The sequence below is a fragment of the Canis lupus genome, chromosome 4 (genome assembly GCF_003254725.2).
Source record: "Canis lupus dingo isolate Sandy chromosome 4, ASM325472v2, whole genome shotgun sequence".
NCBI classification, from domain to species: Eukaryota; Metazoa; Chordata; class Mammalia; order Carnivora; family Canidae; genus Canis; species Canis lupus.
The window spans coordinates 30,220,642-30,292,730 of record NC_064246.1 but is presented as its reverse complement, the minus strand read 5'-3'; the positions used below and the strand labels follow the sequence as shown (position 1 = coordinate 30,292,730).

At 39.0% G+C, this 72,089-nt stretch overlaps 2 long non-coding RNA genes across 6 annotated transcripts; one reads left to right on the top strand and one right to left on the bottom strand.

Annotated features, from left to right (window-relative positions):
- Positions 1 to 21,976: 21,976 nt before the first annotated feature.
- On the bottom strand, positions 21,977 to 50,306 carry LOC112651763 (uncharacterized). 4 transcript variants are annotated; one of them, XR_007410180.1, is made up of 4 exons: positions 49,596 to 50,306; positions 46,597 to 46,717; positions 44,725 to 44,803; positions 21,977 to 22,171 (listed from the first exon to the last, which is right to left on the bottom strand). It is a non-coding gene; the product is annotated as an uncharacterized LOC112651763 (long non-coding RNA). The 4 variants fall into 4 exon arrangements; XR_003131019.3 differs by having other exon boundaries at positions 49,734 to 50,306; XR_003131016.3 differs by lacking the exon at positions 44,725 to 44,803.
- LOC118354535 (uncharacterized) lies at positions 50,106 to 55,294 on the top strand. 2 transcript variants are annotated; one of them, XR_004815226.2, is made up of 3 exons: positions 50,106 to 50,395; positions 50,603 to 50,736; positions 55,171 to 55,294. It is a non-coding gene; the product is annotated as an uncharacterized LOC118354535 (long non-coding RNA). The 2 variants fall into 2 exon arrangements; XR_004815225.2 differs by lacking the exon at positions 55,171 to 55,294 and adding an exon at positions 52,296 to 52,853.
- Positions 55,295 to 72,089: the final 16,795 nt, after the last annotated feature.

Genomic DNA, 72,089 nt, shown 5'->3' with positions numbered 1-72,089 from the left:
GCATGGTAAAAAGTAAATATGATAAAAGGGCTTGTAATGTAAATCATTCCAAACCTTCCTTAACCCTGATTTAAGAGGAATTACTTTTGTTATTTCTTTGCTTCATTCTATTAATGCTTCCTTTTACGACTCCAAATATCATATGTTCAGTTCCCCAAGAAAGAGACTGTGAGATGGAGATGTGCATGCAGGAAATTCACTGGGATCAACCTTTGTAAAGCATTGAAGGAAGCAGGACTGAGCAGGATGGAAAGTTAAAATGTGATTCAGCTGTACCAGTCCTTAGCTAATCCCACAGGAAGTTTCTGGATCTGGGTCCTTCCGAGTTGTCTTGAATCAAGACAAGGAAGCTTGCCCTTTTATGTTCTCACTGAATAGTCATTATATTTGGGCTGTGCCAGAAAGAGGGTAGAACTGGGGCAGACAGTTCCCAGATCAAGACAATGACCAGAGGGGAGAGGAGTTGCAATCCATCTGCCATCAACATTCCCAGGATTGAGGGAGGGGGAGCTTCTATCTTGAAGGGGGTATCTGGGCAGCAAACCCCAGCATCTATCATGTTGCATTGGGTCATTCCACACTATTTGCCTCCTATTTATACCATGGCTTTCTTGTTAGCAGTATTAGTGAAGAAGAAGGAGGAGGAGAAAGAGATGAAAGAGAAGAACAAGAAAAAGGAGGAAGAGGGAAAGAAGAACAGCATATGAGTGGAAATGAAGAGGAAGAAGAAGTGGAAAAAGAGAAAGATGAGGAAGAAATGCAACATAACAACTAAATGAATGGACATGCACCTTATTATCTGGAAAAAGGATCAGGGTAAGGCAACTCTTCATTTCTTACTAAGGAGTTAGTGGACAATATAAAATTCTGAGATAAAGTAGAATAGAACTATAAGCATAGTTTTGGACTTAAGGATATGACCAACAGAACAAGCAAAAATAGAACATTTCAATAGGCACATGAATATTGAAGAAGCATATAAGAGCTTATAACCAATAACAATATATTCTCAGCTCACCACAATATACACACGACCCAGAGGCAAACACTTCTAACTTGTTCTTTCAACAACATTTCTGTTATACTGAATAATATGTTGGCACATCTATTTCTTGACTTATATGCTCTATTTAAAATATATTGACTTACCATTAAAACATACATGATTTAGGACATTCAAGTCACCTTCCCCTTCATCTATTCAGAACTTCGGAGGAGGTCCAACTTCAGAATCTCAAAGATAGAAGTAAAACACATTGAAACTTTGTCTACAATGAAGATACCCTAGTCATAACCCATGTCATGCCTATTATGAGACCCTAACAACATAATGGTAAAATAATTCATAATGGAATTAATCCATAAAGGGAAAGAGCAGTGGAGAGCACCATCAGTACATAGAAGTTAAGATATATTTCCAGAAGACAAAAAAAAAAGGATGAAAATATATTTATATTTGAAAACAAAAAGAGGAAGTCATAATTCAGATATACAAATAGAGAATAGAGGTGACAATTCAAGGTCTGCATTTGATACTCTCTTGCCAGGCCTCAAACTATGGCCACCACAAACAGACAGAATGATAAGCAATATAGTACATATATCTCAAACAAAATAAATGATTTTCTTTTAAAAGAAAAAGCAGGCCCCTTCCTTAAGAAATTAAAATGTTGGGATCCCAGGGTGGCTCGGCAGTTTAGTGCCTGCCTTCGGCCCAGGGCCTGATCCTGGAGTCCCGGGATCGAGTCCCACATCGGGCTCCCTGCATGGAGCCTGCTTCTCCCTCTGCCTGTGTTTCTGCCTCTCTCTCTCTGTGTATCTCTCATGAATAAATAAATAAAATCTTTAAAAAAAAAAAAAAGAAATTAAAATGTTTACAGAGAACTAAGCTGGCTGTTTGTGAAAATAAGCCCCCTTCTTCTGGTATTTGTGGAGACCTCCAGCATCTGGCTGACTCCCACTAAAGTAAAACCTAACCAATGATCATCAAATAAATGAGGAAAACTGCATCAGAGAAAACGAGTAAAGAAAAAGAGAGAGAGGAAAAAAAACTAATCCAGGGGGAAAAAAAATCAATCTTCAGAGGAAAAATAATGAACCTAAAACCAAAAGACAAGGGCTTACTTTTTAGCATCTCCAGACACTCCAAGAAGATATAGTATCATTAAAATAAGAATAAATAATATAAATAAAGGAGAAATTGGAAAACTAGAGTTTGGGGAAATTAATGCTTCTGAAGTCTGACTTTTAAAAATCAATAGAAGTGTTGAAGACAAAGTTGTGGAAATCTTCAATAGCATGGAACAAAAGGCAGGAAGAGAAAGTATGAGGTAAAGATGAGTTGAAATAAAGGCGAAATCCAGAATATGATCATAAGCTGATTAACTAGAATTCTAGAAAATGAGGGGAGAGATAATATGGAGAGAAGGGGAAATTACTAAAGGGATAATCAGAAAATTTCTTAAAGCTCCAGTAATACATGAACATTTAGAAGGAAAGGGAGGAAAGTTAACAAAAAGCATAGAGACATCACTATATAGGCCACCAAGTGCCCAGGAGTCTGTCGTAGGTGATACAAAGGGAGATGCAAGATGGCAGTGCAAAATTCCCTGCAAGGTCCTAAGTTAAAAAGGTATTGAACCTAGAATTCCACAGCCAAACAAAGTATCAAAATACGATGATAAAAAGGAGACATTTTTAACCTCAAAAGACAAAAAAATTTACCCTGCATGCATACATTCATGGAATTATTTGAGGAGGTGCTGAAGAAAATTAAGCTGAAAAGGAAGTTGAAAAAAAATGTTTCCATTACAAAATTCAGAAGGAAACAAATGGCAGACTTAGAAGGATGGCTCTGCCTTGGACCTAGAGAAGAAGTAGCACAGGCTGTAAGGGGACTCAGGTGACTACCGGAAGCATCTGTTCAAGAAAGTGGAGTCTCTGAAACATCATCTGTTTAAGAAGTTTATTAAATTCAGGGATGTGGCAAACTGTTTGGTTCTTTTTGTTCACAATAACAACAACAAAGGCAAATAGAAACTCCAGGGAAAAACAGAAACTGTGCAATAAAGTCATCGCACAAATAATGAGGGAAACCAAAATGCAGTGTGATTCTTACATGACAAGAAATCCATGTATTTCAATAAAAAGAGAATTCATTTGAACCTCACACTTAGAACATTTTTCTTCGAGTGGGACAGGATGTGTTACAGATTTATATTTTAGTCTTCTGAATCTTTCATCTTATTTGGCTTTATAATTGCTATGGACTGAATTTTTGTGTCCCTCATATCTAAAATTTGTATGTTGAAGCCTAATCCTCAGTGTGATAGTAAAGTCTTTGGAAGGTGATCAGGTCATGAGAGTGGAACCTTCGTGAATGGGATTAGTGACCTTGTGAAAGAGACCAGAAATCTCTCTTGTCCCTTCCATTGTAAGAACCAGAAAGCAGGCTCAGCAGACATCACCTCTGCTGGTGCTTTGGTCTTGGACTTCTCAGCCTTCACAACAGTTAAAAGCCACACACTCAATGGAATTTTTTTGCATCATTCCCACCTGGTTCATTGTTTGCCTCTGTCTCCCAGTCTAGAAGATTTTTCAGCAGTATGACCTTTTAAATAAGATCATCTAGTTTTGAATTTCAGCTTAAATACTTACAAGGTGTGCAAACTTGAGTAAGTCAGCCCACGAATCTTGGTTTCAGTATTGTAAATTAGGAATGACAACAATAATGACCATCTTCACCTTTAGAGGAGCATCGTGTACAAAATGAAATAATGTACAGACACCTGGGTGGCTCAGCGGTTGAGTGTCTGCCTTCGGCTCAGGGCGTGATCCCAGGGTCCTGAGCTTCTCCCTCTGCCTGTATCTCTACCTCTGTCTTTCTGTGTCTCTCATTAATAAATAAATAAAATCTTTTTAAAAAAAAAAACAAAATGGGGATCCCTGGGTGGCACAGCGGTTTGGCACCTGCCTTTGGCCCAGGGCGCGATCCTGGAGACCTGGGATCGAATCCCACGTCAGGTTCCCGGTGCATGGAGCCTGCTTCTCCCTCTGCCTGTGTCTCTGCCTCTCTCTCTCTCTCTGTGTGACTATCCTAAAAAAAAAAAAGAAAAAATGAAATAATGTATATGTATTTGAAAATGTCTTTCAAAATATAACATAATACAAATACCAATTATATTAAAATGCAAACTTTCAAAAAGTGGTATTTTTACCTCCCATTCCTTCTGCCATTCAATTTCATACAAAGTCCTCCTGAGTATTTGATCTTCATTCAATGACTCTTCTATCAATCTTCCCAAAGACTATAATACTCTTACCATCTATTTACCATAACCAATATTTTAAATAGGAATGTATATATGAGGAAGATAAGGCAAGTCATCTCATAAAATTGTGAAATAGAACAAGAAAATCCATGTCAATATCACTTGAGGGAAAAATATATCTAGTGTTTCTCACAATATTTATTCCATTCAGAGACAATCTAGGTAAAGATTTTTTCTATTTTAAAAAAACCACCATTTAGGTAGTCAGGAATTTGCTTTCCTCAGGTTCAGTGTCAAGAGTTGAGGGTTCTTCCTTTTGCACTGTTGATGGGAATGCAAACTGGTATAGCCACCATGGAAAACAGTACAGAGGTTCCTCAAAAAGTTAAAAATAAAAATAAAAGTTAAAAATACAGCTATACTATGACCCAGCAATTGTACTACTAAGGATTTATCCAAAGGATACAAACGTAGTAATTTGAAGGGGCACATGCACCCCAATGTTTATAGCAGCAATGTCCACAATAGCCCAAATATGGAAAGATCCCAGATGTCCATCTACAGATGAATGGATAATTAAGATGTGGTACACACACACACACACACACACACACACACACACACACACTGGAATAATACCCAGCCGTCAAAAAGAAAAAAATCTTTCCATTTGCAATGACGCTGATTGAACTACAGGGAGTTATGCTAAGTGAAATAAGTCAGAGAAAGAAAAGTACCATATGATTTCACTCATATGTGGAATTTAAGAAACAAAATAGATGAACACAGGGGAAGGAAAAGAAAAATAAGATAAAAACAGAGAGGGAGGCAAACCATGAGACTCTACAGTTAAGAGAATAAACTCTGAGGGTTGCTGGAAGGGAGGTGAGTGGAGGGATGAGCTAAATGGATGATGGGTATTAAAGAGGGCACTTGTTGGGATGAGCACTGGGTGTTATATGTAAGTGATGAATCACTAAATTGTACTCCTGAAACCAATACTACACTATATGTTAACTAACTTGAATTTCAATAAAATTAGAAAAAAAAATAGTTGAAGGTTCTTATTGTTAGAATCCTACATGATAGTGATCTGTAGAGGGTTTTATCCTTTTTCAAAAAATACAAATCCCCTTCTGAATCTGGAATGAGAACCAAAAGCCAAGTACGCACACACCTACACATGTTTAAAGCTTTTATTTATTTGAGAGAGAGAGATAAATCACAAGTGGGGGACGAGGAGAAGCAGAGGCAGGGGGAGAAGCAGACTTCTCACTGAGCAGAGAGCCCAAGGTCATGACCTGAGTCAAAGGCAGATGCTTAACCAACTGAGCCACCCAGCGACCCAAGCATATATATATATTTTTTAAACTCTGTAGAAAATTATGATAGGCAGTCAGGGTTGAGAACCATTGATTTGAATGTTCCTGTCTTCTAATGGAAAGAGAATTAAGCCTTATAGCACATGACTCTCAAATATCATAAAACATTATCACATCTGTTATTTTACTTGCATATGACACCAAATGAATGTCGTATACATAAGTACATTCTTTCCATTTTACCATTCAGCTGAATGCAGAGGCAATGAGTGACCAAAGATCAGTCAGCAAGGAAGTAAGAGAATCACAAGTCAAATCTTACTTTGATTTTAGACCCAGTTCTCTTTCAATAGCACAGGATACAAGCTTATATAATGTCTTTCCCATCCCAGTTTTCTGATTACTCATTCCCAACACTCCTGCTATCGATATTCTTTGGAAACCCATGTTTTTTAAATTATCTCTATTTGGGGTCATGATCTAATGGAGGATTCATGCTTTTGTCTGGTGTAAACATTAGGATTCAACACACCAGACATATCCTCACCAACATCTACAGTGGTTCTATCCTTTCATTTTTCTAAGATTTCTGCCCTTAAAATCTTTCTCTCAGATCAACACAATCTGTCCTTCTCTGGTTATCTTTCTGGGGATCTACAGACGAGTAGAGAAGGCCACACACTGTGTGGATTGTAGTTTACTTCCTGCCCTCGTCAAGAACCTCTGCATCACTCTACAATCCATTACAGTGCTCATGCTTTACTCACTCTAATGCCTGATGCTTCAGAACTTACCTCACTTCCTAGTCATTCTTCATCTTACAATCAGTAGGCTTCCATCTCAATGGTACCACTAAAGGTACTCCTACAATGAGCCCCTAAATACCCAAGTCCAGTGAATCATGTTCAGTTCTGGCCTATTTGACCTCTCTGTGGAATTTGATACTAGAACATTCCTTTCTTGAAATTGCCTCTTTCCTCTATGTAATTCTCAACTGATTATCTTATTTATGTCTATGTAATTTTTTCAAGTTTTTTATCTTCTTCCTCCCCAGAGCATAATGATGTTTCCTGAGAAATCTCTAAGGTTTTTGTCCTTAACCTCGTCTTCTTACTCCATGTGATCTCCCTGGGAAAAATGACCCAATCCTTTCCCATCAAACATCCCACATCTGCCAATAAAGCTTGCATCTATCACTATCTCTATAGGAGTGTGAGGGGATTTCAGAGCTGATCAAGGAAAAAGATGAGGCCAGAAGGTAGCAGTAGCACCCACAAACTTTATTTTGGTAGTATTTTGATAGGTTTGCATGTAGGGGGATGTCTCTCAGAGTGTGAGACCACTGGGGAGGAGGGCAAGGGAACTCTGAGGAAAAGAAGGATCAGAGAGAGGGCTTATCTGTCTAGATGATTTCTCTTAGCAGCACAGAAGGGAATATCTGGCCCAGAGGGTTCCAAAGAGCAGCAACAGCTTGGGGTTTTAATAGCACCAGGGGTTTTATCTATCTATAGCTAGCAGATGTTGGGTGCATTTTTGTAAGGTATGCAAAGCAGGCAGGCTGTAAATCACTAGAAATCTGCTTGTTTGGTTTATATTTAAAACAATTGGAAGTGTAAAACTTTGAGCTTGGCATTGGCAGGCTTTGGCGCTAATGGGTCTCAGCCTGCTGTGAAGAAATAAACAACCTTGGGGCCACTATACAGAGACCATCGTTGGCTCATGGATATAACAGTAACTCAAATTCCTGGATGAACTCCAGGAATCCCAAAACTAAACCCAATATCTTTCCACTAAATGTGGTTTTTCCCCTATTCTATCTCAGTGAAAGGAATATTGTCACTAAAATTAACGCAACCCCCCTGTCTGTCCTGTGCTCTAACCCATGACCATTTTATTAACTGTACTCTCTGTATCTTTCACTTCGTCTCTTCAACACACAGTTTCCATCACCAATGCCTCAGATTATGAGTTCTGTGTATCTTGCCTAGATTATCATCAGAGTCTCTTAACTATTCTTCCTCTCTCTAATCCTATCATGGCCTGGTGCATCCTTTGCACTACCATCAAGGTTATTTTTCTGAAACTCAAATGTGATAATGTTCATTTGCTTGATTAAAACTCATTGTTTAACTCTCCATGGCCAGCAGTTGGCAAACTAGGACCTGTAGGTTAAACCCATCCCTCTGTCTGGTTCTATAAATACAATTTTATAAGAGCAAAGCCACTTGCAACCATTTACGTTTACTGTCAATGGCTACTTTCCTGCTCCAATAGCTCAGTTGAGTAGTTACACACAAGACCATATGGTTCACAAAGGCAAAAAATATTTACTTTCTGGTCATTTACAGAGAAAGCATGCCAACCTTTAGTCTACAAGGCAAAGTTCAGAAGCTTGATGTGACATACAAGCCTTTCATGAGGGGACCACTCTACATCTTAGTTTTATCCCGTATCCCCCTTTATGAAATCTCAGTCACAGCCGTATGAAACTACTGGTAGCTTCCAGAATGTGCCAGGATGCTTTATACTTGATGCCATTATTCTTTCCACTTCTTCCCAGTACATATTTCCCATACTTATGCATTTGTCAGTTGCCTACTCATTTCTAAGATCCAAGGGCTCTTCTGTCAAGCATTTCCTAAATCTCTCCCAAAGGAGCAATGTACTCTCCTTCCCATATACTTTACAGACTGATCATAGCACAAATAATCTTTTTCCCATGTTTAAAAATTATTTTAGTCTACCCACATTTAGATGACGGTGTGGTCAGATATACATTTCATATTTGGTCAATTTTGAAAGCATTACGCTATTGTTTTTGAGAAGTCTGATGCTAGTCTGCTTCTTGATACTTTGGATATCAGAGTATTAGAAAATCTTTTAAAGTTCTTTTTCCATCCCTCGTTTTTCTTTTAATTAAAAACTTTATATTTAAGAATTTTTAGGTTTACAGGAAAATTCAGTTGAGTGCAATGTAGAGAGTTCTTACTCCTTCCCCCATGGCCTCTCTTGATGTTAATATCTTGCATTAGTGATGTGCATTCATTAGAACTGATGGGACAGATATCTTTATTATTTTTTCTTTATTTTATTATTATAATTTACTAAAACCCGCAGTTGACACTGGGATTCACTTTTTGTGTTGTACATTCTGTGGATTTTCACAAATGTATAGTGACATTTACCCACCACTACAGTATCATACTGTTTCACTGCCCTAAAAATCATCTGTGCTCCACTGATTCATCCTTCTCTCTCTCCCCACAAGCCCCCTAGTATCCTGACCTTCTTATTGCCCTCACAGTTTAGCCCTTTCCGGAATGCCATATACCTGGAATCATGCAGCACATAGTCCTCACATTGCCTTCTTTCACCTAGTGATATGCATCTAAGTTTCCACCATGTTTTCTCGTGGCTTGATAATTCATTTCTTTTTACCACCAAGATTCCATTTTGTGTACGTATCACAGTTGGTTTTCCATTCACCTATTCACCTCTTGGTTGCTTTCAAGCTGAATGAAGCTGCTATAAACATCCATTGGCAGGTTTCTGTGTGGACATAAGTTTTCCACTACTTTGGGTAAATACCAAGGAACATGATTGCTGGATCACTTGGTAAGAGTATGTTCAACTTTATAAGAAACTGCCAAACTGTCTTCCAAAGTGGCTGTGCCATTTTGCATTCCTAGAAGTGATGAATGAGATTTCCTGTTGTTCCACATCCTCACCAGCATTTGGTGCTGTCAGTCTTCCAGATTTTTGCCATTCTGAGGTATATGGTGGTATCTCATTATTATCTTAATTTGCATTTTTCTGATGACCTATGGCATAGAGCATCCTTTCATATGCTTATTTGAATAAGTTTAAATATACCTTCTTTGCTTATGTATACAAATAAGCATGTTTATACTTTCTTTGATGAAGTATCTTTTCAGGTCTTTTGCCCACTTTTTAATCTGGTTGCTTGATTTCTTGTTGGATTTTCCTGATAACCTTTTACTATTGTTATAATGATCATCATCAAAATCACTAATAATGAGATGAAACATTTTTGAGCCCTTACCAAGTACCAGATAACGTGTAAAGTATCTTACAAACACTATATATATATAATATATAATAATATATATATATATATATATATATATCATATAATCCTAACAATACTCTTATTTTATCTAATTGTATCCAGGAACAAATGGCTTAGAGAAATTCAAAGATTTACATAAAATCACATAGAAAGTAAGGGCACCTGGGTGGCTCAGTTGGTTTGGTGTCTGACTTCAGCGAGGGTCATGAACTCGGGGTCCTGGGATTGAGCCCCGTATTGTGCTCCATGCTTAGCAACGAGTCTGCTTATCCCTCTTCCTCTGCCTCTGCCCCTCTCCCTGTTCATGTTTTCTTACTCTCTCAAATATATAAAATCTAAATTGAAAAAGAAAGGAAAAGAGGAAGATCATGTAGAAAGTAAGCAAGAGGTCCAGAATTGCATTTCGGTCTTTGAATCTCCAGAACCAGAACCTTAACCACTGCAGGATACTCCTTCCCTTCCTTTCACTGAGGTGTGACAAGTTTGTTTCTTCTGGTCAAGTGAGGGATATCAAAAGGACAGAGAGAGTAACATCCTGGATACAAGGCTGGAGGGATACATGAATCAATATAACAATCAGTACATCTGTATCTGATCTGACTAGAAACTTGAGACAAAAAACATATCTACCTCTAAAAAAAAAAAAAAAAAAAAGAGCCTGAGACACTGTTCTTAATTTTTCTGCTTAAAGTAGACTACTTTGAATGGTATTTTTTTCCATTTTAGAGAAGTTAAATTTTCTCCTATAGTCAGAGACAACAGTTTAAAGATTGATTGATTGATTGATTGATTGATTGATTTGAGAAAGAGGGAGATTGTATGCACTATCAGGGAAGGAGGAGGGGCAGGGGGAGAAGAAGAGGCAGAGGCAAAGAAACAGACCCCTCCCTGAGGACAGCCCCATCCCAGGACCCTGAGATCATGACCTGAGCCAAAGTCAGATGCTTAAACCCCTGAGCCACCCAGGCACCCCAAAGAGGCAATAGCTTAAAGTGTAAAGGGTTTTTCCCCTCTCCTGAGTCACTAATGGATGAATTAATAATTTTTAATCTGATCTGCTACTTCCTTTCATCTGAATCAATTACTAATCCAAATAAGGCGATCATCACAATCCATTTGGTGTACTCAGAGGTTCTTCTGTTGGAGACATGCATCCACTTCTGCACACTAAGGCAAATAGTAGAAATTATAAGTGTTTTATGCACATTATGCAAAAGATGAAAATAAAGCAGTTTATTCAACTTAGCAGTGTTCTTATACCAATGCATAGCAGAATTCCACTCATTGGGATGAAAACTTTTAAGCCTTTAGGCTGGCACTACAGCCCTTCGGGCAGCCTCAGGCTGAGTGGCTTCTTTCACTTCTACACCTTCTTCTCCTCTGGCTGCTATGTGTGGTTTTCCATGATTATTAGATTCCACTTCTGGAAGGAAACCAAATTCCATTTAGGCTCCTCAGGACTGCAGGAATCAGGAGGCCTCTAGTGGAATCGCACCTTTAAGAGAAGTTTCCAGATTTTACCTCTAATCCTGCCATCTCCATGCCCCTCCCCTCACAAAGCAGGCCAGTGCTGGAAAACAAGGGGCTCCCTGACCTGAGCCGCTAGAGTCACATCTTGGTGTCACTCAACTCAGTTTCTTCTCTGTGCCTCTATGTCTTCAGGCCACATTCTTCTCTCTTTCTCCCTCTCTCTCTCCCTTTACCATTATTCTAAGTCTTAAACTATCCCCATCTTTAGTCTTCCCTCTCCACCAACCTACCCTCCTTTCTTGTTCTGAAATATAAATGCCCAGAATTAAATCAGTAGGCACGTCCATTTCTATTTTCTCTGAGGAAAGAGGTAGAGAAGAAAGTGAAGAGGAAGTGACAAAAACCAATGTAGGGAAATGACAAAGGTTCTGGAAATCCAGGCCATTTTTGAGGTTCTCATCTGTGATCTACAGTCTTTAACTTCATGATCTTACATCCAGATAATTCAAGGACCTTTTGGGTTTTTTCACTTGGGAACATGGCTCTCTTCACATCCCCTTACTCAGACATCAGGCCTTTCCCAGCTCTCACCAAATTAAATTAAAGCTACTATCCTTGAATACCCACGAAAGTCAGGAATTGAGACATTGCTCTTGTTTCTTATTTCATTCAATGCACTTTTGCATCATGCCCTTTTTACAAATAAGAAAATTGAGGTTCAAAGACATGAGTCATTTGCCCCCAAATATAAAGTGCTTATACAGCACAGAACAAATATTTGAAGCTAGGTCCTCCATCTATCTCACTTTACTACATTGTCTCTCCTCACCAGAAGTTGTGTTGGAATGTTGGATAAAAATAAATGGCCATTGAGATGTCTTCTAATCCTGAATGGGTCACTTATTCTGTGGCCAGGCTGATGATGCGGTCACTGTCGACCATTCCTGAACACCCCTACTCTCATAGGCACACGCTCAGGTATATGTCAGGTATATTTCACCGAGGGAATCAAGTTATTTCCTCATCTATACCATGGAATAGAAAATCTCTAAAATCTGTCCCCTAGATCATAAGTATCTCTAGAACAGAAACCATGCCTAACTCATCACTACATATAGCATGCTCTAGCTAAGTGCATATAAAGAGTGCTGTATGCCTAGCACATGGTCAGGCATTTTTATTAAAAAACTGAACTGAAGGCATCAAGGTGGCTCAGTGGTTGAGCATCTGCCTTTGGCTCAGATCCTGGGGTCCTGGGATTGAGTCCTGCATTGGGCTCCCCGCAGGGAGACTGCTTCTCTCTCTGCCTGTGTCTCTGCCTCTCTCTGTGTATCTCTCAAGAATAAATAAATAAAATCCTAAAAAAAAAAAATCTAAACTGAGCTATTCATAACTAAAATTCAAGGATGCTATGTTTCATCATTTTCATGGTCAAAAACAATAATAATAAAAACAATAACTGGAAAACATATTCCAAATTTAAGTGGCACCTAACATAACCCAGACATTATGGGACACTTCAGATAAAAGTTCTCATCAATTCTTCTTTCAGCCCGTGACTTAGTAAATAAGGAAATATAGAAGAAATTGAGGTCTTACTGATTTGTCCAAAATTATGAAGTTCTACAATATAGATTCAAATCCATGACCTGATTTCCATTTATTTATTTATTTGTTTATTTATTTATTTTTATTTTTTATTTATTTTATTTTTTATTTATTTATTTTATTTTATTTTATTTTTTCTGAAGAAGTAAGGCTTCATTATTCTGCCTCTGGGTGCCATCGACAGAAAGGGAATAGAAGCATCAGTACAAACTGGCCCATCAAAAAACAAACAAACAAACAAACAAACTGGCCCATCATACAACCTTGTGTACTGGAGAACTTTGATCACCAGAATATGAACTCACACATTTATTTCACAACTTACATAATTACACAGGTATGTACTGGCAACAAATATGTTCTTAATCTGAAATGTCCCTTACAGCTGAAAAGCTGAATGGTCAAGAGTCACCAATTAAGAGATAACTAGTGCTCTCCTGATTCAACTTTTCTATTCTATAGACAGTCTTAAAATTACACACTAATTTGTGGTCTAAAACCAATCGCACAGGGCCTCCTGTGTGGCTCTGTTGGTTAAGCATCTCTCTTCACCTCAGGCCATGATCTCAGGATCATGGGATCGAGTCCCACGTCAGGCTCCCTGCTCAGCGGGGGAGTCTGTTTCTCCCTCTCCCTCTGTGATCTATCTCAAATAAATAAATAAAACCTTTTTTAAAAAAATAAAATAAAACCAGATAGAAGGTGGACAAACAAAATGAAAAAAAAACAAACAAACCACCTATTAAGGATCTTGTACCTTTCAGGATTTGCACACACTTCCATACCATGATATCAGTAAAGTAGTGGCGACAAGAGATGATGACACCAACATAAGTGAAAATTTTCAAGTACTTTTCTAATAGTAAGTGCAGAATAACTTCTTTATTGGTATTTTAATGCCATAGCTGTATGTTTTTAAATTTATTTTGTTTTAAATAAAGAAATACCGTGGTCAAGATACTGTCTTTTATTTCTCACTAAAGACCCTCAAATCCACCATAGTTTTAAAGACCGATCATTTAATGATGCTTGGGCATAGAGACCACTCAGCTTCAAGGAAATACTTCCTGGCCCTTATCTTTGCTGAGGATGAAAGAACAACATAATCACCTGCCTCTGAACCATTTGGTTCCCCAGTAGAGCAGCTTTTCTCTTCTCTGTCGTGACTGAGGACGATCCAGCTCTGAATGCAGAAGTAAATGGACAGAGGGCAGCAGTGCACTGGAGCTTATCAAGGTGGGTGCAACCTCTGCCTCCTTCCTGTAGGTGTGGGGGGACCCCAGCAAAGCCCTGGTCCCTACTTCACATACGCTCCTCCTAATTGGTGGAGCTGCGAGCTGGGGCCACTGGAGTGGCTAGGAATGTGGTACAGGGGAAGTGCCAATGAAACCAAATTAAAAAGACTGATGTGGTCCTGCTTATATGTGACTTTTAGGTACTCACAGTAGCCAGTCTCCCAACACAAGTCAGGAGGGAAGTTAATAGGATGTTATTTCATCACGTAAGAGATACAAAACTGTGCACACACACGCACACACTCCTTCCTTATATTTCAATAATATGGTATCTTTTTTATAACCTATTTTCATCACCTAAGTAATGTACTGTTAGCATGTTGACATTTCCACAGCATTTTTAATGACTACGTGGTATTTCCTCATATGGATATAGTTGTTTATTTCATCAATCTTTATTTGATAATTTGGGTATTGCCAGTTTGGGATTGTTTTTAAATGCTGTATTGGAGTAGAAATGTGAAAATATGCTTTCATATTTCAAGCATTTCAACATTTCAAATAATTTCCTTAGATAAAATGTGTAGCAGTGGAATTATTGGTGAAAATGTTATAAGCATGTTTTGACAATTGTTAACATATTGCCATGATGCTGTGCAGGAAAGTTCACACCCTGCAGCACAGAGTGATAACACTGGACTAAAGAAGCTGCCTTTTGGGCATATTGGCATCGAGAAATCATGAAATGAAGAGAATTTTGTTTAAATTTCAGTGAAAGTGAACAAGATTTCACAAACTGAGTATTTGTGTCTCGTATTTTGTTTAATTCCCTCATTGTGACTATTTCTGATTCTCCATTGGGTTTTAGTCTTTTATTCATTGGAAAAGACTCTATATAAATTCTTTCAATAATGTTTTGTCAAGGACAGCCCGGGTGGCTCAGCAATTTAGCGCTGCCTTCAACCCAGGGCGAGATCCTGGAGACCCGGGATCGAGTCCCACGTCGGGCTCCTTGCATGGTGCCTGCCTCTCTCTGCCTGTGTCTCTGCCTCTCTCTCTCTCTCTCTCTGTCTCTCATGAATAAATAAATAAAATCTTTTAAAAAATAATAATAATGTTTTGTCAAAGATTTTACAACAGTACTTTGCCAGTGTGTAGTTTGTCTCAAATGTTAATGACACTTTAGGATATGGAATTTTTATGCAGTCAAATGTATTAATAACTCCTATATAAGATATATTTTCTTTCTCTAATTTGAGGCTTAGAAATTGCACTACCACCAAGAAATTACACAAACAAACATTTTAGGTCTGTGTTTTACATGGAATTATTGGTCAATAGGAAATTCATCTTTTGTGTGTGTGATGCGAAATATGGCTCTATCTAAAAATGTTAGTATTTTCAGAATTTGGAAATGTGAGATCTCTCTAGATTTATTTATGAAGCAAATTAGTGTTCTCTTTTGCATCATACAGGGCCACATCATTTCTTATTAGTTTTGTTCCTAGGAGGGAAATGACAGAAAGAGACAGATCAGGTAAGGTATTTTTAAATGCTTCTTGTCCCCTTCTCAGGTAAAGAATTTCTCACTTCCTGTACCCCATATATCATTAATTTAGTTTTAAGTCTGGCTTTAGGAAGAAGGAAGAAGTGACTTGGGGAGGACAAAACTAGGTAAGAAGAGAAGCCAAGAGAGAGAGAAAAAAAAAAAAAAAACATTGCTTTTGATCCCAGTTGATTCTATAATGATGAGGCAGACAAGGAAGGGAATTGTGAGAAGCCATCCCTTGTTGCCTCTGCCACCATACAAGCAAGAAAATGGTGGAGGCTTGGGAAGGCAAGCCGGGAAAGGGAGTCATTGAAGTGCACCCAGGTAAGTACGGGGAAGTCCAAAATGTTGCACGGCAGCAAAGTAGTTTACACTGTGAGAGAGAACTTCCCTGAGCCAATGCAAACACAGTTTAAGCCCATGGACTAGCAGGGGGTGAGATTGAGGCAGTGCTCCTGGTTTCCTATAGTTTGAATGCACATGTAAGAGACCTGGGGTGTCCCTGAATCCATGAGGGGACATGGAGGTACTAAAAGGATTGGTAGTCCAGAAGAAACCTGGCTTCAGGCACAGACCTCTCAAGATGTGAGGAATTTGAAACCAGAGGCAAATAATATGACGGCTGATTATAGTAGGTATCTCCATAACATCTCAGAAAGTCAGACAGAACCAGTCAGATAGAACCCCACCAAACTCACGAGGGAAGGATCCGTCCTCGTTGGTCATTCGGAGACTGTCACACGATGTGATCCAAGTAGCATTGTGTTGGTTCAAGGAATCCACTTCTCTTGTCTACAAAAAGCCATTTGATCTAAATCACCCTTACGAATTCCCCTAAATGTGGTCTTGGAAAATGCAAGAATGGAAATAATCCTTTGCCTGATTCATCCAAGCAGAGACTAGTTTTCTTTAAAAGGCAGTTTAAATTATTGGAAACAATACAGATTATAAATGTGGACTAAATGCTGTTATTCCCTCTCTTTATGCCTCCTTCCCATCCAATGGAGTGGAGGATGGGAGGAGCCCATGTAGGAAACGAGGGCAATTAAAAAGGAATGAACTCTTTGTACATCCCAGTTAATGGGATTGAACTTGTTAAATTAGTACACACATACTTTCCTTCCTTTTCATTTTTCCAGTTGTTACAATGATAACATATTTTCTTAGAAGAAAAGAAACACTCACTTTTGAAATCTTAACCAATTTTCTTGAAAATTCCCCTGCAACTGTGTATTTCAATACACTTCAAAAGCAGTTGGTTCGTTTTACTTAAAACAGTGCTTCTCCGTTCTTACAGTCACAACCTACTTGGCAAATCCGAGTTTAACCAACACAACTATTCTTTCAACTTGGGCTGCCATTATTTATAATTCATACCGTCTCAAAATTTTCCATGTGAAAATTTTATTTCAGAAATGAAACGGACAAGATAAGAGAAGTATAAACATTCTACCTTCCATCTAGGCGTGATCCGATTGCTGTTGAAAGAGACAACTAAAACTTAATCGTTTATTCCAAAGGACTTATAAATATCAGACAACTTTTTCCCAGGCTCTTTCTGCGTCATTCTTAAGTGGATTTCTTTCATTTTGAATTAGACTCAAAATTGTCTGCAGATATAAACAAAAATAAAAATAAGACGATAGGTTGAAGAGTTCACATTTATTAAACACTTACGGTAGGGCACGCACTTTAAATGCCTTAGAGGACTTAAATTTTCAACAACCCTTTGAGGAGGTGCTCATAATTATTTACATTTTAATAATTTTAGCAAACTGGGACTCAAGGAGGTGAATTGGCTTGCCCGGGTCTGCACGGAGGGAATGACAGATATGGCATTCAAGCCCAGGTCCTCCAAAATCCTACTTGCCTTCCCGCTTTTGTCCTTTGAACATGCGTGAGCTTATGTAGCAGGGGAAGCAACGCACTCAGAGACTGGAAACCCGTGCATCTCACCTTTGCCAGATGTTTGTTGCATCGTTCTGAGCAAACGATCTGTTTCATGCTTTGAGAAACAAGGGCTGTCGTGACTATTGAATGGATTTCAGTTTCTGTCTCTACAAAAAGAAGGTGAACATACCTCACAGAGTTATTTTGAAGGTTTCAGTAGATAACATATGGACCACACAGAGTATATTTTCCATATACAGCCGGGTCCTTATAAATTACAGCAGTTATTATTAGTTTGATATATTTAAAGCCACTTTCGTTTTACAGCACTCTCTAGGTAAGAGATGATGCTAGCCTTCTGGAAGTAGGGCATAGAAAATGAATGTATCCTTCCTGGAGACACTTCAGAGCACAATGATGAAAGTGTAATACTTCTAGAGAGGGGTGCCTTGCTCTGTCCATCCCACCTTATTTTCCCCCAACTTTCCAATAGACTTGGTCTGTGTGTCCTTTAGAAGCAGAGGGGTCATCCTGGACCATGTTCTTATTATTCCTGCTCAATTTACCCATCTGGAAAGCCTCTTCCCCGAGGGGAAAAAAAAAAAAAAACCCTTCTCGTGGCACAAGTCATGGGCTTTGGGAAGAGTGGTGGTCTGGGAACAAGATGCCAGCTGAGGACCCAGCTCTGCCTGAACCCACCATAGAAGCTGAGGAGAATGCATCAGCAGCGTAAGAAGGGTTAGAAATATATATTGGAAAATTGAATTTAAATTTAAAAAATGTAAAAAGAAAAAGAAAAAGAAAATCCAGATGTTGCCCATTCTTAGCAGTAAGGCCTTTGGCAAGTTACTTTATTTCTTTAATAAGCCTTAATTCCTCACTTTAAAAGATTGGAGGAGGACAATAATACAATATGGAAGATAATGCATATGGATGTGTCAGCCTGTGGCTGTCCTTTAGGAATTCAGGAAGAAGCTGCTACTGCGATGACAGCTGTGATGATTATCCCAAAGTCACCAATGGCTCTCAATTCTAAGCGAAAGCAGAGAGAAAATAATCAACCCCCAAGGGGTCAGGGCTTTGCCACTCAATGGAAAAGAGCTTTTTCTCAACATCTGGCCAGCCCAGGACACTGCCTTTGCTCCATACATCATCTCTGCCCTAACCAAGTGGTATTAATTTTCTGCTGTCACTATAACAAATTAACTTCACCTAGTGGCTGAAAACAACACAAATGTATTCTCTTACATTTCTGGAGGTCAAAAGTCCAACATGGTCTCACAAGACTAGAGTCAAGGTATCAGTTGCACTGGTTACTTCTGGAGGCTGTCATGAGAACGTTTTCTCTCAATTCTTCTCAGTCCATAGTGGCGGTCTGCATTCCTTGGCTTGTGGCCACCTTGCTCCACTTTCAAAGTTCACTGCCTGGTCTGGGTTTTCATCACCTCGCAGCCTTCTTCTTGGACTCTGGCTCCTCCTGCATCCCTCTGATAGGGACCATTATGATTGTATGGGTCCAAGTGAATAATCATCTCCTCTCCTCAAGATTTAACGGTAATTTAATCACATCTGCAAATTTCCCTTTGCCCAATAAGGTAACATTCACATCTTCCAGAGATTAGGATGTGGACATATTTAAGGGCCATTTACTTGGCCTACTATGACAAGTTGCCATGGTGATTGCTTCCAGATTCAGTCCTGTCACTCTTTCTAAGCCATGAATTCAGCCCAAAAGGACACAGGATTTGACTAACAAAACTGTAGGTACAGATTACTACAGAAAACACATATTTCTCCATCAAAGGGACCCAAATTAAAATATGTGGCTCCATTTACTGAATCCACACATCCATATGCTTTGAGACAGAGAAAGCAGCCAAAAGTCTTTGCAAATATTTCTGATAAAGGAAGGAAAGCATCGGTTGCACATGTACTAGCAGAGGAACTACTCTACAAAGCTTTGGGAAAGTTCAACTGCGCAATCTCTAAACACACTTTTAGCACATAGATATGACCCTACTGGGCAGCCTGGGTGGCTCAGTGGTTTAGCACCGCCTTGTACCGAGGGTGTGGTCCTGGAGACCTGGGATCGAGTCCCATGTTGGGCTTCCTGCATGGAGGTTGCTTATCCCTCTGCCTGTGCCTGTGCCTCTCTCTCTCTCTGTGTCTCTCACGAATGAATAAATAAATAAAATCTTTAAAAAAAAAAGATATGACTCTACAAACACTCACTGTCACACCCATCATTGGCTCATTTCCAACAGCATATGCACATGAAATTATGCCTGGGTTCTAATCAAACATGAGATAATTGGGGAAGAAAGGAATAAAATGTATAAAAAGGTCATTATGGCATTTATGTCTTTATTCCTTTTACAGAAACATTTAGATAAGCACACACATATAATGAACCTGTGTTGATAAAACATGCAGCAATGTCAGACCAGACATTTTACTTTCTCTTTTATTTTTAGAGTCAATTTTTAAAAGTATTACCCCTAGCATTCTCCCTGAAACAACAAAATAATTTTACTGTTGAGTGTTTTATGATTATTCAAGCCTATTCTTTCCATATGCCTTTGGCTGTGATACCATGAGGAACACTGTAATTAAAAGATTCCTCATGCTATTCGAGCTCTTTAAAAAACAAAACATAACACTGACCATACAAAATTTCAACTAAAGTGTTGTGTTTTACAAGCATTATGAACATTTATATGCAATTTGAATTGTTATCTTGTTTATTCAAATGTGCAACTACACCAATATAAAATAACTATTCCACATTTCTATTTTCAAAGCATCAGAAATTACTATGGTGGAAAGATTGACATAGCTCTACTAGAAAGGGGGTTCTAATATCAGATACTCTCCAAATTTATAAGACCTAATATTTCACTAAATTCAAAGTGTTCACATTTGTTGTTGTCTAATTTACATAGTAATTCTTTTGCATCTCCTTGTGAATAATCTATGCCCAAAATAAGTTTGTATTGTTAAGTCCCTAGAAAAGCATTGTTTATGCATTCATTTACTCACTCAGTCATTTAACAAATATTTATCGAGTGTCTACTCTATGCCACATCAGGCACTGAGCTAGTTGCTGGAGACAAAGCAATGAACAAAATTAATAAGCTTAGTTCCCGTTCTTTATAACAAGTTACATGTTGCTTCTTCCTCATCTCAATGCCTCAAATCCAATCTGTAACAGCATAAATAAAAACAAAGTTTGCAAAACATATAAAATTAAATCAGTGTATGTTTTCGCTATTTTGAGCTTAATGAACTCAACGTTGAATTATGTATATTAAGTCTCTAGATTACCAACCAGTCTTTTTTAGTGCACTTATGAAATTGCCTCCTCAAGACATGCATTATTACAAGAGTGGCTGAATGAAAATAGCGCAAAATCTTCCATAAAAACAATTAAAAATTATGACCATAGGGCTTCTCCTTCCTCTCCTGTCCTGGCAAGTATAAAGATCACGACCCTGAGGCTAGGAGAGTAATTACCAAAAGTACCTACATCCCATTACCTAGGTAGATACACTGGCAGTTAGGAGGTTGGGATCCAGTCCCAGAGAAATAAGGTGACTTGTTTATTGTCCAAATATGGGCACATCTGAGAGTAAAAGAGGGCACTAACATCAGAAAAACAGGCATAAACTAAAACACACAGTCACCCGTAGATAAACCACTTAACCTCTTTGGCTGTTTATTTCCCTGCCAAATAGTGACAATGGCATCTATGTTTATGAAAATATGAAATAGAATAGGCACAAAAACTCTTTGAAAACCACATAGTGGGGATCCCTGGGTGGCGCAGCGGTTTGGCGCCTGCCTTTGGCCCAGGGTGCGATCCTGGAGACTCGGGATCGAATCCCACGTCAGGCTCCCGGTGCATGGAGCCTGCTTCTCCCTCTGCCTGTGTCTCTGCCTCTCTCTCTCTCTCTGTGTGACTATCATAAATAAATAAAAATTAAAAAAAAAAGAAAAGCACATAGTGTTACCCAAATTGTGGCTTTCCTATTAATAAGAACAAAATCAATTAATTATTTTTTAATTTGCTCTGTGAGTTGACTCTAAGGAATTAAAAAATAGAGAGAGAGATCCTATAACACCCAGGAGGTACAGTAAAACATCAAGAAACACCCTAACTTATCGGGGCCTCTAACACCTTTCCTTAGCCAATCAATTAGGAGCACTCCTTTTTGTAACCAGAGTCCTTTATCAGTGAGAACAAGTGAAATCGAGAAAAGTAGTGCCATGGACAGTGATAGAAACCTGCAGCCCAATGGGGTATAAACTGAAACAAACACCCGTGACAAACAGGTATACACCACACTGCAGTTCTGGACAGCTAAATCCTTATTAATCTTTGGGGGAATTTTTCAATCTGCAGCTGGAAGCCTGACCTAGAATGTATTTTATCTGAAGGAAACAGTATAGTAGCTATTCAGATAACAGTCAATATTTTTCCTCACCATACATCATTTGGTTTTTCTCCTAGGATATGCAAAAAAACCTAATGACTTAAAACATAAAACATTTACTCCTTTATTAGGAAGGGAAGAATACAGGATACTGACATCAACATAATCTACAAAATCAGGATAAAGCATTGCACAAGTGGATTCCACATTATGATGTGCTGTGATAGTGGACTTTTCCAGTGCAGGAAGGCTTGACAGGAGCGAGTGGAAGACATGGCGACAAGGGAATCTGGAACAGACTCTCTAAGGAAGAAAGCAAAAGAAATGAAAGAGATTAAATGAAAGAAACACTAAATTAGAGAAAATGATGGAAAGGAAACTAAGTCCCCTCTCATGATATCGAAAACATTCCTATTTATAATAACCATCGGTTTTCTGACAATCTTCAAGGCTGCAAGGATTTATGTGGCCTCTTGGTTTGTGAAATAGAAGAGTCTGAAAGAGATCACAACAGGTACACCAGAAAATTGGATCGTCAAACTGGGATAACTTCCCTCCTCTTTGGTTCTCAAAACAAGATGACTGATTTAGCATCAATGCCAGAAACATGAGAGCACATGGCACGTTAGGTAGAAGACATTCCCCAGGCCTCCCTAACACTCATGACAATCTCAGGGGGAAACTGCTAGTGCATACTCCAGTGTTATTTCTCATCATCTTCCTCAGTAATAGGCCTGGTTACTGACCAGGTACATTTTAGCTGAGAATAAAACTACATTTGCCAGGTTTCCTTGCAAATAAGTGTCTTGACCATATAATTGACTACGTGCTGGACATTGGGATCTAGGCAGGATTGGCCTTAAGAAGTGATCGTTAGAGGAGAATATATCCAAATTTGTCTCTTACTCCTTCCTATTGTCCAGGATGTTCATGTGATCCCTGAAGCTCATGCAGCAATGGTCAGTTATATGGTTTATGTTTAAAATGATGAAGCAAGAAGACAGAAATGCTAGTGAAGCAACCAGAATGGCTCTAAGCTACAAGCTCCTGGATGTCGTTGACATGAGAGATAAATGAACCCCTCTCTTAGTTAAATCACTGCTATTTGGGGTTGTTGCAGACAGCTAAAATTCACCCTAAAGAATCGTGGAATGAATAGTAAAAGATCCTTTCATGAATGTCTTATAATATTGTACCAGTAGCATTTTCAAGATGGACTTTATTAGTTATTTGCAAATACAATACATACTAATTTGGATTCTGCATTGAACCTTGTAAACATTTGCCCCATTTGCCTCTGTTCTCTCATTCTCTCCCTCATCCTCTTTCCCTCCCTCTCCAAAATTGTGATATATCACATATAAAAATATTCTCTCACATAACCAGGATAGCATCTTCATGGCTAAACTAATTAAGAGTAATTCTGTAAATCACCTAATATGCAGTCCATATTAAAATTTCCCTAATTATGTCAAAAATATTCCTTGAAAACACTAATAAAATAGGCATCAAGTGAGTCTGAGGAATTAAAAAAAAGAGAGAGGTCCATATAAAATAAACTGTATTGGGAATGAAAAAGTACCAAACTAGATATGTTAGATATAACTTGAGACATAAAAGAATAAAAGAATATTATGAACAACTCTATGATAATAAGCTTAAAGACTTAGATAAAAATGGGATATTTTATACAAATTTTATATTTCAAGAAGAATAATGAAAACTGTATTAATCCAATAATTATTGGAAAAATGGAATGAATGCTAAAAATCTCCCCTATCCCTGAAAAAGCATGGGACTCAAAAATTTTTGCTAGCTTCAGAACCTATTCCCCACTCTGTGTCTCTCTTCAGTTTCTGGTCTGGAGAGATGTTTATCAGTTTTACTAACCAATTGTCATCTCTCACCTTAATTATTAGATGTTTACACGAGGAATAGAGAAGATTATGGGAACTCACATTGTCATCTACTGGAAATCCACAAAAACACAACTTTTTCAAACATATGTGCCATTGTCCATGCATTTGGCAACATGTAAAAAAAAAAAAAATCAAACTCAAAGCCACTCTGGCTAAGTCACTGGCCCCTATTTGTATAAGTTCAGGATGAAGAGGATCCATCCAGCAGCGAAATAGCATCATCAAGGACTAAAGTGCAGAGTTATAGTTGTGTGCAGAGTTATAGGCAATTTAAAGCTGGTTTTACCCCAGGCCGCAAGATAGATGCCAGAAGTAAATTAAGCTATATATTTACTGGTTTACATCTGGCAGGAAAGATTCTTTCCCATGGTTCTCCCTAGATGTAAAGAAGCCTCTTCCGCCAAAGCCTCCACAAACATTTCTCTATTCCTCATTGGCCCAAATAGTACCAATCTCTAGAAAGATAAACTTAAGATAAAAATACAAGCTCTCTTTCTTTCTACGGATGAATACCATTCCTTTATACATTACATCTTCTTTATCCTTTCATCCATTGGATGGACACTCAGGTTGTTTCCATGTTTTGGTAAATAATGCTAGTTTTTTTTCCCCATGTTTTGAGTCTATTTTTGTATATGGTGTGAGGTCCAGGACTAGATCTTTAAATGCTAAAATTAGGAAAGCTACTAAACGAAACCAAGAGGTTTTTACTGCCCTAGTTCTCCTGAACTGCCTAAGGGTCCTTGGGAGTTCTCTCTTCTAATGCAGTTTAGCCAAGTGGAAATGCATACAAAGTAAGTTATGCAAATTTAAAAGACACAGAAAAGGTGACCAAGACCACAACCTTGGCTATGATACACACTGTTGACAAGCTGGCTGTTACTCTAAAGATATCAAGGACACTTGGGCAAGCCTTTCTCCGAATTTCTTGTAGATGTGGGCATAGCAAACACATAAGGGCCAGCTACAAAAACCCAGGAAATCATCCTGGTATTAGAAAAGATGGAGAGACACTGAGGTCAGGCAATGAAATTACTCAACGGTCACATAGCCTGAAGTCACTGCAATCTCCCATGCAACTAGGTCCCTGCCCATTTGGAAGCATCTCTGGGCTCCTCCACTAAAACTGAGCAGTTCAACTACAGGCAGAGCTTCAGGCAACAATAGTAAAAGAATCAAGCCACATTGTACTGAATATTGGTATCCAAACATTTCCTTAAATAAAATTTTGCCCACATTCCATGGCAAGATGTAACAGAACTAAGTATCTCTGCATTAAATATCCTCTGTATGGAGTACAAGGAAGCAAATTCCAAGCAGAAGTGGAGTGAAGGCTGCAGTATACACTAATTCTTTGGTGTATTTGGATCTAACCAGACAAGGGGTTCTGACCTCACCATGATTAACATTTTGCAGCCAGATAACTCTTTGTTGGGGGAATTGTCATGTGCATTATGGAATGTTAGAAAAATCTCTGACTTTTACCACTAGATGCCATAGCACCTTCTCCCCGGTTAGGACAACCAAAATGTCTCCAGACGTTGCCAAATGTTTTCCAGGCAGCAAAATCATCCTCGGCTGAGAACTAATGGCTTTGACTGACAACAATAATTGGTGCTAACCCCAGACTTCAGTTGCTGAAATTAACTGGGGAAGCATATATAGTTAACTTTCTGCTATATAATATTTCATGCATTTATACCACCACACAGAGACAACAGAATACAGCTTCCTCCACTTCAGCTGACAAGTTTCCCAGAGTTGGATCTAGGGAAACTGAGTTTGAATCACTTCAACCTCAGTAGTTCTTCAGCACTTGAACCAGAAAGCAGAGGTCAGAAGTAAAGGTTTTAGGCTAGGAGCAGCGTTGTACTGGAGCCTTCTCACACCTGCTCTTGCACCTGCTTGAGCCAACTATCAGGGTTCAGTGGTTATCAGGGTTCAGTAGTATCACATTGGTAACTTGAAACCAGTCATAGTTAAAGTATCTATACCACAGAAGCTGCCAAATGCTATAAATTTGGGATTTTTTTTGGGGGGGGTTGCTTTGATTTTGTTTTTCCTCTCTTAAAACCCATTGTTAAACATTTACCAGCATACCACTGGCTAGCAGTAAGGTGCTACATGCCCATAGACATGATGAAATTATGGAGAAGAGAAGCAGCCCAGTCCAGTCTTCTAAGATTCTAGACCTTTTAGGAAAAGCTCTTCTAGAAAAATGGCTCTGTCACAGATTACTGATTTTAGAGGTCATATTAAATAATTTTTAATCATTAGCATTATATCTGAGTCTCAGAGGCCCTAGGTATCCCCTATCATAGAAGTGCCTCAAATATAACTCAATATTAGAATTGGTGTAGATCATCATAGGCAGAATAATTACACTAACATGGATCAATACACTGTCTCCAGAATGTAGGCTGCTCTGGTAGTTTATGAAAGGAATCAGTAGTATTCAGAACTGGATTTAAAGAGTGGATAGGTGAGGAGGATGGGGAGATACACATGATGATCAATTGAACAGTATGCTTCAAAGTATTATCAAAGCCCCAGTCCCCTTCCAGTGGCTTAAAACCAAAGGAAAAAAAAAAGAAAGATAAAAAGGAAGGAAGGAAAAGAAAAGAAAAAGAAAAAAGAACTTATATTTAAATTTAGAGCTTAAAAAATAATTTTCCTAAAATAAAAGGAAGTTTGAATCCAAGTTTGGAAGAGCATGTGGTAACTGAAAAAAAAAAAAAAGTGATCTAGACTGGTGAACTCCAGGACATAGCTCAGTAAAATTATTTTAAACTTTTAAAATACAGAGGATATTATAGGCATACGTCAAAGATTATCTTCCACAATGCCAAGATTTTCACCAACTTGATTAAAAGTTGCAAGTACAGTACAGTACTAGAACTCTTTCCCAGGTGAGCACAGTCCTAGTTACCTCTTGACCAAGATATGGATTGTATCTGTGAACAAGTACTGAGAAGATTACTAGGCTAATCAGTGCCCCTTGGTTGGCTTTCTAACCCCAAAATCCATTTAATCCATATTCAACCAGTCTGTAGGACCCAATAGCAGCCAAGGGAACTCTGGGAAGTAAAAATCCCCATTGCATTATCTTGTCAAAGTTTAACCAGTAGCAAAACTTTGGATTCCGTTGATAAACTAAATTCAGTTATCAGAAAAAAAAATCTAAAAGCTATATATATGAAGTATCATTTCAGGTGAGAATGAGCTATAACCTCTCTTTTGTGCACTGATTAATGAACACAAAAAATAAAAAAGTGAATGCTACATAGCACCCTTTCCTGAATGTACTAAAAATAGTGTTGGAGATACTGTTTTGAGAGCCCAGCTTTATATCACCAAGATCATGCCTAGAAAGGAAGTGAGGGTGATATTTTTCTTTTTTGTTTTTGGCTTTCTTTTAAAGACTTTATCTATTTAATCATGAGAGACACACACAGAGAGGCAGAGACACAGGCAGAGGGAGAAGCAGGCTCCTGGCAAGGATCCTGGTGTGTAACTCGATTCCCAGGACCCCAGGATCACGACCTGAGCCAAAGGCAGACATTTAACTGCTGACACCCAGGTGTCCCAATATTTTTCTTTTTTGATACTTCACAAGTTTGGCCTTCTTAAATATGTGACTCAAAGCACATAAGTCACTCATATGCCATTATTCAAGTTGAAATGAATCCATAAAATAAATTTTATAATATCTCTAAAGTTGATATTTTTTAATTTAAAAATGGTCACCTTGGGATGCCTAGAGTCTAGAAATAAAGCTCTGTGATTTGACTCAATTTAATCACCCAAGTAGGTGAAGAGTAATCCCCTTCTCAAACATACCTAACACCTAGGTATAGTGTGCACACACACGCACACACGCACACACACACACACACACACACACAAATTGATCTGTAGCAGTTGAAGGTCATAAATACACCAAGGCATCCTATTGCTAAGACTTTACACCCACAAAGTAAAACTTTATAGGTTATTGGTTTTAACGCATGTTAAATTCAAAACAACTGTTATTCTCCTGCTATTAAAAACAAATAGATCAGCTCATCCCAGGTAAATCAAAATCCATTTTTCCCCAGGTAGCCTACATCACGAACTAACACGTCCTATTGTATTTCACACTGGGAGACTCTTTGTTACAGGCCATTAGCTAAGTTATTTGTTCTTCCTTGAAATTTGACATAAACATTAGTATAGCTATTATTGCAACCATAAGATACATACGTGATAGATCTTTTTATTTTTCAAAGAAAAAGCTTCCTTCTCTTGACTTACATGATATTTGCGTGCGTTTCGAATTTTAATCATACATCTCTGGAGAACAGCCATATTAAAATCTGTGATACAGAACTTAGATCACCAGATTCGGAGTTGGAAACAAGGGTCTAAGTTCTGGCACGCAGTCCATTCGAGCAGTCCTCTAGCCATATGACTCTCAAAGAAGTGAGGGCCCGGGATGGCTCTCCCGTGCCCACAGAAGGCAGCTCTCCAGTGGGGTACCCTCCAACCAGCTTTCTAAGCAAATAGCATCTGAGGAGAAACAGGCAAACCCTGTTTCTCGCTCTGCCAGAAAAGTCTACTGCTATTTGCAAATTCATCCCTCTGCGCAGAACTGGGGAAGGCCCTGCCTATAGAGAAGGATTTCCAAGGAGACCAACAGAACTGGAAAAGAAGCGTCATATAGATGGAGGATTCTGTTGGAGAATTATGCTGAACCCACCCAATCATAACCCACCCATCGGCCATTATTGATGGATATCCATATCTAGCGGAGAACATGTTTTCAGCAGTGCAAGGAACATGAGAAGTGTGACAGCTCCTGGCTTCTGGCAGGACAACACAATATTATTCAGACTGGGGTGTGCAAGGCCAAGATATGCAACACCTGCTCGGTTCTCTGCAGGGCTCCATCTTATTCCTGCCACCTTAGGGGAGTCACTTAAATCCCCCAGGCAGCCTCGCCCTGCCTCAAGCCCCATACTCCTCACTTAAAGAATGTTAGTTCAGTCCGGATTTTACCTGGACCCCACTGGTAGGAACTGATTAGTCCCTTTTTCTTGTGCTACAATGACATAAGATCCCCTACTAGCGGCCAACATTGTTGCTGCCAGGGTGGCTTCCTCTGTACTCTTCCCCAGCGAGACTGCAGTTCACTACTTTCTTCTTACCATGATTTCCAGACACCACTCTGATGTTTCGGAACACCATCCTTTGTCTGGGCCCTGCCTTCTCCTATCAGACCTCTCTGCAGTTGGTGGACAACCACACAATCACTTACTTCCCGCCACCAGACTCTTCAGCCATGCTGGCTCTCATCCTCCCCACTGCGTTTGACCTATCCCACCCCCTGGCCAAGCACCTTTTATAACATGGTGGGCATGCCTAATCTTGAGGCTAGAACATCAACTCAGTCCTTTACTCTAATACCAGATAAATATTTGACCCAAGGATTGCGCCAAAAGATACCCACGTGACACTTCCTATAACCCTCGCCACAACTCAGTAAGATGTACATCTTACCCCAGTTTCAAATATGAGAAACTTAGGCTCACAGACACCAGATAACTGGCTCTAGGTCTTCTTGCTAGGAAACCGGGGACCCAGAAATCTAAACCCAGGCTTGTATAGATATGTAAGCACTACCTCTATACCACATGGCTGGTAGAGATGATGGGTTTGGATCCTTTCCAGGAAAATCATTCTTCAGAGACCAAGTTTCAGCTCTGATTTTCCTCAGTCTTCTCAATCAGTGTGATGTTTGGCGACAGGGAACAGGTGAATTCTTGCTTCCATATTATAAATCCTGGTCAAAAACGTTTATAATAAAATGCAAGAAGAAAGGTGAATGCCAATGCTGACTGCTGGAGAGTCCCAGGAGTGTAAGGTGTTTTTATAATGCCGGGGGGCTTTGCTGGAGGGCTGCAATTTTGAATTGGCAGCTGTTTCATCTTCAATGTAGAAAATATCAACTATAAACAGGAGACCTATATCTCTACATGTATCGATAGTATTTCAGTATTCAGATCAGATCTTTTCCTTGAGCAGGTATAGACTTTCTCTGGTCTGCAAGTAGTCATTGACCCAGGGAAAAAATAAGTTACTCAGACGAAAAATTGAACAGTCCCACAGTTTAGTCAAAGACAACAAATTAAGGGATCACCCTCCTGCCGTCTCTCTTTAACATAAAATATTTACAACCTCTTTCAACCTTAGTTTCATCACTCACAGTAGGAATGATTTATTGCTTCCTCCCAAGTATTTAGGGGAAACAAAAGCAAAAATGGTTGTAGGTTCTAGAATAAATGATCTAATAAAGGAAAATGGCTCTACAGAAGATTGTACACCTATTCCCCGTTTGTACAATAAAACTCTAAAGGAAAATGATATAGAGTCACAGTTGGTGAGAAACCATTATTTTCTTGCTGTGGGCATCAGTCACAGCAGAGATTAGAGATAAAAGTTACCAAACTTTCTGTTCAATTCATTATGTTGGGTTCCACCTTGTTTTAAAGGAACTTGGGAATTTGCAACTCCTCCCATAAGGTGTTAGGAACTCATCGACGGGACATCCGTCTGATGCCATCATTCAACATGAAAACAGCTCCAAAACAAAATTGGGGAACCATGCCAAGGTAGAAAGAATTATTTATCAGGCATATGACTTAATAAAATCATCTTAAATTCTTAGATCCCAAGCCAACATTCAGGGATAGCCCTTGTTCCTTTTTGTTTCCTCTTGTTTCTCACTGGGTTCCAGTTTGGATCATTTCTGTTGGCGCATCTGCAAAATTCCTTGTTTCTTTCTTCACCTGTGTCCAGTCTGTGAGGGTAGGGACTGGGTCAGTCTGGTTAGAAGTTGAACAGAGATGGAGTTTTCTGATGCTAGGTTATCTTCAGTGCTCCATACACCCTCATCCCTCTGGCTGCTGTTATTTGGCACTTGGTGCAGATCTTAAGGGGCTCCAGGTTTGGGTCCAGGCCCCTTCCACCCCCTTCAGGCACCCCTGCCCTTCTGCCTGCCAGGTTGCTCTTCTCTCCCTGCCCATTCTCAGCAGGAGCTTACTGGTGCTGGTGACATGGTGGGGAGCCTCAATGGAAGCAAGGGCAACAGGGCCTTATGGGTGGGACTTTCTCAGCATTCTTGTCCCTCCCCCACTGCCCCGAGGCAGGAGTCATCTGTCCCTCCCCTTCCCTCGCTCCCCCAGAAACAGTGGATCTTAGCCTGGGTCCTGGGAGCTGGAAGTCCTTCCCCCTCTACAAGCTACTTCGGGCTTCTGCTTCTCGGGAGAGCAGTGTCTGGGAGTGCTCAGGGTCCCGTGCCCCTGCACTTTGCAGAGCCAGTGGAAAAGAGCTGGTGAGTGACAAGACTTTTCAGAACCTTCCATAATCTGTGTCCAGTTCTTCAGGAGTCCAAAACATGCTGCAAAATGCTTACACATAAATCTTTCTGCATCTGCACAAGCCTATCAGTAGATGAGTAACACCTCAGACGTGGAATTCTTCGTTCGAATGGCATATTCACTTTTTAAATTTTAATTCAAATCCATTTTTGCACTCCAACAAAAAGAATAAAACTTACATCCGCAAAGAGTGCATTAAAATTCCCATTTTCTTGCATATTTGATAACCTTTGCCTATTAAGATCCTTCTAAGATTTGCTAATTTTATAGGAAAAGGACAGTTTTGTGGTTCTCGATTTGCAAATTGGCAGTGTGTGTGTGTGTGTGTGTGTTTATTTCAGAGATATTTGGTCTTTTTTCATTTTATTGGGTTAATCTCATTTATTTGGAAAAGTTCTTTACATTTTAAATAGTTAAGTCTTTTTATATGAATTATAGTTTTCTTCCTATTTTGTCATTTGTCTTCTAATATGGTTCATGAGGTTTCTTCCTGCTCGTAAACATTCATTCGTGTGTATTTAAATTATTTCTTTTATGCTTTTGGATTTTCATGTCATGCTTTAAAAAACCTATTCCACTCTAAATGACATTTTAAAAATCACTAGTAAAACTTTTACATATCATACAATTAAATCCTACGCAACTGCTAAAAACAATAAGAGAAGTCTACAGGTACTACCACAGAAATAGGTCCATTACATGTTCAGTTTTTTAAAAAAAATCTTTACCGGTATTATTTCACTTAAGCCTCGCAATGCTCTATAAAGTTGGCATTATTATTTTCCCATTTTCACTTAAAAGGAAACTAAGTCACAGAGATGTTAAGTATCTTTTAACCTACAGGAAGTCTCATCAGTAGGGGAGGAGCCAGATTTTGCTCCAGGTTGACTGACTCCTACGCCCCAACTATCTGAGTCTATACTTGGAATATGAAGAAACCGGGAGGGGGTGGGGGGCCCTTCCTGTTGTTTTCTATTCTTGAGCAGAATTCAACAACTGGGAAGAAATCTCTTCTGAGTTTTTGTTTGTTGCTTGTTTGTTTGCTTTTCCTAGAATGAGCCTGTGTTGCTTTTACAATGATGGCTTTTAAAAAACCATCTGACATGAGAGAAAAATCCATCGTACCTCTTGGAAAGGACAGTTTTATTATTAAATATTCTCCAAACATCTTTGAACCTGGAAGATAGTTTTGGGGAGCATGTTGAAGAACTAGTGTTCTTTTTAAAAGAATACCTTTGGGAGGAAAAAATAACCAAAAACCTAAAACAGTAGATTCTTTTTCCTGGGTCCCTTCACTTTGCTGACAGCTGCATTCCCAGGCCCACTACCTCGGTAAATAATGCTGAAAGCAATGCCACTTTACTGCTTTTGAGGATGTCATGTATGTTTTCATTAATATTTTAACCTTGGCCCTTTTCAGTTACTTGCGCAAGGGAGAAGGTTTTGTCATTGATGTAACTTACTTTTTTAAAGAATTAGATGATTATCTGACATTTTGCAACATCCTATTGAAGCAGTTAAAATGCTCTACATTTCACTAGCAAGTTATGGAGATGATTGCAGATGGACCTATTTCCTAACCCCCATCTGACTCTCTATGTCTGGCATTGAGGTACATCACTGCAAGCCAGTGCCTTCTCTTCTGCTTTTGTATATCCCTGCTCAGCCTAAAAAATTTCATATACCTTAACTACTGCAAAGTGTTTATGCCAACAAAATCCAGAGCGTAGGTTAATTATTAGGGGAAGTCCCTTTCCCAGGGCAATCTGCACATTTATTAAAAAATCCTTATGGCAGTTCACGTAAGCACAAGGCTTTTGAAGCTTTTTATAAAGGGCTTATTCATCTGCATTGATTAAATCCTACATAATTACACTCAGTTCAAGGTCACTAAGAACAGTGATATGTTTCTACAGAAACATTCACATTCTTTTCACCTGCCATCCATTTCCTTTCCTTCTTTCTTTTTTAAATTAACAATTGCTGCATGCCCTTTGGACTGGAGAAACTTCATAGCGGTGTCCATGGTTCTGAGAATAAGGGTTTAGTTTAAAAATCTGTGACATTTACTTACTCATCAAATAATTATTCAGTGCCAAGTCTTGAGAACTTTTTTTTAAATAATGGTAAATAAATAATATGTAGTCTCCTCCTCCCAAAGAGCTTTATAAACTAGCAGAGGCCAGAGGACAGTAAGATATTGTTGCAACACAAATGGAGGTAAAACCAAACTCCATGGAACCAGTAAGGATACAAAGAGACTTGGGAAACTGTTCCCATCAACTGCACATTCCATAGTAAGAAACCCAACAAAAAAAATCTTTTACTCAAAAGGCAAATATGTGCACAAGGTCATTCCTTTGGTGAGTTCAAACTTCTCTCTTTATTCATCTTCAATTTCTTTTTTTTTTCATCTTCAATTTCTGTTTCTATGCCAGGCCATGCATGGAATATACACAATCACATATATCCTATTATTTTAAACCTTAAGGATCTGTGAGGCAATTGCTACACTATTTTTATACAAGAAAGCTCATAAAGAAGTTAGTTTCCTCAAAGCCACACATTTGGGAAAAAGTTGAATTAGAATATGAACCTAGGGGTGCTTGGGTGGCTCAGTCAATTAAGAGTCTGCCTTCAGTTCAGGTCATGATCCTGGGCTCCTGGGATTGAGGCCCACATTGGGCTCCCTGATGAGCAGTGAGCCTCCTTCTCCCTCTCTTCCCCGCTCATGCTCCCAATCTCTGTCTCTCTCTGTCTCTCTCTCTCTCTCAAATAAATAAATAAAATCTTTTTTAAAAAAATGAACCTTATTTTCCTGTCTCAAGACCACTGATTATCCTGTGGCACCATGATTGCACAGTCTACCACTACTGCAGCCTTTGTATGAATCTTTTCTATGAATATCCCTGTTGCGTGGGTTGGACAAAACATAAAGTTATAGCTGGAAGATATCCCAAGGGCTGGTTTTCTCTATAATCCAGCCTCCCAAGGCAGAGAATATTTCCCTTTTTTTGTGGGTAAAACTTTTTGCCTATTCACTCAATATTGAGTTAACACTTCAGAGATAAACCAATTTTCCAAGTAACTATGAAAGCTTAAGTATTAATTGAAATACAAATCAATAAGGCTATTCTTTAACTTAATTTCTTTCAGTTTCTGATATACCAGTCTCATAATTATGACCCATTTTGAGAACTTAGCCTCAGAACATTCAAAAGGAAACAAAGGGCTTGCATTAAATGTTCTATTTCTGGAGATGCCTGGGTGGCTGAGTGATTAAGCACCTGCCTTCAGCTCAGGGCATGATCCTGGGGTCCTGGGATCGAGTCCCATATCAGGCTCCCTGCATGAAGACTGCTTCTCCCTCCACCTGTGTCTTCTGCCTCTCTCTCTGTATCTCTCATGAATAAATAAATAAAATCTTTTTTAAAAACGTTCTATTTCTGGTTTCTTTTACATTCATTCTAAAATATTTTTTATCCTGAAATTGTTTGCTAATCTGATGTGTCTATGTAATTAAATGGTGCAGGCTATATTCAAATAACTATATTAAGGTATTCACTAAGATAAATGAAGCTAATGAAAATCACTACTGCATCCTGAAGGACAAATCAACCACGTAGAGACATGGCCCACAGCAAAATAGTTGAACAGGTGTCTCTGATCATTTTGGCACTTTTTCCACATCAGAACAAGAGCAGAAAGAAACCTTAATCTAATTGACTACACTGAAATAATAATTTCTACAATTTGTTGAATACTTTATACTGTATTGGTTATATGTCGCTAAATAACAAATTACCCCAAAGATCTGCAACTTAAGACAACAAACCAATATTATCTTATAGTTTCTATGGATCAGAAATTCAGGAAGGGCTTATTTAGGTGATTCTGCTGATCTTTTATGAGGTTGCAAGTATCCATTTCCAAAATGTCTCACTGACATAGTTATTGGCAGCAACTATGGGTTCCCATACTTGGATTTCTCCATGAGGATTACTTGAGTGTCCTCTGACTTCCTCCTGAGCAAGCAACCCAAAAAGGCAAGATGGAAAATACAATGTCTTTTGTGATCTAGCCTCAGAAATCAAACCTCACCATGTCCACCATACCCTGGAGTTTTACCCATATTGGCCCTACTGAGTATCAGAGGAGCTACATAAAAACATTGATACCAAGAAGTGAGGATAATTGGTACCATCATGAAGTCTGCATACCACACATACTTAACACTTCCCAAGAACTACTTCTTTTGATCCCAGGACAGCCCTGTGAGATAAGATCATTATTAACATGATATTCATTTATAATTGTAGAAACTATAATCAATAAGGTATGATAATGAACTCAAAGCCTCTAGGTACCATGTATTAGAATTAAGCCAGCCAAGTTACCTTGTGTGAGTACATAATCATGAACTTTCTACCTCTAAAGATACAAACGTAGGGGTGCACCTGGGTAGCTCAGTCAATTAAGCAGCTGACTCTTGGTTTCCATTGAGGTCAGAATCTCAGGGTTGTAAGATAGAGCCCCACCTCAGGCTCCATGCTCAGTGCAGAGTCTGCTTGAGATTCTCTTCCTCTCCCTCTCCTTCTGCACCCCCTGCCCCATAAAATAAATAAAATCTTTAAGGATACAAACCTGGAAGGACATGAGTATAGTGTTGCTGGTGAAAAGCTGAAAACCATTCTCTGGAATTGCAAAATAATTGTGGAATCTATGTGCAGGTGAAGGTGAAACAGAGGAAAGCCAGAATGCAAGTGCAGGTGAGTGCTGCTTCCACATTGTTCTAGCAGAGGACAAAGGCTCCTTGTCACTGAAAGAGGACTCTTCTGTTCCTTGCCCATATTCTGCAAATGTAGTCCAATCCCTACACCTGGATTCCAGTTCATCCAGATAGAGCTGTATTCCAGAAAACAATGCTCAGGACTTAAGTTCTCAAGAACCAATAAAAGAGAATCCCCTACCATAAATTAATACATGAATATCTGATATTTGCAAATCTCTCAGCTTGGGCAATGTTGGGAAGCACAGACCTAAGGATGAGATCTACTGGTTGACTTGGCCAAGGTCCTTCTCCTCTGATGCTGCCAACTAGCCAGATTTCAAAACTCCCTCTTCTACTTAAATAAAAACAGAGAGCTCTAGAATTACTTGCTCTCTTTCAATCATTTATAATCATACCTCCAGAATGATGCTTCTAGCCTCATGGAGTACCAGTACCCAAGAACTGCAGAGTAATGACCACAGTTAGACTTGCACAGAAACAATATTCCATCCTAAAACCATGTCAGCATCTTTCCAGGAACAATTCTCCCTTATTTGGGCCTAAGAAATTTCGTTTTTGAAAAGTAGCTATGAACTTCAGCACCAAATCCAACTTTACTCAGAAACCTAATCTCTGCCACTTTATAAATAACAACCAAATGAGTAATACAAATGCAAATTAAACTGCAGGGGAGGACTGGTGGCTGGAGGGGACGAAATCCTTGCAGGATTGTTTTTTCTCCTAGGTAATGAAGATGCCAGCCTGGTGTCCAGATGAGTTTGTTCTCTCCTAAGCCATGGGGAAAGACATGATGAGAATTGAGGGCACAGCTGTGGAACGCATCCTGAAGCCCGTACACTTGGGTTCCCAAGGCTGTCCCCAAGCTTTCGCACAATAACATTTGATTACTACAGTAACTGATGACTGTTTTCATTTGCGTTTCCCATGGTGCTGCTACAGTACACATCCCCAGCTTGGGACTGCCGAAAATCTTTAATGTGTAACTGCTACTTTCCATAACAATGAAGCTAACCTTGCAGGGATCAGATCGTGGAGAAGCAGATTTTCAGGAGGAATCTAATATTTTCACAGCAGTGGTCTCTCTCTGCGGGTTCTTTTTTAAAGTTTAGGGAGGTAGCTCTGGGATTAGGAGTATGGAATTAGAATGTGAGCTACACTGTGTCTCTAGGACACACAAAAGCAGTCAAGGTCTCCTTTTCTCCACTTATGATCCTATCCTTATGGAGTGGGGAACTCTGGTCGTCAGGACATGTCTGAGCACAGTACTGGCCAAACTGGGTTTCTTCAGATATCCAAAAAATTAAAAGAAAAAAATCTGCTTCAGTAGAGAGTAAGCAGTAGATCATTTACAGGATATCATAGAAAGAATAAATCTGAGTGTGGATCAACAGCATGAGGTAACTACAAAAATTCATGCCAAAAACACTTGGCAGAGCCTACTGTCCATGGAGAGAGGTGTTCATGTTCTAGACCACCTCCCTTCACCTGTACCCCATGCATTGTTCTGCTCATTTCAAATTAGCAAGGGCATTGATGTCATAGCTCTCCCTACCACCCCCGTCCAAATGGCTTTTAGGAAAATCTTTCATGCTAAATTTCCTGAAATCTTGAGGGTCTTACAATTTTTTCACACACTGTCATAGTTTAATAGGATGTACAACACTAATTCAAAAAATCTTTTTCTTGGGAGTTAAAAACATTTTAGTTATCTCTTTGTATCTAATGTTACTAGCAAAAAGTCTCATGTCCTATAAGACTCAAAAAAGATTGATTTTTTTTTTTTATTTATGATAGTCACACACACAGAGAGAGAGAGAGAGAGGCAGAGACATAGGCAGAGGGAGAAGCAGGCTCCATGCACTGGGAGCCCAACATGGGATTCGATCCCGGGTCTCCAGGATCGCGCCCTGGGCCAAAGGCAGGCGCCAAACCGCTGCACCACCCAGGGATCCCTCAAAAAAGATTGATAATCTCGACTGCACAAAAACTGAAACAACTTGCAGAAAGATTGTCACTGCTTTACATTTCTGTAATTTTAAAAGATACCCACCTTAGTAGAGGTTGTTTCTGCATTCTTTCTGTTGCAATTTCACATGCCATGTGGCCCGTGGAAAATTCCATTCTATTCATTCCATTCTATATTCATAAGATATATATGAATATAGAATATTCCATTCTATATTCATAAGATAATAACAGTAGAAAAGCAAATTATAACTTGGTATTCTGAAAATACCTTTTACTTCTTACACTGCCTGAAGTAGTCCTGGGGAACCCTCAGGCTTCCCAGGTTGTACTTTGAGAACTGCTAGTATAAAACACTTTTAAAACTAGAGAAGAAAAAGTCCAACAATGTTATTTTAAAATGGGCTAGTGAAATGAACAGACTATTCAAGAAAATAAAATGGCCCTTGGACATAAGAAATGTTCAAGCATACTCATATTAAAAGAAACACCAACTAAAATTAGGCCAAGGCACCATTTACCAGAAGAAAAAAGTGTTTTCTCCGAAGTTTAACAACATATTTTGTTGCCAAGACTCTGGAGAAACCCAGGAGCTCTCAGATTATAAGTTCTAGACACCATTTCTCTCAAAAGGAGTTAGATATCCTCAAGAAATAGCTGGTTTCCAGTGTGGAGCAGAAATATACAAGATGAGTTTGGAACATTTTTTTGCACCTAATGAAAAGGGAACTGTCAAAGAATATTAAAATCATGTCTAAAGGGCTCAAGAGCCAATTTGATGAGTTGTATCGAATCTGGTTTGACCTCAGCATCAATAAAGATAACACCCACAATGGATTACATACAATACATAAAATATGTTTAAATCCATGACTTCATAATAATACTGTGAAATAATACTAATAAGTGAACTTTGAAGGATGATAGTGACCCAAGTCATTTTTAAGATTAATTAGTAAAGCCAAAGACTAAAGCATTTATCTTGCCTTTCCTATAAGAACTATACTAATGGATTAACAAATAGCAAATGTAGGGAATTTTATTTTTATAGAAATATTTCAGCTAATAAATGAAGAAGGAATGTTAGAATTCCACCATTTTGCAATCCCTAAGAAAGTGACTGATCTAGCACTAATTCATTGACTGTCAATGACTAGAACATGAGAAAAAGACAGATACTATGCGTCCCCTGTGGACAACATAAGCAATAAAATATTCCTAGTGGAAAGAACAACTAAACAGAATCAAAAGAAGCCTCAAAATTTGATCACCTATTTGTCAAACTGGTAGGAAACATCTGATCATCTTGTAGAGTTCAGAGATTTATGCAGGTTATGTGACATTTTCCAGGAAGTTGTGTCCCATTAATCCATAGGTCTCAGGCTTCCTTATCTTAAATAATTCTAGATAACAGGACATCCTGCGAAATTCTCCCACTAGCAAAAACCATTAGTTGTTTATCACATTTGTCATCAGCAAATTTACAAAGATTCTACTGAATCCCTGCCGTCTCTCCTTCCCAGGGGCATCCCCATGAGAGATAAAGGACTTTAGACCTGCTGCTTAACCATTAACTTCCTTCATGCCCTTCCAGGCAATAAGACAAATTATTGAAAGATCACAAATGGTAACATACTGAAAGATCACAAGTAATAAAAAGAGACAAATGGAACAAAATTAAAAAGCCAGAAATTAATCCATATCTATATAAGAATTTTATATACGCTGGGGATAATAAATAAAAATCAGTGGGGGAAACAGTGGATTGTTTGGTAATAGTGTTGAGAAGATGGAGTCATTGTGGTCAACTCCAGGATGGTTCTCGATGATACCTACCTCCTGGTATTCACACTCTTGTGTAGTCCTCTACCGCACTGGGTCACAGCCCGTCTATGTAACCAGTAGCATAAGGCATACATGACACAATATTTCCAAGATTACATTATGAATCACTGTGACTTCCATCCTGAGTTCTCTCCCTCTATTTTCCCCTCTCTTTCATTTCTTGCTCTGGGGAAGGCAGGCAGCAGTGTTCTGAACAGTCCTCCAGAGAGATTTCCATGACAAGGTTTCAATCAGCCTCCAGCCAATCATCAATGAGGAACTGAGGCCTACCAACAATTATATGAATGTGCTTAGAAATAGATTTCCCAGGCTGTGAATTTACTGCAACTCTGGCGAGCAGGTTACCTAGAACCTGATACAGAACCTCCCGGCTAAACTGCTGCCAGGTTCCCAATTCTGAGAATGTAAGATCATGTTTGTTGTCTTAGCCCACTAAATTTTAGGGTGATTTGTTGGGTAGTGATGAATAAGTAATACAGATTTTGGTACCAAAAGTAAGATGTGCCGTAAAAGCCTATATGGGAGAGACAGTGGGCAGAAATCGGACACATACAGGACTTTGAAGAGAACATTAGTAAAAGTTTAAATTGCCTAATTGAATTTTTTGTAAAATGTTGGACTTTAAGAAGGTTGCCAGTGAGGGCTTAAAAGAAAATGAGGAGAATCTTACTGGAAACTGGAGGAAAGGAGATCCTCATTATGTCCTAATAGAAAGTTGGGCAACAGTAACCAGAAGTAACGTGGAAGTTAAAAAATATACTTCATGCACTGGATGATCTAGCTAAGGAGATTTCCAGCCAGACTAGTAAAAATGCGGCAAAAATGCTGCTTAAAGTAAAATCTGAGAAGACAGGGATTAGCTGAAGAAAGGATTATTACACAGAAAGAACCTGAATTTGCTAGTTTCAAAGGTTCCAGCCCTATCAGATGACAAACAGTCCCAAATTTAGGAAACAGCTCTGAGCTGTTGAGCAAAGATCAAATCCAGGACACTCTCAAGAAGATCGGGTTTCAATCTAAAGCTGAGGGAGAGAGGAATATCAAAGAAATATCAATAGAAATATCAAAGATGGTGCCTCAGAGGGTCATTCAGTAGGACAAAAGAGCTCTTTAGGTTTCAAGGGTATGACTTACATGTCCTTTAATTCAAACAACAGAGCTTCTAAGAAGCTTAAAAACACATTCCTCAGTAGAAGCCCAAAGTAGAAAAGGGTTTACCTTGAAGAGATTTGTCAGCATGTTTTTGTCTAATGACCTGACCACCAAAAATACACACAGGAGACCCACGAGGTTTTTAAAAGAATGTTATATACAGAAACATACCTACTACAACTTAGACTGAAAGGAACAGAGAAAGCACAAAAGGAAAAGATGCCTTAGGGCCCCCAAAATCTACAACCAAAAGGCAGACTGAGGATACTACTCAGCTGTAAACACAAGCTACCTTTAGCAAAATGAATGTACAACTCAAGAGAGTAGAACTCAAGAGAGCCCAGAGCGTAGCCAGAACTGTGAAGAATAATGAATAACTCCTTAGCAGAAGTATAACTGAGCTCCAGGAGCCTCCTGCATTCACCCAGTTAGATTTCATAATTACTAGATCCAGTGATCTTAGTGTCTCCCATTACCCCCCACTTTTTAAAGATTTACTTATTTATTTATTTGAGAGAGAGAGAGAGAGAGAGAGAGAATGGGGAGGAGGGGAGATAGAGAAGCACAGAGAACTTGAAGCAGACTCTGTGCTGAGTGTTGAGCCCCACGTAGGGCTTGATCTCACAGTCCTGGGATCCTGACTTGAGTCAAAACCAAGAGTCAGATGCTTAGCTGACTTTACCACCCAGACACCCCATCCCCCTTTTTAAACGGCAATGTTTACAGAGGTCACCCTATGCCTCTCCCACCCTAAATGTTGAGTACATGGGGGACAAACAGCTTGTTCACTTTCAGCTTGTTTACTTTCAGAGATCAAGAGAAATTCTACTCAAAGAATCATACTTAATGGACTACATCCAAGGAGCCTCACACTCACTTGGGGCCTGACTGAGATGATAAGATCCTGAACTTTGAGCTGATGGTCAGATGACACCAAGCAATAGCAAAAATGCAGCTAAGTAAGAACCTTTATGCATTGCTAGTAAAGAAGACAGTTTTGAGGGAAAAATGGTGAAACTTGGTGAAATTAAAGATGCCCATACCCACAACCTTAACTATCTTATTCCTCAGTAGGGAAACTCTCACCTGACAACATAAGGAGGCATGTACAAGGATGTTCCTTAAAATATTGCTTATGCTAACAAAGTCTGAAGCAACTTAGATGCTATCCATAGAGGAATTAATAACAAAAATGTGATACAGATACTTGAATGAAGATGATGGAATAGTATAAGCTGGGGATTTACAAACAACAGCAATATGGAATCTGTTCAAAAAAAAAAAAAACATTAAGTGGCTTGCCCCAGCAGCCAGTGGTACCGCTAGCCTGTCCATTGACCATATTAATTTATGAGGCCATCTTTCAAAGGGCAGCGTGATAAGCTGGCTGAAGATGAATAGAAATCTGAGACTGTTTTTCTATTTCTCTCAGCCCCTTTTCCACTGAAACTTTGATGGTACTTGGATAAATGATATTTGAGAGCCACCATTTCTGAGACCCTTAATGAGACCATTAAAGCCAGGGAGAGGAAAAAAGTGTTGCATGTTACAAAAAGCAGGCCAAGAGACATGATTCGTGCCCACTGAAAAGGCAAAAAACTCATTCCTTGCTCAGGAAGCCAGGTGTGAGAAAGGAATTTAGTATCCATCTGGACACTTAAATCTTAAAATAATATGGAGGAGGAAAGCTTAAGAAGCAGAAATGAAGAGAGCAACAGATGCCAGACTGACTAAAAGTCAATCATCATAAAAAGCCAACCCCTTGACTCAAGATAAAATTCTAGCTTTCTAATTTATCCAGTCAAAATGCTGAGTTTCCAGGAAGGTACTAAGAATAACCACAGAGAGATTTCTTACCTATACTTTTGTAGACTATAGTTCAGATGACCATGCCCTATTATGATAAGTAAATTCAAAGGAATTTGATACCACAATAAGAACAAATAATAAAACTGTCTTTTTGAAAACCAAAGTCCTTTACGGTGGGATACATCCTGTCTTTACCTTGCTGGAAAGCACAGCCTTAGTCATTCCTGGAGGAATTATAATTTCTTAACCATGTATGTAAGGAGAGAACAAAAATCACCATAGTAAATAGAGTGGGTTAAAGTGAGCACTCAGTCCAGGAAATTAAATGCAAGAGGTCAGTGAAGGATACCCCATGGCCACTGACAGATGGCCAACTTTCCTCACACCCAGAAAGGGTAGACATTGCTAAAAGCCCTCCAGTGACTCCTCTGCCTCAGAGTTTACCAGGAGGGAAAGAGTGAGCAGATGTTATAACAATAAGCATTCCCCATGGTGGCCAGGAAAAAATTCTTAAGGAGTCAGAATCACTTCACCACAGGTGATTAAGAAATTCATTGTGAGCAGATGGATGTAACAGCTACTGTAAAGGGCAAGGAAGCAGGTTTTTACAGATATTAAGGGAAAGACTCTACAATATTCTGATGCCCTGATTCCATATAGTTTCCAAAACCACGTCTGCTCAGTCCTTAATGGGCCATCCCTACGACATAGCCAAAGTCACAGGAGATAGCACTGGCTATTGGGTCCCTAGACTTACATTGCTTGAATTGTCTTTCTGCAATCTAATTTATGAAAACTTCAGCTTTCACCTGTGCAGAATAAGAATAGTCATGCCTACTCAGCAGGATTGTTTTGAGGATGTCTATGATAAATGTAAAAACAGAATTTAATCCAGGGCCTGGCATGTGAGATGACCGCGGTTGAATTGGTACTAATTTATTATTATTATCATTATTATCATTATCATTATTATCATTATCATTATTATGATTAGCATCAGTTGTTAGTACCCACATGTTGACATTTCTGTAACATGCTTGAAATCAATGATCATATTACTTAAATTTGTGATTTGAATAATGAACACTTATTTTAGGGGTAAACATTACTGTATTTTGAGAGGACTGTCTGTGTTTTGGAATAATTGCTTTAGTACTTGAGATGACCTTAACAAGAAAAAAATGACCAAAACCAAGCTGGAGGAGAAGGAAAGTCCAAGAAGTTTATTTAGAGAAGAGAAAAATGAGCTGTGCAAATTACTATCATGCCCAAAACTACCAAAATTGACCTATGGATCTAGTGAACCACTTAGAATAAAAAGCACATAGAGTTTCTGTAAAGAGCATTTCTCTCAATGTGTGCATGTATGACTTACCTGGTGTGTGCAGCAGAGTATGGATGCTCTGCAATTTGAGCCTCTGCCTGCTATATAACAAGTGGAAAACAGTAAAAAAGATTCAAGAGACTGTAGAGATGATTGATGAAAAAAGAGAGAGAGAGAAAGGAAGGAAGGGAAGGGGGAGGGAAGAAGAAAAAGAAAAATCTGGAAAAGCAAAAGTAAGGATCCCTGGGGCACAACAATAAAAATGTTCACCTATCTAAAAGGAAAACAAAGATGCTCCTTCCTGATAGAGCTTTTTCAGTGGAATTGCCCTGAATGAAAAACACCATCCTCTCCATGTTCTCATTTTTGTCCCTCAAAAAACTATGACAGCAGGTAAGCTAGTGTTACCTCCATTTCACAGAAGAGGAAATAAATGGAGCCTCAGTAAGGAAGGGGGTAAAATGGAAGAGCAAGGTGAGTACCCTGCCCCAGTTCCGCTCTCACACATGCTCCACTCAGAGACCCAATGGATTCTCTTTCCCATAGGAATTTCAAGAATAGATTTCATCTCTGGGAGATGCCTTCTCTCTAGAGGGAGAATTAACAATCTCTTCCTCAGACAGGATTCCTACCAGCGTTTGATTCGTCTGCATATGCGCCTTCTGTGAGCCTGGGCTACTGGTTGACCTACTTTGGAAGCAGAAGAGGCACCTGTAAGAGAGGAAGGAGTCAGCACTAGAATGTCATAAGTACTTCTGGGTTTTAATGAGGAGGATATGAAACCAAGATTCTGAATATGATGACAATATCACATCGCATTGCCAAAGGGGTTATGAAACACGTAGACTGATTGACACTGTTGTCAAAACAAGCTTAAAAATAGAAAGCATATACCTATATGTCAATAGCAGCTTTGAAATCGGCTTAATCTCAGTGCGCAGCAGCAGCCTGTGAAACAGTTCGACCCAGATGAATCCTTAATAAATCTTTTTTGGGAACTAAATAGCTCTATACCAAGTGGCGTTTTCTGGGATGTCTTTCTCTGCTCTCTGTCCTTCATACTTGCCTGGGTTCAAATCAAGGCCCCGCCATTTCTCAATCTTACTGTTCCTCATTCCTTTTATCCACAAATAAAGAAAATAGGACCAACTTCATAAATTATTTATAGGAATAAATAAAAACATGTTCATATAGGGCTTCGGTGATGTTGGAATTTATAATAACCCACTAAATCTTAACTATTACTCTCAGCTATTCTCATGGATGCCCAGCCCCTGAAATTCTTCTCTCTCTTCCATTTCACTTACTTCATGTCTCACCTGTCAGATCCATCTAATCCCAAGTTCTAAGAGCAAAGTTGGCCTTAAGTACCACTGCCCATCATCACAGAAGTCAATGCCACTTGCTGCTAGTTTATCTGGAACCTTTGGCACCAGTTCTGATGGCTGGAAGTATCTGTTTCCTAACACCTGCCATACAAGACACCATAATCTGGAAGGCTTGAAAGAACAGAAATTTATTCTTTCACAATCTAATAGGCTATAAGTCTGAAATCCAGGTGTCTACAGAACATGCTCCCTCTGAGACTCTGAGTAGAATCCTTCCTTGGGTTCTCCCTCCTTCTGGTGGTGGCCATTGACTCATGATGTTCATTGGCTCATAGACACATCACTACAATCTCTATCGCTGTGGTCATGTGGATTTATTCTTCTGTGTCTTTGATTTCATGTTGCACTTTCCTCTTTTTACAAGAATTTCAGTTATATTCAATTAGGACTCACCCTAATGACTTCATTTTTAACTTCATTAAATCTGCAAAGAACTATTTCCAAATAAGGTCACATTCTCAAGTACTGGGGGTTAGATGTTAGCATATTTTTTTGAAGAGGTCACAATCCAACCCATAACACCAGGCTTCTGCCTTGTTCAGTACTCATGCAGGTAACTTTTTTTTTTTTCCTATCACCTTCCAAATACTTTCTATCTACCTGTTTACCATGCAGATATTATTGACAGAAGATGGTCCCTACTTCCACGGATATACCAGTCCTGGGAGGGAAACGGGCATTAAAGAAACAACTAAATAAGTTAGTTATTTATTAACTACAACTGTAATAAGTGTCAACAGTGTTATGAGACCATATAACAAGGATCCCTAACCTAGTTTGGGACAGGGAAGGCTTCCTGGACAAAGGGAACTAGAAAATGAGCAGGAGCAAGCTAGGCAGATGGGGTTGGGTGGGTGAGGCAGCAATTTAGGAAACAAGACATGCAGAGTTCCTGAAAGCAGGAAGGGGATACATATCTGGGAGGAATTTTAAGAGAACTTGGTCACAGGAGCAATGGCCTCCATGCAAGAGTTTTAGGTAAAGTATGATTACCAGGTTGGTGTCAGTTACTATTTCTGCTGAACCAAACCACTAACAAATTTTAATTACTTCCTAACCCCCATGTATAAACATGTATGGGGGCGGGGGGGCTGTCAAGCTCTTCCAGATTCTGACCTGATGTTCTTTTGTCATCATCATTGGTGTTGGCTCATTCCCTCCACGCTGCCTTCATTTCTTCTTTCTGGTCTTCTTATTCCTATCAGCCATATTAGAATCACCAGGATACTCTCTGGACCTCAAGTAAGAGAAAGCATGGAACACTTGGTCCAAAGGCCTTTATCTTCACTGAAGACAATTCGGATGAAAAAACAAGCTAACTGAACTTGTAGATAAATTTATACACATACACACACTAACGTGGAGTTAGCCCTTCCTTTGACAGATTGTGAATGCAAAATATGAAAAACTGGAGAAATTATGTTAAACCTCATGGTTGAACAAGATAAGCTCTCTTCATCTGATTGGAAATACCACAGGATTGTCCCTATAAATTCCGCAGAGCTGATTTTTTTTTTAAGCTTTTATAGTTTGGTGACACTGAATGTACACATTTGTGCCTTGATGTTCATTTTCTTTACATGTTTATTCTTACTGGGTTGGAAACATAACAAAGTAAAATCTACTTCATTTGCAACTATCAAGCTAATGAAAGAGAAACTACAGTGATTTATCCAAACATTTGGTTCACTCATTCTGAGATCTGTTAAATCTTTCAAATGCAATGGAATCATATTAAATTCTGGATTCTAAAATAATAGCATAATACTTCATTCCACTCTCCAATCTCATACACAGTATTTCTTGCTTAACCACACATCATGAATACCAGGGATTTCACTTGAACTTGAGACCACCCAGTACCACCCGGATTAATGCCTCCCAGCATTAAGCAAGAATATTAAATTAAGGAAAATGCCAGTCTCGTAGCTTTACTAAATGTAATTTATAGTTTAACCATCATATTAAATCCTTTAATTGAAATTTGTAAAACAAATGGCAGTATTAGTAATTCCTTTATCAGCTTCTAATTCTCTGCCTACTTAACACCAGTCTCTAACTCAGGGGAAATATAATTCCCAAATGCAATCCTTGAACTTGGTGAGACGTCATGGCATCTTCACATTGCATGAACTTCATGTTCACTATTTCAGCAAGATAATACATTTTCATTTATCATACAAATGAGCTAATTTCCTTTCTGTGGTGCAAATGCATATTAACAGGGCCTTTCTAGCTTAATATTATCTGGACTTCGGGCTTACACTGTAATCATACATAAGAAAGAACAATAGTTCAAATAAAGCAAGGAACAGGAAAACAATCAAAATGGCAACTAAAGTGAGGGAAAGTCAAAAGTGATTGAGAAGTAATAGCAAAACTACGGAGTAAGAGAGAAGTATAGAGGGACAGAGACAATAAGGAAAAGCTAAAATTAGCTGAATATCATTATTGTCTGTCTCGATACATCTTTTTTGGTAAAGGCAGTTGTTTATTTTTATAATTGGTCTTTCCAAACAGAAGTGTGCACTGGGCTTTCTCTGCTACCATGTGCCTAAATATTTGATAATCTCTTCCTGTCTGGAACAGCAAAAGTTGTCTAGATGTTTAAAGGCAAACACATCCTCCTACATCTTTGAACCTCAAGTTGGAAATGTCAATTAATTCTCTAAGAGAGAGAGAGAGCAGGCTGGATCAGGTTGAGGGAAGGGTCCACCAGCCCGCAGTGTGTGAAGGAAAAGCCTGCCTGGGAAATGGAAAAATCTCAAGGAGAATCCATGTCCAACCCCCTGCTTGAAGGAACCAAGACCAAAAAAGAAAAACTGCAGAGGTCGGGGCAAGGAGTCAGGAGGTGAGAGGGCATGGATTTGACCCTGAGCACTAGATGGTCATCAGGACTTGCACCACCAGCCCAAAGGAAGGAGTTGAATGGCACCTATTCCAGTCACTTTCAGTGAGGGCAGGGGGTGGAAAGTCAGAAGCTGACTGCCCCCACTGGCTGTCAACAAGGGGAAGATCCAGTAGGGGTGGTATTATCCCAGGCATGGGGCATTCAGGCTTTCTGCAGAAGATGCCAGAGCTTTCCACCTGTCCCACCCGGCCTATGAGTATCCCTGTGAAACTACTTTTCTTCTGTTACAGGAACTGTACAAACAGAGCTTTTCCACCCCAGTCTTCTGCATGAAGACTCCCCAGGAGTCTTGTGATCAGTTTGTTCCTGGTTACTGTTTCTGATGAATCAAACAACTCCTAGAACTTCCACTTCAAAACTCCCACATGATAAGCAGATTCTGGATCTCTTTGCTGCAGCTCTCCCAGATTTTGACCAGGTTTTCTTTTCTATGTCATTGTCTTCAACATCATTGTTGGTGTCCACTCTTTCTCCACCCCACGTCCATTGCCCACAGAGATTCTGATCCCAATTAGCCAGATTCAAATCACTCAGACATAATCTGGACCTCAAATGAGTGAAGATGTGGAGCACTTGGCTCAAGAGTATGAAGAAGCCTTTCAAATCCCATGGTTATTGCTGGAAAACTAGAAAGCATAGTTGAAATTTTGCTCAAAACCAGAAGGATGCTACCAGAAGCTCAGTTGCACATTCAGAGGGCATGGATGGTGGGGAGAAACTAAGGGAATTTCCAGAGATGGAAATGGTCATGGATTCCCCTGCTGGGGAATCACCCTGGTCCCAGCAATCTTTGTGCCTCTTCTGAGTATAAGGTGGGACTTATGGGAAGGTGCTAGAGCCAGTAAGGCAAGACCCTTCTCAGTGCAGCCTGCCCTAGCTGTGGCCCCTTTCCACCTCAAACTGGGGCTAGGCCTCCCTAGACAGCATCCCAATGCTACCTAACCTCATTCCTGGGATTTCTATAAACCCTGTTCATGACTGTGCCTCTGTATAATGCTAAGAAAAAGACCTAGAATCTGCAATATCTGTTCAATGCCAAGGGAGAACCCCCCTCATTGCTGCTCCCACCTGTTATTCATCCACCATCCTTTCCTTCTCAGCCTCCTGAGCCAGCCCCTTGACCTTACCAAGCTTCCTTCCACATCCTACCACACTTACTCAGTAAAAGACCTTAAAACTGTTAAAAGGTATCTGCTACTACTACCTTCACCTGACACATTGCCTCCAGCCTCCAATCTGAACAGCACATTCCCACGTATCTTGGCCTGACTTTATTTCCATATTTCTTTCTTTTTTTAGAATGTCAGAGCTCCCTCTCTGTGTAATTCCCTTGAGATCATACCACTTTCTTCAGGATAGACTTCAAAATAAGTGCTATGGGTCCTTCTTATCATCTGGTTCCACCAGTAGTGGAGATAATTCTCTTTTTTTTTTTTTTTTTTTGGAGTTAATTCTGGTAGCTGATGACACTTCCCTCTGATGTAAAACATTTACACTTCCTTGGTCACATCAGTCAGAGTCACTGGAGTAGAGATGGAGGAACAGGTCTTTGTTTCATATTGATTTTCTATATTGGCTTCTTACAGCCTGTCTTTCAAGGATTTGAGATCATCTTCTCCAGAAGTGAGATATCATGGCTTATTTGAAGCCCCAACAGCCAGTAAGTTCAGGGCAACCTTTAAAAATGCTGATCAAATGTGCATGATCTGGTATTCATCAGAGGGCATTTTGATGATCCCACCAAGTTTCTGCACCAAGAACCATTCGTCCCTGCCCACAGCCAATTGTTACCCTCAAGTAAGACATAAGAATGTTCTTCTACATTCTCAGAATGAGTTGATTGTGTACTGAGGGAAGTTCTGAAAAAATCAGGAGCAACCTCTGCCTTCTCTCCTGTTGAGTGTTTGGAAGCAAGTGACCTGGGGCCCAGTCGCAAGTTTCCAGAGTTCTCTTCACCAATTATTGGGTCATCATGTAAAATTAGATACCTAGCAGCTTTTCCTGGTAAGCCAACGTTCCCAAGATCACTTTGCAGATGAGGCAAAACTGGAGCTGTGATTGCTTACCTAATTTAGTAGATTAGGGAAGGAAGGAAAAAGGAGGAAAATATAGAAAACCCAAGATAAGAGTTATTTCCAGTAAGAGTTATTTCTGGGTTTTTGTTTGGTTTTATTCTGTTTATTTTCTCCTTCTTGACATCTTGTTTAACAGAGAAAATGAAAACGATCACTTTTCAAGATCCCACAATGTGGTGGACCCTGTATTGGCACTTTCCTGAAATGATTTCATTTGGCTTCCCCCAAAATTTATCTTTCTTGTGAGACAGGCAAGATGGTTAAACTAAGGTAAGGCCAGTAAAGAGATTTGCTTAAAATCACTTAAGTGGCAGATTCAGAATTCAACTTTGGGTGTCTAACTCCATAACTAATGCCCCTTCCTCTACCCCACACCACCTCACAAAAGCTTCATTCTCTTGTAATGCTTCGTTCAATACATGGTCACTGTGTGACCAAATTAAGAGAGGCAGCACTTTGCAGAGAAAGCCCATGGTACCCACCCCAATCCAGGAAGCTTGGGGTTTTTTGTTCCATCCATTGTGTGACCTTGAACTGTTCCTGTAGTTTGTCTATCTCTCTCATTACATCTTTTAAAAAAGTCATTTCAATAACTGGATTGTCTCTAATGTCTTTTTGACTCTAACATCCTATGATTCCTTTATATACGTAGATGAGGCTATTTGAATAAATTAATATATTGGAAATCAAGACGCAATTCTTTCTAACTCTTCCCATAATATCCCTCCCTTGAAGAACTCAATTTCCAGGCACCAGTGTTGTCATCACCATAGACATTATTGCTCTGACAATGCCATTTCATTCACCTTTAGAATTTAAAACCCGTCCACCACAAGTGCATTTCAAAAATCACTCACAGGCAAAGGTTAAAAAGTGGCTGCTGCATATAATGAATTTCTGAAGAGTATTCAGTCCCTGATCCTACTCATACAGGCACTGCTTCTCAACAATAAAGGGACGAGAATAATTGGAAGCAGAGTCCTTAAAACACACATCACACATTCGTCCTTCATCTTTCAGCAGTCCTCCTACAATTCAACAGGAGTCCTCATGCTTAAAGGAAACTCATTTAGCCTTTTCATTCAGACTTGATCTTAAGGAGAGGAAACAATTAATAGCTGTTTTAGCGCCAGCCAGAGCCCTCACTCGCACTCTTTATCACTAAGGTGTACGGGTGCCTATGGGCCATTTGCAGTGCAGGAGGAAATTTGCATCTGTTTTTCTTTTATCTGCCATACAGTTCCCATGATAAACTGAGCCACTTTCAATGTTCTCAGTCCTGAGTTTCTCTGACATTAGCAATTTCTATCTCTATGTTCATTATCATCTTTGACGAAATTTCCAGAAAAGATTGTTTCACTAGAGTTTTTACAGTGTTTTCTCTGGATATATCTTTGAAGACATTAATGTCCCAAAAGGAGAAACAGAAACTATAACTTGAATGTGATAGAATTTGCATTAAACACACACACCTACACACCAGCAACGATAATATTATACACATTTTGCCACATTTATAATAGTCATATAAATAAATAGCCATAGAAATAAATAATATTATACACATTTTGCTATAGTTATAAATAGCCATATTTATGAACACAAATCCATTGAAACCTACCGGGAAGGAGATACAACAAACTGGTCACTGTAGTTCCCTGGGACAGGGCAGAATGGGATATTAGCATGGTGTCAAATGTCTTAACATTTTACCAAAAGTGAAAATAATTTAACCCTAAAATAAAATAATTAAGTTTATAAAGAAAATGAAAAGCATGTGCTAGTCTCCTTTCCTCACAATAGTTAGGATGATTCTTTGATTTCTGCAGCACCGATGCCCATGGAGAAGTTTGCTCAGCTGTCTGCCTTTTGGGGCATGGAGTCATATTTCCTCCCACCCTCTGCCAGGAAAGTCAGACTGGCAACTTGAAAGAAAGTCCAATGACAATCTTACTTCACAACCAGTATAATAAAACAGAAACAAGCCAGATTCAGAGTTGATTTAGGCAGAATAAGTCATGAATCACCTTGTTCTCATGGCTCTGTCCTTGGTACTGGGCCCGGGGCACGACCTCTTGATTAGGCATCTGGATTTCCTGAAGACTCCTGGCACTGGTGAGATGGCCCACCAGTCCCTGCCTCTGCCTCTCACTGTCTGTTTATCCTTTGACCACCTTTAACACTTTCTCTGACCCTCATACCCCAATGCTAGCCTTTTTAATCTTTCTTAAATCCCTGAAGTCCACATCACCACTCAATATGGGGTAGTGGCCATTCCCTCAGCCACTTCTTCCAGTCTTGCCACTCCATAGACCCTTTCAGCTCAGAGTGCCAATATGGTAAACAAATGTAGCATAACAATTCTGCAGTGCACTGCTCATCACAGCTAGTGGGGAAATATTGAACATATTCTTCCTGAGGTTAGAAAAAAGACTAAATTGTCCATTTGTCACCAATTCTATTCAACATCATGCTGAGGTCACAGCTGGGGAAGTAAAGCAAGAATAAAAATTAAAACACGCACACACACACACACACACAACAAACCCCAAATAATCCAATTTAAAGATGGGCAGAGGACCTGAATAGACATTTTTCCAAAGATGTACAAATATCACTAATCCTCAGGGAAATGCAAATCAAAACCATGATTAAATACCACCTCACACCTATCAGAATGGCTAAGATAAAAAACACAAGCAACAAGTTTTGGCAAAGATATGGAGAGAAAGAAACGTCTGTTCACTGTTAGTGGGAATGCAAACTGGTGCAGCCACTGTGGAAGACAGTATGGAGGTTCCTCAAAAAATTAAAGATAGAATTACCGGGATCCCTGGGTGGCGCAGCGGTTTGGCGCCTGCCTTTGGCCCAGGGCGCGATCCTGGAGACCCGGGATCGAATCCCACGTCGGGCTCCCGGTGCATGGAGCCTGTTTCTCCCTCTGCCTGTGTCTCTGTGCCTCTCTCTCTCTCTGTGACTATCATAAATAAATAAAAATTAAAAAAAAAAAAAAAAAAAGAATTACCATAGGATCCAGTAATTCCACTATTGAGTATCCCAAGAAACCAAAAATACAAATGCAAAAATATGTATGTTCCCCTATGTTTATTGCAGCATTATTTATAATAACCAAGCTATGGAAGCAAAGCATATGTCCATTCATAGATGAATAGATAAAGAAGACAAATAGAAAAACAGACGCTTAAATATAGAGAACAAACTGGTGGTTGCCAGAGGGCAGGTGGGTGGGAGACAGGTGACATAGGCCAAGGGGTTTAAAAGTACATTTATCGTGATGAGCACTGATTAATGTATAGAATTGTTTAATCACTATATTGTATACCTGAAAATAACATAACACTGTGTGTTAGTTATACTTTAGTTTTTAAAATGAATAAAAAATTAAACCATAAAGATTTTTTTAAATAAACAAATCTGTGATTATCTTAGATGATATGATATTATATATACACTAATCTAGAAACCAATCTAATCTAGATATGAATTATTGATATCAGAGATGATTCTAGATATGAAATCAGTAGACAGAAACAGTTACATTTCCATAGAGCAATGAAAAATATAAATATTTTTAAAGGTACCATTTACGTTAGAATCAAAACTATAAAGCACCCAGGGAAAAAATATAACAAGATTTTATAAGGCCAAGGAGAAAACTACAAACAGAAAATGAAGAACATCTATTATTTCCAAGTGATCTAAGGGGTAGTTATGGGTATGTAATGTTTAAGAAAAAGAGGTTTCAGAGGTGAGAATGAAAATAATATTCTTCAAATAATAGAAATGTCATGGGAATCATCTAGGCTAAATTTGATGCAGCATAAGCATAAGCATCTCCAAAATTTAAAGTGAAAAAAACAAACACAAGCTATTTACCTAAAACAGTTTGTGGATAATTAGTAAAAATCATGGAAAGTCTGTATAAAATAAAGGGATAAACCAAACAACCAGATAGCAGAGACATCTACATTATTGTAGATTTGTCACCGTATGGGACAAACATTAATCAGTTGGGGACCGTTTAAACTGATTGAGTATGAATGGCATAGCCTAAAACAAACTCGGAGCATCGTTTCTAACTTTTCCACCAGTTGAAAAGCTTCTATCTGTAAGTTTATTCAACCATGTGAAGCAAGTCCTACCCAAGTACAACTCGCTGTGGACTGAGAATCACAGGCAAATACCCCATTACACAGGCTACGAGCTGAAACACTTCATATGTCTGTGGGCAGCTCAGTCTCAGCCTCCTGTGACAAAAAGCTGCCTCCGCAGTGTCTGATATGGTTGGCTACTCTGGTATTTTGCAACAATTACTCTTTTTCTTTTCAGATTGTCTTTTATATGGAGTATCTTAAATATGTGTGCCAAGGTGGTGTTTCCTTTAAATGATCTAAGAAATGTAATGAGGTGTCATGCCCATTATAAACCTGTTCAGTCTTGCAGCAGGAGTGGGTGACATTTTAAAGATTTGAATATAGATGCTCAAAGATTCAGCAGAGAAACTCAAATGCAAATGAGATGCCAAAGAGTTTCTTCAAAAGGTTGATGAAGTCCAAATATGCCATTATAACTAACTTTTGGGGAAGTATTTGGGAACATTTCAATAAAACAAGTGATAAAGAAGAGCTCCTGGGTGGCTCAGTGTGTTAACATCTGTTTTTTCAACATCTGCCTTCTACTCAGGTCATGATCTCAGAGTCTTGGATCAAGTCCTAGTTCAGGTTCCCTGGTCAGCTAGGAGTCTGCTTCTCCCTAAACCCCCTCTCCTTGCCCCGCTCGTGCTTGCTCTCTCTCAAATAAATAGCTCTCTCAAATATATAAATAAAATCTTTAAAAAAAAACAAGTGATAAAGAATCCTGTGTTAGAGCTCAAAATGAGTACTTCTTGTCATCTTTAGATTTATTTAAAAAGAACTGAAAGGAAATTTTGATTAAAAAAATTAATGAAATATACAACAAAGATGATAAAGATGAATGAAGGAATCAACAAAAATGATTCCTAAATTATACATCAAGAAGCAAGGAGTAGAAAAAAAAAATGTTTTAGGTTATACCAAGAGCAGTAAATGACTGAGAGAAAGACATAAATTTCAGATAAAAGTAAGGGATGGATTCTTGGATAGCTTGAAAATGAAGTTAATAAGTAAGTGAACTATCTGAACCAATATTAAAAGATTTAAATTTCTTACCAATTTGACGCAGAATACTGATATCAACTAAGGTAACATAAAACTAATAATATGCCACTGCACTCTAACATCAACAATAACTGGTTAATGGGCCATTAATTTAAAGAGTATTTAAGATTGGTTCCTGCCCAAGTAAATTTGAAACACTCTGAGATTTTATAACATATATATATATAAACTTGGGAGATGTCCCAAAATGTCCCAAATTTGATAACAATCCTAAAAATGTACATGCCGTTACCCATAACAAGGTATGAAACCTGAAGAAGTTTTTCCAAGCCATCAATAATAAAATAAATTTCTATCACCCATGCTAGAGTACAGGCTAAATCATATTTATGTTCTCTGTATAAAACCATTGTCATAAAAAGAAGCTATCAAAGCAGCCACAAAAAAAAGTAGGGAGAAAAATAGTTCTATTGAGGTCAGGTCTTTAATAAATAAATAAATAATCTTACTTTCCTTAATTTTAGATGTTTATGATATTGGTCAGCTTTTGCATTTGGAATTTCTCGCAACTCATTTTCTCTTCCAAATGAATATTCCATGTTTGTACCTACTTATGTATTTTAATTGTGGTTTTTTTTCTCTCACTGAACAACCCACCCCATACTGTAAAAGCGTTAGTCCCCACAAAACCTAGACCCACTCACACCCAGGTGAAGAAAATGTTGGTACTGCGAATCTCAGGAGAGGCAGACATGTAGTAACAACTCCATAGGGGTTTTTTTAACCTCTTCACAGATGGAAAGCAAGGCACAGGTCCTATAGTTCCCTGAGAGCAGGGATGACTTATTTCTGGTTCACTTATCCTAAGGGTGTCATATTCTGAGCCCTAGCTCTCTGGTGGGTGGTGTCCTCTTAGACTCTCCAACATGGGTGGTCACTGGGCGTCTGTTGCTTCCTCCCAGCAAGTTCCAAAAAACAAATTCAGCAAACGCAGCAGAGCAACAGCCAGGAGCTTTGGTGCTCTGCTGACCTCTCAGGGTTGCCATCATCCACGGGACTTGGACTTAGTAATCCTTTACTACCTTCTCACTCTTGGATACTTTCAAAATGTCTTTTGTCAAAGTTTTCATCCTGAATTTCTAATTGTTCTCAGTGGATGGTCTAAATTATTAGCAAGCCATAGCCCTAAACGCAGAACCTTATTTACCCATTTGATGCCCGATTTAGAAAAGTCCTATATCCGGTCACACATAACTTCAGGGTTTTTTTAATAATACGTTTATTTAGATCACACATAAATTTTTAATAAAAAAACACAAATATTTTAAGCAAATAAAATGAGTGTCCTCACACATGCTCCTAATTCTGTTTTTTTTTTCACATTTTTGAAGTCACAAGCTAGCTAACCTTTTGAACTATGCTTTCTTTTTTGCTTTTGCTCTCACCATTTTATCATAAGCATTTTCTCACATCACTAAAAATGCTTGATGAACATTTTAGTTGGCTGTGTAATAAAAGTATATTGCTGTTCTAAATTATACAGTACTAATGTGTGCAATTCAGTTAATCAAAGAATAGGATCTGAGAATAAATAAAAAATACATATGCTACATCTAAACTTTCATGGCATGAAGTTCAACTCCACAGGACAGGTTCACTGCCTAGACTTAAAAGCTTTTTAGGGAAAATAAGTTTGGGGACAATTTCCTCCCTGCCCCCTCTCTGAGACCCTTAGCTTTGAACTGAGCAATCAGAATTCAGTGTTTCCTCAAACACACACAGTTCTTCGAAGATCGTTTTCTTTGAGGAATTCCTGCCATGTATTTTCTGATATAGAAATAAACGTTTGGGTTTTGGAAAGAAAACAAAGCACCAATATTTCTCTCCCACCACTCCCAAATCCTACTGAAATGAGCAAAAGTGTACAGAAAGGAATAAACCTGCTCCTGCTCTGATAAAAAAAAAAAAAAAGAGGGAAAAAAATAGAACCCATGAGTTGACTCTGACATTTCAATGAATTTCTACAGGAAAGAAAGGGAGAGGAGTGTATCAAGCCACAGTCTGACACACAGAAAAGTCCATAGGGACTCGGGGGCTATTCTACAGGCAACATCTCAAAGAGTCCAACCAGTGATCAAGATAAATAGAAGAGGGCATATGGGACATCTAGGACATATCTCCTTAACCCCCACACTTGGAGAGACTGGCAAAAGTTAATAACTGCATCCACATGAAGTCTAAAATCTCTTCCCTAGTGAAATTACGTGATCTGCCTAAAGAGAGCCAGTGGTGTGAGTGTGGATGTTGGCACCAAGGGTGAAGCCCTGTTGGCTTTGTCACTGAAAGTAGGAGGAAACACTGAAAGTATGTGCTCCCTGTACATACACCCTGAAATAAGACCTACTGGTTGGTATCCGCCAACACTCATGCAAGAACGTCTGTCTGATTAGCTATTGCTCTTTAACAATGTAACCCAGATTGTTGAGATTTAACATATCAATCATTTTATTATGATAAATCACAATAATCACAATAATCAGTTCCCTAATTCAGACAGGACTCAATTGGACAATTTTTCTGATGTGACAGACATTGTGAGGTCACTTGGTCGTATCCAGATAGAAGATGGCTGATCCAGAGAGCTGAAGAGGGCTTCACTTATGTCTGGCATAGCTAGAAGGCTAGGCTCCAATAGGATGGTCCTCTGGTGTGCCTACACTTAACCTTTCCAACATGGAGGTCTCAAAGTAGTGGGACTTCCCGCTTAATTACCCACAGATCCCAGAGAGTGTGTTGCAAAAGACAGAAGGAGGAAGTGTCTAGTCTCTCAAGCCTTGGGCCAGGAACTGGCACATCATCACATCCACCATATTGTATTAGGCAAGCAGTCAGAAAGCCCCTCCAGACTCAAGGCAGCGAGGGGGAACAGTATACCTCATCTCATGCTCCAGTGGGGAAAAGGGAGACAAAAATAAGAAAAATAAACCTCTAAAGAGATACGCTATAAGAAAGTGGTTTGAGTTATTTTTTTTAAAGCCAGTTAAAGGGAATAGAGAGTATCAGGAAGGTGGGAGAATGGTATTTATATAGGATAGTCATGGAGGTATCCACTGCTTAGATGACTTTTTAGTGGAGACATTAAGGAAGTGAGGGGACATCCATGTGGCTTTTGGCTTTTACTCTGAGTACATAAGGAAATCTTTAGAGGATTTTCAGCAGAGGACTAACATAACCTGACTTGGATTTCAAAGAGATAATCTTAGTGCTATATGAATAACCAAAGGGGAGCCGAAGGGGAAAGTAGGGATATTAAAAGGCTATTTTGATAATTTAGTCAAGACATTGTGTTGGTTTGGACCAAGGATGGTAGAGCAATGGATGTATCAAGTGGCTAATTCTGTAAAGATATGCTATGGATACAGACATACCTACAAAATACCTTTCTGGGCTCCTGCAACCAGTTGGAGTGTGTGTGTGTGTGTGTGTGTGTGTGTGTGTGTGTGTGTGTGTTTAGAGGATTCCACACACCAACAAGCAATTCTGACACTGTCTACCCAGAGATAACATCAGATTTACAGACAAAGGATTCAGCCCCACAAGACCGCCTTCCACTTCAGATGCCAATCACAAATCCAGCTTGTCACTTGTGCTTCTGACTGACTGGCTGTAAATCAGATGTTCCCATGACCCATTCCTTGGGTTTGATTAATTTGCTAGGACAGCTCACAGGAGTCAGGAAACCCATTTATTCACTATATTCCTGATTTATTACAAAGGATATTAAATGATATGAATCAACAGCCAAATGAACAGATACATAGGGGAAGGTCCCCAACAAAGGAACTTCTGTCTTCATGGAGCTTGGAGCCCCACATGGTGGCACATGGAAGCGTTCTAGTTCACCAGCCTGGAAGTTCTCCAAACCCCATCCTTTTGGGTTTTTACGGAGGCATGGGTTTTACATAGGCATGACTGATTAAATCACCGGCCATTAGTGATTCAACAAATCTTCAGGCTGGCTCCCCTCCCAGAGGTCAGGGGGGTATAACTGAAAGTTCTATTCCTCTAATCACCAAGGGTGGTTCTCCAGGCAATCAGCCAGCATCCTTAGGTGATCTCATTAACATAACAAACAACACCTTTGTTGTTATCATCACTTAAAAAATTCTAAGAGTTTTACTTATGTGCCCAAAGCAGGGATAAAGAACAAATAGATATTCCTTATTACAAACACAAATCACAAAACATATTCTCAATGAATTCATTTTTTTCATCAATAGTTTGTGAATTATTGGCACTAATAACCAATAATAATATTTCTTTTTTATTGAAGTATAACTTACATACATTAAAGTGTGCGAGTCTTAATTGAATAATTTGATTAATTTTCACATTTGTGTATACTGTTGTAACCACCCAGAATCCCTTTTCTCCCTTCTCTGTTAATATTCTCCCTAGAGATAACCACTATTCCAGCATCTCTCACCATAGATTTGTCTGTTTACGCACTCCATACAAATGGAATATGAAAATAGCCCTTTATGCCTGGCATATTTCACTTAGTATTTTATCTGTAAGATTAATCTATGTTGTTCACATACACAGTGAGTTCATTCCTTTTCACTGAATATAGCATGATTTATTTATAAAGATAGCTGATAGTTATTTGCTGATGGCTTGGAAATGGAGTTTGAAAAAAAGATAGGAATCATTTTTTTTAGCCTGGGCTTCTAGAAGCCTTGGAATTATCATGGGGAAGCTGTAGAAGGAGCAATTTTAGTTCAGTAGGGATGGGAAATAGTTCTGTTTTGGGGCATATGAGACACACCTGTTAGATAGCTTGTGATGAGACTAAGGACACAGTTGGACATATAAATCTGAAGCTGAAAAAAAAAATGAATAAATCTGAAGCTGTGAGAGAAGTCGGCACTGAAGAAATGAATCTGGAAGCCATAAGTTATTTAGATGTTAATTAGTTAATTAATGTTATTTAAGATCCTGGGATTGGATAAGATCTATGAGAGAATGAAGATGGCTATCCAATAAAATAAGCCAAGGGCTGAGCTCCAAGCAATGTTGAGAGCTCAAGGAAAAGGATGAAAATGTAAAGGAAACAGAAAAGCTGTGGCCAACAAAGGAGGAAAGAATGAAGAGCTGTCCTAGAAGGAAAGTAGGAAAGTATTCCAGGGAGTGAACTGTGGCAAAGGCTGCTGAGGGACCAGTAAACTGGGGCTGACTTGTGGAGGGCTGCTTCTTTGAAGGGCTAGAGAAAAAGTCTGGTTGAAGCAACTGCTAGTTCCCACACAACAGCCATGCACTGTTCTTCTTTAGGTACAAGACCTCTGGTTTTTATTTGGGGTAAAAGGCACCCAGCTGTATTTTCTAATCTTCCTTTCATCCTGGTGTGACCATAGAGGACAAGTAAGTAGAAGTGTGTGTGGGATTTCTGGGAAGCCAGTTGAAAAGTGAGTTGACTGAGCCAGGAGGCACCTTTTGCCCTTCTGTACTAGTCATATTTTCACTGTTATAGTTCTATGAAACAAATCCAAAAATATTTCAATGACCTATAATATACATTCTATTTCATGCTTCTAGATCAGTACTGTGGCTTGGCTGAGAGACGCTGTCCTTCAAGCTCTGGATCAGGTACAGGGCTGTTTCAGTTTCAGGCAGAAAGAAAAATATGCTGTTCCCATGCAGGGGTGGAAGCTTTAAGAAGCTTGGAGATTTGCCACATCTCCTAATGCTTCCTAATGCTCAGAACCCACAAAGTCACTTCTACTCATTGGCCCCAAAATTTACATGATTGGGCCCAAAGTCAATAAAGAAGATTATTATTCTCCACTGAACCACAGCAGGGAAGTGGAGATAAGAAAAACTTTGCACAAATAACGACGTCTAGTAAACCTTCCTGTGTTCATACCTCCTAAGTACTAAGAGCCAAAGTAATGGCTGGAGCACCAACAGCTTCTGCAGGTCATGTGGCCTTGGAAGCACCAAGCATCGGTGGTAGAGTAGAAAGACGTGTTTCATCTGTCACCATACCCACCTGATCAGACTAAATCTGACCTTATTTTGTGTGGGGAAAAAAATAACCACCATATTTTTAATTTCATGTTATATTTTCTATTATACTCACCCAAACCTAATACTAACAGACACAAGTGGGAGTCCGTAAGAATGGGAGGTATATGGACAATATTTCCAAGGAAGTTTTCTGTACAGAACAGAGGGGATCCCTGGGTGGCGCAGCGGTTTGGCGCCTGCCTTTGGCCCAGGGCGCGATCCTGGAGACCCGGGATCAAATCCCACGTCGGGCTCCCAGTGCATGGAGCCTGCTTCTCCCTCTGCCTGTGTCTCTGCGCCCCTCTCTCTCTCTCTCTGTGACTATCATAAATAAAAATAAAAATTAAAAAAATAAATAAATAAATGTACAGAACAGAGGTATGGATTAGTGACAGAAGATGCAAAGGAGTAAAGGGAGTTTTCTCATTTTAAGTTGGAAAGTAATACAGCATGTTATGTCATGATGACAAAATCTACGAAGGAAAAAAGTTATTGATACAAGAGAGGCAAAATTATTAAAGCACTTACTATTCTTAAGAAAGCAAGAGAAGGTATCCAGTGCCGACCTTGACAGAGGGGCATTTGTTTTTACTTAATCACAGAGCAATCCATACCTTTTTAGATGACCTAAACTATATTCCAAGAATTTTTCCTGAGAGTTTTCCAAATAATTCCATATATTAAAAATGGTTTTTATTCATGTTTTTAATTTTGTACAAATAAAAATTGGACCTAACCTTACCCCTCTCCACATTGTTTTTCATTTTAAATTGGAATGGAAGTAAAGGGGGAGTCTGTACTGCTTGAGATTATATGAAGGATTGAAAAATGGCCCAAACACTTAAATTAAAAGATATAAATCATTAAATAGCATAAATCATCTTGCAAAAAAAATGTAAGACAGAAAGCTGATAAAGCAAGTACTGAAAAATCCTTTTTTTTCCTAAGTCCCCCATTAAAATGTAATTTTTAAACCCACAGATGTTTAGAGGAGGTAAAAATATACTTCCTTGTTTGATGGAACTGCTACAATTCCAAATATATAAATCCACCCACGGCATTAATTAAAGCTTAAATTTTTTTTCTCTCTCTCTAATGTGAATAGTATAGTGTTTTTACCTGAGTAAGGCATTGCTTTTCTGGCCTGTTCTGCTAGATAAGTTGCAGCACTCTTTTTAAGTATGTATTTTTTTCCAGAGGAGGGTAGCGTGGAGGGAAAGATCTAGGTTTCTATTTGGGATCTATTAACTTTGAGATGCCTACTAGACATCCCAATGGAGATGCTAAGTAACAAGCCGTATATTCAAGTCTGGAGTTCAGGGAAAAGGTCTGAGTTAGAGATATAATTGGGTGGGGGGGTGGGGGTGGGTCATCAGCATTTGGAATATTTAGACGCATGGTACTGGGTAAGATCATCTAGGGATTTCATGTGAATAAGAAAAAAAGCAGATTTTTTTTTAACTGAGCCCCCAGGGACAATATTTAAAGATCAGGGAAATGAGAAGTCATCAGCAAAGGAGACTGAGAAGGAGCAGCTGGTGATGTGGGCAGAAAAGAGGAAAAGTGGAATCCTTCAGACCAAGAGAAGGAAGTGTCTACAAGGAGATCTATCGATGTTAACTGATAGGGTAGAGATGGAGACATGACATTGGATTGCACAAATGATATTGAAGGTTATTGGTGATTGTGATGAGAGTTTTTAGAGGGAAGAGTGGAAGTGACCACCTGTTTGGAGTGGGTTCAAGAGGTAATTGAATAGAAATTAAACAACAGGAATAGACATCTCTTTCTGGAACTTTGCTACAAATAGGAAGAAAGAAATTGGGTGATGAGGTCAAAAGTTTGTGAGTTGAGAGAAATAACAGCATTGTTGCTCCACTTAAGGGAATGACCCAGAAGGAAGGAGAAAGTTGATCATATAGGAGATTGGTGGAGAACTTACCAGAGGCACATAAGTGAGAGAGGATGGGATCTGTGCATAGGAAGAGATTGTCAGTAGCTGGGAACATAGACAGTTCATCTAGAGTGACACAAAAGAGTTAGGCTAGAGAGACCCCAATGCAAGTAAGCTGTCAAGAATAATAGCAGGTGTCTGGAAGCGCTTTCAGAGGTATTCATTTTTCTTAGAATCACAGCTAAGTGGGGAAGGGAAGAAAATGCAAGAGATTTCAGAGTAAAAAAGTAAGAAATACCCATCTATGAATCTAAGATAGCATAAAAGAAATAAATGTGGAAAATAGGATGCGATCACCCAGCAGCTTTAAAGATCCACTTGAGGTTATTGATCATCAGCCCAGAGACAGCAGTCAGCAGCCCTATAGGTTTTACTACAGCCACTTTCTGTAGTGGATTCAGGGCCAGGAAAAGGTTCACCATGACAAACTGAAGAGGTCAAGAGAGTTGAGGGTATGTGCAAGAAAATGTTGAAAATGATTGACCATAGAATTGAAGTTGAGGTCACAAGGGAGAAAGAACACGAAGGGGCTGATGGTGTATGGAAAGATGGTAACATCTGTGGTTTAAAGGCCCACATGGAGACTAAAGTTATGGAAGTTAAATACTAAAAAGTAATGAGCAGGAAAATGGGGGAAGAGTTAGAGAGTCCTTCAAATTGACAGTTTGGAGGAGAAACAGTTTCAGGACAAGATCAAGGTTTCCCAAGAAAGAAAATGCTAAAGTAGGGGAAAAGACAAGATTACTATACCGGCGAGATTAAGAAACACCCAGCTGGGGAATTGGAAGGATCATCCACATGTTTATGTAAATTGCTAAGACTTACAACATTGGTGAGAATGACAGTGAACTTGAAGTCAACACCTTCGCTGAAGACGACTGGACACCCACAGAGAGCTGCAGGGAGGATGTGTACTGATTGGCTAGTCTCACAGTCTAATGACACAAGACACAAAGCTCAGAGTTTACGTGGAGGAAGCAGGGAGAAAGGAAGGGTGCAACAAGAAGCCCACCTATGAGGGTGTGATAACGGGGAGAGAAAAGAACCCCCCTTAGGAGGGCTGCAGGGGAGGCTGGGCCCTGAGGTGGAGGTGAGGCTACCGGTTTTAACAGAAACATTTCGGTCACCGTGTAGGAATGCATTGAAGAGGTCAAAGAGTGGAAGTAGAATGATAACCTGGGAGGTTATAGCAGAAATGTAGGCAAAAGGTGAAGGCTTATCCCAAGAAGATAATGTTAAAGATGGTAAGAAATTGGGGCAGTGGGGTGGCTTAGCTGGTTAATCATCCAACTCTTTTTTTTTTTTAATTTTTATTTATTTATGATAGTCACACAGAGAGAGGGAGAGAGAGGCAGAGACACAGGCAGAGGGAGAAGCAGGCTCCACGCAGGGAGCCCGATGTGGGATTCGATCCTGAGTCTCCAGGATCGTGCCCTGGGCCAAAGGCAGGCGCCAAACCACTGCGCCACCCAGGGATCCCTGTCATCCAACTCTTGATTTTGACTCAGGTCATGATCTCAGGGTCACGGGATCAAGCCCCGTGTCAGGCCCTGCAGTCAGCATGGAGTCTGCTTGTCCCTTGCCCTCTGCTCCCTCCTCTGCTCTCTCTCTCTCTCTCTCTCTCTCTAAAATAAGCAAATAAAATCTTTTTAAAAAATGATGGTAAGACATTGTCTGATTGTGAAGACTTTAAAATAGACTACATTTCACTGCACCATTAGTTTCAAGAAGCCCCCTTATTCTACGTACCAGTAAGACAGGAAACAATACCACCGATTAAACAGTAACGATATTTTTATCATTTCAATTGTAAGATGGAGTCAAATTTCACAGATGTTAGAATATTACAACGTGCATCTGAGAATTGATGCAACATACTATGTTGGTTGACTCTACTGCTGTACTGAGAAAGGAGCTCTTTTCCCACAAAATTGAGAATTACGCAAACAGAGGGCTTGCTAGAGAAATCCTCCACCAGCTGCTGCAGGACAACCAAGACTATGCTCTATTAGTTGACCTTCACTTGACACATTTTGCCACCTATTTACTAACTGGAGCCTGTCAAATAACTCCCCAGCGCGTGGTATGTCTAATTAACAACCACAGATCCATTTACTTATCATTTACGTCTCCGTATACTCCTTGTTATTTCCAGCTAATGGTTCATATCTGATCATATTGGGAAAGTGGCTCAGAATGATCCATGCTGCACATTTATTCTTGTCACTGTATCCATGTTACATCATGGCCACGGGAAGTAAAACAGCAAAACAGCAGTCTGTGCTGAGTTAGGAGTCTCGCGTGTAAGGTCCTTTTCTCTAACCATGTTACATCAAACTGGCGTATCTTCCTCAGTGGGCGCTAAAATCCTGAACACACATTAGAAAACTGCAGGGCATTCTTAAAAACTACTTATTCCCAGACCCCTTCCCAGACCAACTAGAACAGAACTATTGGAGGTGAGCTCTAAGCTTCCGTGTTTTTGAAAACTCTGGAGCTGGTTCAAATATCCAACCACCGTTGCGGGCCATGAGTACTTTGTAGTTTCCTCATTAACAAGTAACACACTTTGATGAGCTCAGATCAATTTGTGTAAGAAATATTGCTTTAGCAGCATAAGCCCTGGGATGGAATATAGCAGGATCAGAAATAAATATGGAAAGATGTGGAATGACTCACAATGTGCCACTAATGAAAAATAAAACTGTGCGAAATGTTATCTTAATTAAAGTAAGTTTTACCTATGTATTTGTGCGTGTATACGTGTCTAATTAATACCTACAGATCAATTCATCTATCATTTTCTTCTCCTAATATTTCTTGTCATTTCCAATTAATGGCTCAGGCCTGATCACTATGGGAGGATGATTCTGAATCTTTGTTGATGCAAATTTAACCCTTTCACTGATGAATATGACATATACACATTTGTCCACATACACACATGTATCTGTGTTGTCTATGTACACATACAATATGCACATGCATATACTTATGATACCATATAGAGATAATATTTACAACCTGAAATGCTCAAGCTCATTTTACTTATTTTTAAAGGTTTATTTATTTATTTGAAAGAGAGAGACAGTGTGAACACAGGTTAGGGGGTGCAGAGGGAGAGAGAGGATCTCAAGCAGACTCCCCACTGAGCGCAGAGTCCAACCTGGGGCTTGATCTCAGGACCCTGAGATCACAACCTGAGCCAAAATCAAGAGTTGGATGCTGAGCCCACTGAGCCACCCAAGCGCCCCAACAGGAAATTTTAATTTCCTTGTGTCTCTTGATTTCATTTTCTACAATGTAAATGTATTTACTTTATAATAGAAATTCACTGAGAAACAAAAGCAATATCTAGTCACTGAGGAAAATTTGGATATTTCAGGAAAGCATAAGTAAGAACATTAAAATGGTTCAGATTCCACCAGCCAGAAATAACCCCTTGGGACATTTTGGTTCACTCTTCCCGAATTCTTCTCTTTATACTAGAGTATATGTGTATACGCACGTGTATACAGAATTATACCTACACTGAAAAATTTTTCCAGAATCTTAACCCTTTCCCCTCTTAATATAAGTTTTATTTACCATGGCATTAAAAATTCTTATAAAACATACACTTTTCACGAGTTACAAAGTATTATATTGTGTGCATGAATCAAAATTTATTTGACCAAACTGTTACTGGCTAACTTTTGGTTGTTCACAATATGTTGCCTAAATACGACTTGCAGAGAAAATCTCCAAGCCTAGTTTTGTTGTGCGTTTGTGTGAATTGCTAAAATTGACCTTTCTAGGTCAAACGTGCACACTTTTAAGGAGTTTCTTGCCTGTCTTTATGATATGCTTTAGACTTTTCATATCAACCAAGAAGATGATGACAGTTTCATTGCATTCCTAATATTGGATGCTATATTTCTACATACTTATGTAACTTGTATTTATCTTAAATAAGTAAAACAAATACTGAGGAATTTTGGGTAACAAAGCACACGGCAAAAACCAAAGGTCACCTGTAATCTATTCAGTTTTTTTCAATGGTAATCCAAGTGTCAACCTTCTGAATCTTTCTCTATGTTGAAAGAAAAGTATTATACTGATATTAAATTTCCTGAGGGTGATATTTGTATTATGGTGATTGGAGCAAACGCCCTCAGTCTAAGGAGGGACGTACTAAAGAATTCAGCAGTGAGGTGTCATTACTAACTCTCAACTAGCTCTCTAATAATTCACAGGTAAATATTCACACACATACACATTTATAGGAAGAGAGGGAAATAAAGCAAAAGTGGCAAAATGTTGACAACAGATAAATCCAAGTGAAAGTTATACAGATGTTCATTGCACAATTCTTGCAACTTGGAGGGGTTAACATTTTTCCAAAAAGTTAGGGATAACATCAGTCTCCTTCTCTAGGCAGCCCTCCATCTCCCAACCCTCTTTGTCTGCCTCCTATTTAGAAATGACTATCTAAATCTCCCCTCCCTTGTCTCCATGAGCAATGCTGGACTCCCAAAGGTCAAGATGTTCCCATTTCTTTTCTATTAGTATATTGCTGGGGTTGATGATAAGGCTTATATTAAGACTGAACCCTTTCAGCAGACCATATGGTCAGGTGGCTGAACCCATCAGCTGGTAGGTCTCTGTACTTAGAATATGAATAAACAGATTACAGATTGCAAGAGAATAAGGGATGTGTCCATTTTATTTACTGCTATATCCCTTATGCCATGGAAACCTGGAATGCTCAGTAAGTATTTGTTGAAAAACTGAATGTAAGGTATAGAACAAGAACTATCAGCCCAAAGTGTCATTTGCAGGAGCTGTATTTTGCACAACAAAATGCTTTAAATGCCTTCCAGGTAGAGTTCCTTTGGGGGGAGGAGATCGGGGCAGAGTCTCCTCAGTTTCCCACAGAGATGGCAGGAACTGATGCAGCCAGCAGGATCTAAACCTTCTGACTAGAGAGTTGTTACTCTTTTCTACATTAAAAGGTCAAATGGGCAATGAAAACTGAGGAATGCACGCAGTGCAGCCAGGCCTTAAGCCAGGAGCAAAATGACCCAATGGAGTTTGGGAGCTTGGAGAGCTACATGCATGAGTGAAAAATATTATATGTTTCTGTCCTAAGGGTCCTCTGCAGGACTCTCTCGAGGACTTGAGCAAGATAGTCTGCAAAGCAGATAGCAGTGAGAGCTGTGAGTTATCGTCCTGCTGTTTCACCATATAAGTACAGCTAATATCTGACATAATTTGGCAAAGTGAGGTGAGTTCATGATAAGATATTAAAATATAAGAAACCAATTTAGGTGACCATGATGCACTCATTTCCATGGCCAGCATATTTAAAGTTAAGAGATTCACTAATAAGTTCAAAAAATGGATTTGGAGGAGAAAAGTAAGACTTTTTTTTTAAAGTAAGACTTTTTATTAGCGCCGTGCACTGCTAGATGGAAATGATTTTGCTAACTGAACTTTTCCTTCATTAGTTCTCAGCCACAGATGACATGGTGAGGAATACAAGGCCGTGAATTTGCTATAGGTTATCTGTTATTAATATGCAATTCCTCATGACGGCTGAGGCTGAGTCTGTGGGGAAATCCCAAACAAGGTAAAATTGGGATTCCAGAAGCAAAGAGCAATGAATAGGAATGGAAATGCACCCAAGTAGAAAGAAACAAATGGCAATGGAATAAGATAGATTACTCAAGAAAATTCTAGGGAATGATCATGAAATCATCGTGAATTTCTAGACTGTGGCAATACATAAATTCTCAAAGAGAAGGCATGTGGTTAGACTGAGGATTTTTCTTCCTTAATATGGGAATTTTCATTTCTCAATTATCTCAATGGGAGACTTCTTGTAATTAAATTTTCGGTTCACAGATGGTAGATTCTGGGAAACTGTCACAAATTGACCAACACTGACACAACTGAAAATCTCTAGTCTTTCTTTCTCCCTATACCCATTTTCTCTGCCCTCTTTCTTCCTCTCATGACACTAGATCTCTTGCCACTGTTGGAAACAAAATGTGAATCTGGGTTTCAAGATACACTGAGCTCTGGTAGCACTACTTGTCCTCTGTTAACCCAACTTATAAACTGTTGTACCTTACAGTACTCAGATTTTATCTGAAGATTTTTCTCATTTGTTTATTTTTTTTATGATTTTATGGTCGCAAATACATTTTAAGCACTAACTAACCTCCGTTTTGGTTGTTAGCACTGTATTTGTTTATTCCTATGCCTCTTCAGAAATGTAGGAGGAGAAGACTATGAAGATTCAGGATTTAGGGATCCCTGGGTGGCGCAGCGGTTTGGCGCCTGCCTTTGGCCCAGGGCGCGATCCTGGAGACCCGGGATCGAATCCCACGTCCGGCTCCCAGTGCATGGAGCCTGCTTCTCCCTCTGCCTGTGTCTCTGCTGCTCTCTCTCTCTGTGACTATCATAAATAAAAAAATTAAAAAAAAAAAAAAAAGATTCAGGATTTAAATAATCCAGCTCTGGAGATGCTAAGGGAACATGAAGTGAAAGATGACCCAGGTTACATTTCCCAAAGAGACCTATCCACCTACCAAATCCCCATTGAAATCTGGCTGAGACTGAGGAGACAAACAAAGAAATCAAGAGCAAAATATGTTGATACACATCAGAGAACTCTATTGGTGACTCTGAGGAATCCCATAATGTTTGATTTTATATGGTAGGATCATATGTTCCTAATCTCTACCCCATCATTACACACTTTGTTCCAAATATAAATTGTCTTCATTAATTACCTGTTATCTGTACTGAGTACTAAATCCATTCCAATTCTTTTTAAAATTTATTTAATGAGGTACTTTCCATCATTCTGTCTTTGCAGCCTTGTTTCACAGTCAGGTTATGAGGTAACCCAGTCTCGATGGCTTTCCCCATCAAGTGTGGACATCTCTATAATGCACATTGCTCTTTCCTTGGGTCGTGGATGAGGATATTCATATCTCAGGGCAACTCTGCTTCCAAACTCTGGCTATTGGCACATTTCTGGGCATGATTATTGCTATTTTTTTCCATTATCACTTCATAATGTTTTAATTTTCAAAAAATTGGGTATAGTTTCTGATATACAGAAAACTCATCAACTATCTCTTTGGAAGAGCTAAACTTGCATGTTAACTACATTCTGGCAAATATCCATCTTGTCTAATTAATGAATTATTAAGAATGAATAATAGACTATTGAATAGAGAAAAATTTTCCCCTTAAGAATAAAGCTGGTTTGGACAGTATGACTTGGCTGGGGGATAGAGCAGAATTGGGACATCTTAGTAATTACATTTTCCTTCATGGTTTTTCAAAATTAAAATTATCAAGACTTTTCTCTTCTACTTGTTTTATTCCAAAAGAGTATTTTTCAATATGTAAAAAGTAACTTAGTAGCAAGTGAATTGTTCACGTGCACCAGATCAACCTATTTTGGACATTCTTTTGTGTTTATCCATTACTGTAGTGCATAAGAAATTGTCAGATATTCCAAATTACATTTCTAAAATTACACAGAGCACTTGCAATGCATTTGTTTTCTTCCAATATTTTTTAGCATGACTCAAAATCATATGCTTCTGGTTAACATTTTTCTAGCTAATGTCATTGAAGGTTTCTTTGGAAATGATGTCTTAGAGCCCACAGATGTTTTATTTCTGGCCTTTGACCTCTGGGATTAAATTTCAGAAACTAACCTTTCTTTGTAGAATCAGTAATGTGGTATCTGGCAAAACACTCAACAAGTAGATCAATTATTTCCTAAACAGTAAACAGGAAGTAATATTTTGAGAAAAAGAGAACTCAGTGCAATTAAATTGCAAAACTTATATGTGCTCCCAGACCACATACTACGCCTTTCTTCCATCTTCCTCAACTAGTCACAATCTCACATGCTGTTCAAAGTTAATAAATATTCATTGATGATTGATGACACTGAGCACACTCTACTCAGAGTCTAATACCCTCAGATATTTACCAAGCGGCCAACATCAGTGAAATTTTCATCTCATTGCTCAAGTAGGTTCCCTGCCTCTGGGCTCTCCCTGCTGCAATCTGCCCTGTGTTCTAACACTAAATTAATCTTTCTGAAGCCCCACTTTTATCATTTTATTCCCTCGTTAAAAAATATGCAATGTATATACTTTGCCAGCTGGACTACGTCCAAACTCCCCAACATCATTGATAAAATCTTTAATGTTCTGGCCCCATCTCCTGCCAGCCACCTTCCCATCAACCTCTCTATTCACTTAACTCTACACACAAGCCATACTCGAAACCAGTCAAGTCTTCAAATGTGCCAAATGGGTAATGCATGCTCTGTCTCTTTTCTAGCTACTCATGGCTTTACATAGTTCCCTTCCCAACTCCATCCATGGTCCCCTTTGCCTAGATAATTTCTGTTACTTGCAGATTTCAGT